The 71,563-nt window shown below is 38.4% G+C and overlaps 6 protein-coding genes and 1 long non-coding RNA gene across 8 annotated transcripts; 3 read left to right on the forward strand and 4 right to left on the reverse strand.

Annotated features, from left to right (window-relative positions):
• Nucleotides 1-12,944: 12,944 nt before the first annotated feature.
• Nucleotides 12,945-15,936, forward strand: LOC110850085 (beta-xylosidase/alpha-L-arabinofuranosidase 1). Its single transcript, XM_022097568.2, has 4 exons — nt 12,945-13,095; nt 13,172-13,524; nt 13,623-13,932; nt 13,995-15,936. Exons 1-4 carry the CDS (start codon nt 13,036-13,038, stop codon nt 15,531-15,533), a joined length of 2,262 nt encoding a protein of 753 aa, XP_021953260.1. The 5' UTR covers nt 12,945-13,035; the 3' UTR covers nt 15,534-15,936.
• A 6,527-nt stretch (nt 15,937-22,463) lies between these two features.
• LOC110850545 lies at nt 22,464-25,866 on the reverse strand. Its single transcript, XM_022097978.1, has 8 exons — nt 25,836-25,866; nt 25,632-25,760; nt 24,261-24,425; nt 24,113-24,196; nt 23,943-24,044; nt 22,950-23,152; nt 22,670-22,829; nt 22,464-22,591 (listed from the first exon to the last, which is right to left on the reverse strand). Exons 1-8 carry the CDS (start codon nt 25,864-25,866, stop codon nt 22,464-22,466), a joined length of 1,002 nt encoding a protein of 333 aa, XP_021953670.1.
• A 10,397-nt stretch (nt 25,867-36,263) lies between these two features.
• Nucleotides 36,264-37,137, forward strand: LOC110850546 (t-SNARE domain-containing protein 1). Its single transcript, XM_022097979.1, has 3 exons — nt 36,264-36,297; nt 36,387-36,776; nt 36,839-37,137. Exons 1-3 carry the CDS (start codon nt 36,264-36,266, stop codon nt 37,135-37,137), a joined length of 723 nt encoding a protein of 240 aa, XP_021953671.1.
• Nucleotides 37,138-37,519: 382 nt separating this feature from the next.
• Nucleotides 37,520-39,348, reverse strand: LOC110850547 (putative nuclease HARBI1). 2 transcript variants are annotated; one of them, XM_022097980.2, is made up of 4 exons: nt 38,807-39,348; nt 38,386-38,737; nt 38,140-38,302; nt 37,520-38,078 (listed from the first exon to the last, which is right to left on the reverse strand). In XM_022097980.2, exons 1-4 carry the CDS (start codon nt 39,107-39,109, stop codon nt 37,913-37,915), a joined length of 984 nt encoding a protein of 327 aa, XP_021953672.2. In that variant the 5' UTR covers nt 39,110-39,348; the 3' UTR covers nt 37,520-37,912. The 2 variants fall into 2 exon arrangements, with proteins under 2 accessions (XP_021953672.2, XP_035708264.1); XM_035852371.1 differs by having other exon boundaries at nt 38,136-38,302.
• A 5,700-nt stretch (nt 39,349-45,048) lies between these two features.
• Nucleotides 45,049-46,150, forward strand: LOC118435926 (putative nuclease HARBI1). The gene is made up of 3 exons (XM_035852456.1): nt 45,049-45,590; nt 45,660-46,011; nt 46,095-46,150. Exons 1-3 carry the CDS (start codon nt 45,288-45,290, stop codon nt 46,148-46,150), a joined length of 711 nt encoding a protein of 236 aa, XP_035708349.1. The 5' UTR covers nt 45,049-45,287.
• Nucleotides 46,151-46,286: 136 nt separating this feature from the next.
• Nucleotides 46,287-48,156, reverse strand: LOC110850548 (anionic trypsin-1). Its single transcript, XM_022097982.1, has 4 exons — nt 48,024-48,156; nt 47,885-47,947; nt 47,621-47,830; nt 46,287-46,318 (listed from the first exon to the last, which is right to left on the reverse strand). The coding sequence occupies exons 1-4, from the start codon at nt 48,154-48,156 to the stop codon at nt 46,287-46,289; spliced, it is 438 nt and encodes a 145-aa protein (XP_021953674.1).
• Nucleotides 48,157-50,073: 1,917 nt separating this feature from the next.
• Nucleotides 50,074-50,447, reverse strand: LOC118435545. Its single transcript, XR_004834843.1, has 2 exons — nt 50,348-50,447; nt 50,074-50,267 (listed from the first exon to the last, which is right to left on the reverse strand). It is a non-coding gene; the product is annotated as an uncharacterized LOC118435545 (long non-coding RNA).
• Nucleotides 50,448-71,563: the final 21,116 nt, after the last annotated feature.

Here is a 71,563-nt window from a genome sequence, read left to right on the forward strand (position 1 = left end):
CTGGTCTCAGAATATGGGAAAAAACAAGCATGTTGACATTTGTTTTCCTCACAAAAGTTTAAAATCTCGACCGCTAGACGGCGTATGCGTACCACAAAATGCGACACCACCACCATATGCATATGTACATAATGGAATGATATAAGCTTGCCACACTCGTGGGGGAGAAGTAGGACGTGCCACCTGCTCTCTCGCTCCGCCTCTCCCCGGATCGTTCCCCTCTAAAATGCGCTATCTATATAGAGTGCTGCATCTCTCGTCTATGCTACACAGCACACGCTATACTTGGTGCATGACTCGAGTGTATAGCAGTTCAGTTTCATGGAAATGCAGTCTCATGCAACAGTCCATGCAGTTGTTGTTCCGCTTCCTTCTTTGTCTACTCAATGGGGCAACTTGCATTGACTTGCATAATCCTCAGCGACTTAACACTAACGCTTATGGAAGTGATTATTTTTAGTTGATAATTTTCATGAAAGTAATATGTATGTATGAACGTCATTTTATTTGTAAATTTTCAGGTATTTAATTTAATGATTCATTTTCATGGAAGTTTTATGAATGTAGTTTGAGATGAGAATTATTAGCGGATTTTTCAAATTCCTTCTCGAATGTTCTATCTATTTTTAGAACAAGGAAAAACGTATTTTTCCCACGTAGTTGAGCCTTAAAAGCTAATTCTCTCTGTAGCTTTGTGCCAGTAAGCAATTCGGTTAGAATCACTTGCACTGTTCACATCATTCCTTTGGTTTAATAGTGACAGTATAATAAATTATTGAAAATTAAAATGTATAATTGATAGTGCAATTCCTTACAAGAATTAGTCATAGTTATACCTGCGGTTATGGTTATGGTTATGGTTGAAAAATTACCTGGGAACGTTAAAAACATTATTTAGCAACGTCAAAAAATTACTTAGCAACGTCAAAAAAAATACCTAGCAACGTTAACAAACTACTCTAAATATTTATAAACACGCCAAGCAATCTTATAAGGGGCGTGCTGCATTATAATATAACATCAATTCCCGTTCCGTTCGCTATAAATTTTTCAGGAAAAATAGAAAACCAAATGTCGTCCCTATCATTTTACATGTTAAATCCAATAAAAGTGTGGTTTTAAAATTATACCTCCGCACTGGGAAATATTTTACAAATTCGGCTTTCGTACATGTCTTGTACAAGGGCACGGGGAGTTTTTGAAAGGTCAAAAGAAATCCTTCCTCTTAAAACTGCAAGGGGGCGTGGTCCGAAAAGTGGTGAGTTTTTTATCCGTTTTTTTATTCGTTTTTTTTCACGTTTTTTCAACCACAAAATTTGCCACACCTTATTAACTGAGTGCCACACTCAAACCACACCCACCACCTTCAGGGGGAGAAGGTGGAAATTGGAGGAAATTGAGATTCATGCATATTTCATCATCTATTACAACATTTGCTCGTAATTCGTAAGAAAATCTATCAAACCAGTCCCAATAAGCTTTTATGATGAGTTTGTGTGAATACATATGTACCTAGATAGAAGCTGGGTTTTACTGAATACCATTATTTACACATGCTTATGTTACGCACATATGTAGTACATATGTATGCACACAAACTCATCATAAAAGCTTATTGGGACTGGTTTGATAGATTTTCTTCCGAATTACGAGCACATGTTGTAATAGATGATGAAATATGCATGAATCTCAATTTCCCCCAATGTCCACCTCCCCCCACTGAAGGTGTTGGGTGTGGTTTGAGTGTGGCACTCAGTTAATAAGTTGTGGCAAATTTTGTAGTTCAAAAAACGTGAAAAAAACGGATAAAAAAAACGGATAAAAAGCTCACCACTTTTCGGACCACGCCCCCTTGCAGTTTTAAGAGGGAGGAGTTCTTTTGACCTTTCAAAAACTCCCCGTGACCTTGTACAAGACCTGTACGAAAGCGGAATTTGTAAAATATTTCCCAGTGCGGAGGTATATTTTTTTTTTAAACCACACTTTAATTGGATTTAACATGTAAAATGATAGGGACGACATTTGGTTTTCTATTTTTCCTGAAAAATTTATAGCAAACAGAACGGGAATTGATGTTATATTATAATTCAACATACGTTGGTGCATACACCTGCCAAATCTCGCATCCCTAGGACAAAGTTTAAAATTTCACCTGAAACTAGGCAAAAGCAGGTAAGAGCGCCTGCAGGCTCCATTCGGTAAGACTAGGGATTCCAGTCCCGGGATTTGTCGGGATTTAATTCCCGGGAAACTGGATCCCGAAATCCCGGGATTTCAAACATTAAATCCCGGGATTTCGTGATTTTCTAATTTATCGTTCAGAATGTTAAATTAATGATATTTGACTTTTATTAGCGCTTTTATATAATTTTTCGGTTATATTATTGGAAAACAAAAGTTTAAATGAAGGAGAGTCAAAATTTTCAGTAATCTCCGAAATAAAAATTTTTAATGACATTGGTAGACAAATTTTTCTAACCAATACCTATGTGAATTTTTGATTCATTAAGAAAATGGTTAAAATAAAATGGAGCTTTCTCTTTTCGTTGTCAGATGATTCTAACTTGAAGGAGCAAAGAACAGACATTATCCTCGGCAAAATTATACGTGAATATGAATTTAAAATTGTATTCGATCAATTTGGGGCTAAAATACTTTTAGAACCAGGTGGTTTACATCCATATATATGTATGTAAACTTATTTTGTATGTGAATTTGTGTGTATGTGAATAAATGCCAAATCCTATGCCAAATTGTAGTTTTGGACGAATGGCTCGCACTCTGGCCCAGAGTCTCTGGGCCAAACAATAAACATTAGAATAGATATTCAGGTTATCATGCTGCCGAAACGTTTGATTACTTATTTAAGTTTTCTGGAGTGAAATGATGAATATTTTTCCAATCATCTCGTCAGGATGGAGAACGAAAAATGGGGCTACCACAATACACTAAAATTGTTCCATAGACAATATAATAAAAGTCTGCTTAGTGTAGCGTATGTTATTTGTCAACTAGCCTATTCCATAATCTGTGTGCATAGAATGCGAAAACCGATATGTACATTCTTAAGAAAATCAGTAAACATTGTATTTATATGTGACTTTACCACCATGGTAATGATTTGGTAAATTAAAAAAATTATTACCATATGGTACAAAATTTAATACTTCTGGTATTATACCACCTAGTAATAAAATGAATCATTCAACATGATTACCACATAGTAAGTATCATTTCATTACCGAATCTATACATGGTTGGTACAACTGTTTAATACAAAACCGTTAATTTTTTTAATACCCAGTTTCTAAGAGTATATCTACTAGGGTTGGTCTATCCGATCCCAGAATATCCGATCCGTCGGATCGGATCGGATAATCGTCGGATCGGATCGTAAATAAAAATATCCGAGAGCTTTCGGATCGGATCGGATAAGGCTATTTATCCGGTCGGATAAATCCGACGGATACTTCGGATATCGGATCGGATATCGGATAATCTGTATTTACTATAATTCCGCACTCTATTGGTGACTTGCGAAATTATTCTCCCTTGAAATGCGTAAATTCAAATGTTGTTACAACTGACAACTGTTTAGCATAATTAATTAGTGCAATGTGTTGCAATTTCTTACTATTTTTAAACAAAGTATCTCACACATCAAGATTTTATGTAATACGCATTCTAGTTTTAACATCAGGTAATTAGATAATGCTGATTAATTGCTATACGTATCAATTGACGCGAAGTTATTAATTACTTATTACAATTACTTTATCATAAAGTACTTAGAGCGCATTATCAGTTAAAATACTGATTAACTTTGCCTTGAGTATTGTTCCATACAGTTAATGAAGTAATTAATTACAAAAACAATTGTTATTAATTACCTAGCTTATAATAATTATGTGCTTTTGTAATTAATTATTACAGTACTTAGCTAAATAAGTTAATTATTCATTAAAAAATGAATCATTAACGGGTTTGATTGTCTTTTAAAAATGTACGGATCATTATCCGATCCGATCTGATATCCGTCGGATTGCTCGGATTCGGATCGGATCAGCCCTAATATCCGATCGGATTATCCGACATGATGAAATATCCGATCCGATGGACTGTCTATCCGATCCGATCCGATCCGATCCGTCGGCTAACCAACCCTAATATCTACTAACATGTACATAGGTATTTCATACCCGCATGTACATATGTACATATTATGTATTAAGTGTACATATGCATGCATATGTACACGTGTTCTCTTGTCCACAAACTTAATGGCATAAAGACCTCTTTGTATAACCCAAATTTACCCATTTCATATTATACCGTAATATTTCAATTTCGGGAAAAATCCGGGGAAATCCCGGGATTTTTCAGGACTAAAACCGGGAATCCCGATTCCCGGGATTTAAAAAATCGTCCGGAATTGGGATCCCTAGAAAGACATCACTACTTTTTACGGTCGTAGGATCGGAGCACAGAGTCAGTACATAATAAATTTACTAGTAATAATCTAATTTAATAAATTAATTACTAGATAATAACTAATAATAATAAGTAATAATAACTGATTACTAGATAATTAATCTAGTAATAATACGAGTTCAATAAATCTAGCATGATTTTCTAATTAAGATATGTCTCTATGAACCTCGGGTCGGGTTCCATTGATCGTAAAATTACCATTAACGCTTCGTTTTGCTCCGCAAGGCTCAGTTAATTATCAATTATAGATCAAATGATTTGAATCTAGGAGACCGTAAAATTTTGTACCATTTATTTCATTGATTAGGAATTTGCATTGGGAACACATGCATAGGCTTAAATAATTTGTATATAAATCCTACTGTATATTTTATACAAGCATATCACTGTGCTAACCCACTTGTTAACCTTTACAATTAAAGAAACTAAATGGTAAAACTATGCAAAGGCAGGATTCTAGGTGTAGTATGATTCTTCTTGTAACAGTAAGCAGTAGGCGTGGAAGCAGCTATGAAATATTTTAAACGGTATTTTAAACAAGTTTCAAATTCTGGAAACATATCGTTAACAAATACTCACCGAGGTAGGCGGTGTGGATTGTACTTTCTGCAAACCAGCCCCGCGCAACATGACATATGGTCACAGGGATCCGAAGCCTCAGCGCAACCTGACAGTCCTGACCGTGGACGAAGACCTAAAAATGGGTGAGGTGGTCCTTGCTAAATTATGAAATTTTCAAATTAGTTTTCCAACTATAAAATCAACATCTTATTGCCTCACCATTGATTTCCAAGTTTGTGAGGATTTCCTTCCGTGGGCATACGAAATTAGTAATTGTACTACGAATAGGACTTGAGGTGTACGAAAACGCATTGCTTTTTAATTTAAACTTCGCTTCGGTCTGAGAAAAGTGTGAGTATTTGTGGTTACAAGGCCAGTGCTCGTGTGTGAAGATTTAGCAAGGTTCTAAAATAAAAGAGTAATTATATATTTACTGCCCATTGTTGTAGGCTATTTCGCCATTTAAGTATAAAAAACATTTGTTTAAAATCTTTGTTATGGTCCGTGTATTTAAATTATGTGAAAATTTGTCGTTTCTAGAGCGTGTTTGCCAACTGGTTGGGTAACTCAGCAGAAGTAGACCGATTTTCAAAATTCCAACTGATTTATGAATAGCAGACCCATAGGCGAAAAATAAATTCCCAAATTTTTGTAATTTGACACCAACCCCATGATATTCGGGTCATAATATGAGAAAAATATGAAAAAATTTGGATTTGGTATAATTTTAATGCACAAAGCATAGCACACATGCTACACTCTTAACAATTTTTACCCCGAATCAACACAATCCGGAGTGTATATAAGACTTCACCGGATTTGGAATTGATTTGACACAAAATTGTGTAAAAACAATAAAGTTCCCCAGACGGAGTAAAGCTTACACAATTTCGTAAAGATATGAGCACAAAGTTGTGTTGATTTCTTCCACGGAATAACGCTCTACACGATTGTGTTGAATCAACACTACACTTTAATCAATTTAACACTGAATTGAATAGATTTTTACACAATGTTCTCGTAACAATGAATAAAATTTAACATAAAAAGTTTAACATTGTCGGATATCAATTATTAATTACTATAAATCAACAATTAAATCGACAATAAAAATACAATTATTCAAAAATAATTATATACCACTAGCCAGCAATGACTTAAAATTAGTATAAATAATCCGGCTTAATTTCATTGTATTTAAAACAAGTGGACGCATTATTAACAACCTTTTTTGAATTATAAACGTTTTGACATATTTTCTAAATTGTGAGTAAATTTAAGCTGACGGATTATTAACAGAATTTCGTTTTTTACAAAATTCCGAATCAGATGGTATGCTTATCAGATTCATTTTAAACTGATTCATTTTAACAATGTTTATTTGGCTATTAGAAGCAAACCAAAGTTAGCAAACTATGCTTACACCTAACGTGTGCATAAGATGTCTAGTTTAATAATATCTTAGTAGCAATAACTAAATTCGATGTTTAGTCGTGAGTAACCTAAAATTCCGAATTACTTACAAAATTTCCATTTAGCAACAACTGGAATCCGTTGTATCATAAAAATTTATATCAGCTCTCTGAGTGTTTCCGGAAATACTTCGAAAGACACAGAAGGAGCAATTTTCTGAATAAAAGTGGTATTTATTTTTCAATGTAATTTCATTCGGACAAAACACAAGCCTCCCACTTTGAATTCAGGCACATCATTGTCTAAAATCGTTTTAAGCGAATTTTTTAAGTCGGAGATGGATAATGTAATCTGTAATCTAAACTGTAATCAGATTGCTAATCTGTAATTTGTAATCTTAACGGGGCAGCAGTAATCTAATCTATAAAGTAATCCGATTACCGAATATGCAGTAATCTGTAATCCTTAATCCGATTACTTTACCAACTGTAATCTGCCCAACTATGCTAATTACTTTCGTAATTACTGTAGATCATAAATCGTGAGGTTGGTAACCAAATAGGTGATTTGTCTTTTGTGATAAAGTGTTTTTGGCTAGGGGTGAAATCTGTTGAATTGACAAAAATATGTAAATGTTGGTTAACAAATGTTAAAGCAGAATGTTGGTTATTTAGTGGTTGGTTAAATGTTGGTTATATATATATATATATATATATATATATTTAAGCAAGTTGATAATTTTTATAAATCAGTCAATCAACCATAAATTAATTTACACAACAATTATATAATTAATAAATTATATAACACAATTATATAACACAAAAATAAGTATGTACGTTTTTCCCAATAAATACTGTTTCTGATTTATATTTATATATATATATATATATACAATATATAATATATATAATATATTTATATATATAAATACATAAATATAAATCAGAAACAGTATTTATTGGGAAAACGTACACAGTTATTTTTGTTTATCAATACAGGGACAATTTGACTACGTATGTGAATTAATTTATTAATTATATAATTGTTGTGTAAATTAATTTAAGCTTGATTGACTGATTTATAAAAATTATCAACTTGCTTAAATAAGAAAGCAAATACTTGTACACTGTTTTTATTCGTAAGTAAAATGTTAAGAGGTGCGTGAGTTGTAAATTCACGTTGGCTAAATGATTGTGTATGTGTATGTGCAACTTGAATTAATGGGCACCAGTTTCCTAGCATAAAGCCCTATGGTTGTTTGTATAAATGATTTCGTAGTTAACTTCAATTGGTTAATTTCGTATTTAATTAATATCGAAGTATTTATTTACAGTTATTGGCAATTTACATACACATATTTTATGCATGTAACATTTATTAATTGAGGTACTTTGAGATTTGATTAGGTTGAGGCAAATTGATACATATTTATTTGCAATCTCACTTCCTTCTTAATTGAGGTAAGTTGAGAATTGCGATATAAGCTTGTGCATAAAAGCGTTTGCTTTAGCAAGTAAATATTTGAACCTTTTTTGGTGGTGGACCGTGGTTGGCTTTATACTGCAGGTCGGACGCGAAAGCGCGCGGCCTACGTGACCAAACTCGGCGCTATTTTTAGCTTTCTCGGAATTGTGACCAATGTACATACATGCGAGATTTTGCAGGAGCGTTACTTCTCCATGCATTTATGAAGCAGTCGAGCCGTCCACTGCTGCGTCGGGTACTTTGTGTACTATGTGCAGTTAGTTGGATGAGAGCGAGAGTTTGTGTCTCTTTGTTCTACATCCATCCAAAACTGCACATATACATAATACACAATTCCATGCAACTCAAATTGCATCCAGCTTCTCCACATTTGTACATAATACAAATTGTGTTATACAACACAGTATTCCTACATATTAGGAATCTGAACATACACAGGTATGTATTTATTAGGTTATATTCAAATATACGTATGGGTAGGGATTATAAAATTGCTCCTAAATCACTTAAAATCTTATCAAATTTTATGATCAAAGTCGTGCGTATATTTTGTATAAGAAATAAAATTGTTTTATTTTGGATATCTATCAACATTGTGAATGCATAAATTTCGATACCTCCTGCACAAAGATAATCATTTACCTCGGAAATTCCGGGCCTGAATATAATCTGGAATTAATGAAGAACATATAACCCAGTGTTGTAGTAGTTAACTACAAAATGTAGTTAACTAGTAGTTGACTACAATTTTTTTGGAAAAAGTAGTTGGAGCTAAGATTCAACTACTTTTGGAAAGTAGTTGAAAAAATGTACACTCTCAGAAACTGGGTATTGATTTTCCGAAAATTTCAATACCAGCGCAGTGGTATCAATCATAGGTCACAATGTGGTATTAAAATTTTGGGGAAAATCACTACCATATGTTTCTACATGGAGAGTATTAACTTGTAATACTGGGGTGGTGAAATATCAATACCGCTTGGTATGGATTTTATACCACTGTTGCCCAGTCTCAACTGTGTTTGGTATAAACAGGTTCGCGGGATTTGCAAACTATTTGCTTGTAGTTTGCAGATCGTCCATCTTTTGACAAGTTCTTCGAAATTAGTTGGATTAATTATAATTAATTAATTTTTTGAGGTGAGGAGGAAATTAATAATTGATTCCGATGGCAACTTTAACGCTTCCATATTAACGGTAAGCCTAAATGCATTCTATTCCGTTTTGTGCCTTCCGGTTTATAAATAAATGTTTTTTTTTCTTTACAGTTGACAGTGTGAGTAAGTTCCTCGCCTCTAAATTAATTTGATGGATAATTTCTTGAGGGAACGGAAATTGTGAACTTCCTTTTCAGCGGGTAAGTGTATTTTTCCTTGACTATGTATTATTGCAAGTCTTATCAAGTAATTATTGGGCTTTTGCATTTATAAATCTTAAAAAAATGAACAATATTATATTTTTAACATTAATTTGAATCGTTTATTTTTAGCGACATCGCGTGTCGAATTTACATTACGTAAGATAATTTCGAATTGACTAATTAAATTAACATGCAAAACAAATCCCACAGTTTTGAATTGTGTACTTACACGACTTATTTTTGAAATTACATGTGGTTCGAGATCCGGTGACCTTAACTCTTCCATATTATTGTGTGAGGAAATTTTATAATTTTGTTATTTGCATTACTGAGAACGATTCATTAACTTTTGAACGACTTCAAATATTAATACGTCTTGAACGGCTTGGAGTGCAGGTCTCTGACATGTTCTATGTGAGAGCCCTTTTCTTGGACGACAAGACGGCATCGGAGATTCCAACTATTGTACACTGATTTGACCAAGGCGACGTCAACTTTGCACCACTCGTCTTGTACAACTTTCCAAACTCCCAAAAAAGTTCGAGGGCGTCGGAGAAATATTTTCTTTTTAGATATCCGAAGCTAAAAAAATCCATAGGACTTACATCGGGGGATTTAGTATGTATTTCCCTATTCTGAATAATTGTAATCCCGAGTCTTACTTTCAAATCCTTGGCGTAGTCTTGAGTCAAACGTGCGGTATGCGAGGACGCGGCGTCATGATGAACTATCACGTTCTTTGTGTCCTTACCGTACAGTTTTGGAACGTGGATCTCCAGAAGTGGTTTTAATACGAAGTCAATATAGTACTTAGCAGTGACCTTCACTTTTTGAGGAACTTTGATAAGTGGGAGGGTCCCACGACCAGATAATGCACCAACCACCATGAACTTCTTACAAAAGTTCTCTGCGTGCGGAATGGCCAACCTTCGGGAATTTCGTCTTTGAGGTGATGGCAATCGTCCTTGACTGCGAGCTTCTCGTATATGACCTTTATTTTTCAGTACATTATGTATTGTCCCTTTCGAAACTTGTCGTCCTTTATTTTTGAAGTACTTGATTACAGCTGTATACGAATAATCAAGTTTGGAAAGTGTTTTTATGACACCCTCTTCCTCTGGGGTCAGTCGGGGGGCCATTTTTGAGACTAGAGAGCTGATTTTTTGCTCACTCCACGTCAATGGACAGGTGTCAATATGTTCAAAATTTGGAACCGAAACTCCGACCCGTTTCGGAGTTACTTAAGATTGAAGTCGTTCAAAAGTTAATGAATCGTTCTCAGTATTTCCTCTTTTTTTGTAAATATGTATGTATGATATAATTTGTTGAGTTGTAATTGGATACGAAATAAATAACGTGAAAATCAATACCAGGCTGTATTAAACCCTTGAATTTCTTTACCACATGGTATTATTTGCATTATTAGTTATACTGATTGGTATTACGTTTCAATACCGCTACGATAAAAATCAATACCGCGATGAAAAAAAATCAATACCGCAAATGACAATTTTATACCGTCACGGTATTTATGCACAACAATACCAGTTAGTATTAAATTAATACTAAAACGGTAGAGTCACATATGAATACTGCCTGGTATTAATCTGTTATTGATTTTTCTAAGAGTGTAGTTCAACTACTTTCGCTTATTTATGCAATATGTCCCTTATACTGAATACGTATACTTTGAAAGGCACGAAAAAAAGAGCTTGATTCAAGATAATAATTCATTTATTCTTCATAAATATGTATTATTATTAAAGCAATGTTACTAATATTGTACAATAAATTTAACACTGTTTTATGCGCAATTACGTTGAGTTAATTCGCTTTACAAATGCATAGCCCCATTAATGTCACTCACAAAGTATGGGAGAACTGTGTACAGGGTGGACTTAAACCACTCGTTTAAATGTCTCGCTATATTTGAAAATTTTGCAAAGGGAAAAGCCCATAAATCTCAAGTTTGAATTTAAGTTTTTATTATTATTCAACTCTAATATAAAAACTGATTAAGACATTAAGGTTTTTAAAATGATAAATTTAAGATAAAGTTAAGACGGAAATATAAATTTATTTAGGTAACTACGTAGTGGAAATTTACGAGTTTTTTTTCTATTTAAACATTTTCCATTATGGCGAGACTTTTAAACTACCCTTTAGGATATAATTATATCAATATATATTCCATGACTGGTTTTTTTAATATGAAATACGCAAACAGTAACAAGCTATGTTAATCGAACTTTGGTATTTTGCAAGATTAAAATGTTTCTACTTTTATGAATCATTAAGGGATGTCTTAGGAAAGTTTCTCAGAAAATAACGGTCATATTTCAGGGTTAGGCCCATTTCTTAAAACAAGGAAAGCCTTACGGCGCTCGATTTAAATTAGAGATTGTTTTTTAAAAGGCATTTAAAAATATGTATCGTAATGTATGTAATACATAACTTTATAAAAATGCATAAACATATTAATGCAGATCCACCCTTTACGGTCCTTTTTACATATTCGTTCCTTCATAACCTCGCATGTCTCAAAATATTTCTACTATTTAATACACCTCCAAACGAACAAGTTATTTCATAATTCGGAGTGACAGAGATTTAGTGGAAATATGAAGAAGAAATTTTTGTTTTACATAAATATATTCATATAATTGAGCTTTCGAATGCAAGTCTACCCTCATTTTCAGGCTTTACATGATACCTGATAAGACCAATTATTGGGGCCATGATGCTGCATATGTATGAGTACTCTTGCATACCTACATACATGCATAACATCAGCATCCAACTCCTCAGTCATTTCCAGACTTAACATGCAGATGCACAAATAAAAGTATGTCCACACCTGACTTGCGAATGCGCAGTTTTATATTCATACGTACGATCCTTGTGTGTTGAATTATGCCTCTCTCCAGCCTTCGTCGGGAAAAGATAAGATATACCTAAAACAAATAATGCTCATACTTATACAAAGTATTAGTAACATACCTTGTCAAGGTTAACAGCACCTCACACAACACACCCAACCTTTTTGCAAATATGTAGTGTCCTTTCTACACCACACATTCACGACTTTGAGTGTTAAGTTGAGATCCGGTACAAAAAGAAGAGAAAAGTCATTTCGTTACAGAATGAAGTCAAGATAGCTGCCTCAATCGAGCTTCTTAAAGGACACGCCGGTTGGCCAAAATTCTAGGGACATTTTTGTGAACATATTTTTGCATAAAAATAAAGATATTCTAATATTTAAGGCCTTTAAGCATTTAAAGTCATTTCGAGTCGAACGTCTCAAATTCAAAGCCACAATCTTCACAGAGATCGACACTGATACATAATTCTGAAAGCCAGTATACCAATTACCACAATCAATTTACACGGCACTCCATTCGTGCACACCAAAAAAATAATTGGATTTGAACAAAATAATTTGTCTTTGATTGATCTCTCCATTGTCCAAGCATCCACTGGTCGAATGCAAAATTGCAACCGACACTATAATTATTTGCTCCACTTTCCATTATCTAACTGCAAATATTCATCCCCATATTGTGTACCGTTGTAGCAAAAACAAAAACTAATTAAAAGATAACTCTCCATGATAAGATTGACATATTTAAGCCCACTTAAATTGGGCCTGTTAACCCAGATACTTCCAGTTGTAGGGTAGCCACCACTGTAAACTACATGAATTTGTGATTATCCATGCAAGCATGTCTTGGATTACCCTGATCCCGTTTCTTGGATTACTCACCACCTGTCTAGGTCAACAGGTGGGTCGAGAGCAATTATTTAAGTCAGACAATTATTGATTAATTATTGACCGATCAATTATTCTCAATTTTACAGTACTCCAGCCAATGCGACAAACCTCGAAATGTCCAGCTTCCATTTTGTGACCCGTCTTTATCCATCGAAGTCCGCATAGCCGATTTAATTAGTCGACTGACCCTGGAAGAGAAGATTGGATGGATGGTGCACGATGCTCAGGGGGCATCTCAGAACGTCGACCTTGATGACTACTATTGGTGGAATGAAGGCCTTAAGGGAATCGGGGGTGGGCCGCAAAGTCCCGAGTATGGTGCACGCTTCAGACCTCCGACTGAGTATGCGACCATGTTCCCCCAGCCGATCAATCTGGCCTCGTCCTTTAACAAGGATCTCTTCTTGGCGGTGGGAAATGCGACGGGGAACGAAGCAAGGTTACCACTACGCTCAATTTATTCTGGCGCTAATTCTAATTATTTAATTGCCGCCCACCTTTTTCCTGCCATTCTTTACGCGCTATTCAATATTTTAGAGCCTTCTTCAACGTCGGAAACGGCGGACTGACTTACTGGTCCCCGAACATTAACATCTTCCGCGATCCTAGATGGGGTCGAGGTCACGAGACTCCCGGTGAAGATCCTCGTCTAAGCATAGAGTTTGCGAAGGGCTGGATCCGTGGTTTGCAGGGTGACCAGGCCAATGGATTCCTTAAGAACTCCGCTTGCTGTAAACACTTCTCCGCCCACAGCCTCGAAAACGACAGGTTTACCTTCGACGCCATGGTCAATCAGCAAGACATGGCGGACACTTACTTGCCCGTCTTCAAAAGTTGCGTCCAAGAGGTAAATAAACAACAATTAACTTACCTAAAAATCTTATATTGGCCACTTTACCAATCCCGCAGTCGTCCGTTAGCTGCGTCATGTGTGCCTACAACGCCGTCAATGGCTTCCCCGCCTGTGCCGACAAAGGAATGCTGACCGGAACCCTCCGTGACCTGTGGGGCTTCGACGGCTACGTCGTTTCTGACTGCGGCGCCGTTGACTACGTCTACAGCCGCCACAACTACACCGAGTTCCCCGCCCAATCCGTCGCCGCTGTGCTGGATGCTGGCGTCGACGTCGAATGCTTCGTGGGAGGCGGCAGCTACTACACCCGCTACCTCCAAGACGCACTAAATGAAGATTTAATCAACCAAGGCAACCTTGACATTGCTCTCGAACACGGGTTCAGAGTCCTCATGCGCCTCGGCTACTTCGAACCCAACGCTACCCGCCCCTTTACTGACATCCTTCCCGAAATTGTCGATAGCGCCCCTCACCGCACCCTATCATTAACCGCCGCACGACAAAGTATTGTCCTTCTAAAAAACTCCCCTACTGGAAAAGCTTCTCTACCTTTACTACCCCTTGACCCCGCGACCCTATCCCATAAACAGGCCACTATGGCACTAGTCGGCCCCCACTTGAACGCTTCCATGGCCTTTCTCGCCAACTATTATGGCGTCCCATCCTCCATCAGCACGCCCCTCGAACAAATCCGCCTCCGAGTCCCATCCGTGCAACACGAGTTCGGCTGCGATCTTACGTCCTTCGCCAATCCGCGCTTAGAAGAGGCCGCAGCGCTCGCCCGAGTTTCCCTACCCGTCATAATCTTCGTCGGCATCTCTGCCAGCCATGGCGGTGTCGAGTACGAGGAACACGACCGCCCCAACCTCACCCTCCCTGGCTTACAATCGGACCTCATCCGCGTAGTCCTCGACGCCTCTACGGAACCCGTCGTTCTCGTCGTGGTCTCTGGAGGTGTGGTCGACCTATCCGAGTGGAAGGACAATCCTAAAGTTGGCGCTATTATCTGGGCAGGCTACCTTGGCCAGTCGGGTGGTGAGGCAATCGCTGAGGTGATCTTCGGAGAATATAACCCTTCCGGCCGTTTAGGTCAAACCTTTTACTCCAACGAGGTCATCAACCAATTTGAAAAGTATGATATGAACATGCGGCCTCATTCCGGCTCGCTAGGTAGAACCTACCGTTTCTACACTGGTCAGCCCGTATATCCCTTCGGATTCGGGTTATCCTACACCTCATTCGAGTACACAATTTTAAACCCCCCAGCCCTTAAAATTTCGCAAATTTCCCTAAATCAAGATTGCGCTCTGGTTATCAACCTCTCCGTCCGTAACATTGGAGCGAGAGAGGCGGAGCATTCTGTCCTATGGTTTGTCTCACCACCTAACGCAGGCCAGATGGGGCGTCCCATCAAAAACCTCCTAGATTTTGAAAGGCTGGACAGTATTTTGCCAAACATGGTCAAGGAAGTCAGTCTCTGTCTCAACCGCAACCATTTCCTTTTGGCCAATGAGGCGGGTGAATTTGAAGTTGTAAGCGGCGAATGGAAGCTGCAGGTGGGAAATGTAGAGAGAGCCATTGTGGTTTTGATGTAATTGGAAGATTTTTAATTCCAATGGAGTTTAATGTCCTTTAAAATTTGTTTTAACTTTGTTTTCCCTTTCCCGCGTAACGAATCATTCTCACCACTAACCTACACCTCTCCGTGATCCGCTTTCCACCATAATTTTATTAATTAATTTAATTTAAATAAATCAAGTATACATTAAGTTTGTTAGAAAACTTGAAAAAATTTCTAAATTAGAACTACAAAGAATTTGGGGCCAAAAGAACAGCCTCCCTATCTATAATGGCGAAATTCGAATCAATTTTTTAATCATACCTATGTAGATCCAAGGCCGACAATAAATGGAGCAACTTTCTTGTTTTCACTTATAATATGGGAATTTTTCTGCAAAAGAAACTAAATAAATTATCCTTGTTTACCTTAAATTGAGACACACATATGTATGTAGTCATCCTGACTTACCAATATAAAGGTTCAGAATCAAGCTTTGTCGCTTTGATCAATATCTGGCCAAGGTCGACAGGCAGGTGGATGAGGGTGATATGATCCGCGTATTAGATACTGAGAAGCTGTCATGAAGGTATAAATTAACTTATAACGAACGACGTATAATTAATAAGTTTTAAATAAAATTCTTGAGGCCCGATAACCTAGAAATAAATTTTAAAAAAAACATTTTTTAAGGGGTTGTCATGAGGATGTAATGTTACGCTAATGGCAAAAACAAAATACGTAGAAAATTATGAGGTAACTTATAATTATAATTATAAGTCGATTAATCCCGTTTCCTAGACTTATAAAATAAGTTATACTTCCATGGCAGCCCGATGTGTCTAATAAAAAGGATCAAATTTCACATGCAATCGTTATGGCGTGCTGGCTTATATCTATCAATGCAAACTACTTACGTATGAAGGAGAGAGGTCGTTTGGTAGAATATCTTGTTTATTTTTTGCTATTACATACAGTGCGAACTATACTTATGATGTTTCGTCAGACGTCAGGTGCATGATCATACCGCGTGTGATTGCGTTAGGTTGAGCAATATCAAATAAAATCAATAAATTATTAAGTAGCTTCAGCTACTTTATGTGAAGACTTTGTCTGTCTGTCCGTCTGTCTGTCAGCAGGATATCAGGAGAACGGATCGAGATAATCGAAATCGGTTTTCGCCATCATACATAGGACCCCAGGGGGAGGATCCTATCAACTTTTGGGGGCAACCGGACCACACCCCCTTTGGCGACAGGGGGTGTGGTCGGGGCAAAATGAGATTTTTAGTGCAATTTAATCTATATGTGAAATAGAGTAAAATTATGTGTTCCGGAGTTGTGCCACACCCCCTCGGCGCCAGGGGGTGTGGTTGGGGCAAAATGAGATTTTTAGTGCAATTTAATCTATGGGTAAAATTAGGTGAAATTGAGTGAAATTAAATGAAATTAAGTGAAATTAAGTGAAATTAAGTGCTTCCCCGATTGTGCCACACCCCCTCGGTCCCAGGGGGTGTGGTTGGGGCAAAATGAGATTTTTAGTGCAATTTATTCTATGGGTAAAATTAAGTGAAATTGAGTGAAATTAAATGAAATTAAGTGACATTAAGTGAAATTGAGTGTTTCCCCGATTTTGCCGAACCCCTTCGGCGCCAGCGGGTGTGGTTGGGGCAAAATGAGATTTTTAGTGCAATTTAATCTATAGGTGAAATAGAGTAAAATTATGTGTTCCGGAGTTGTGCCACACCCCCTAGGCGCCAGGGGTGTGGTTGGGGCAAAATGAGATTTTTATAAAAAATTAATCTATAGATGAAATAGAGTGAAATTAAGTGTTCCCGAGTTGTTCCACACCCCCTCGTCGCCAGGGGGTGTGGTCGGGGCAAAATGAGATTTTTACAAAAAATTAATCTATAGGTGAAATAGAGTGAAATTAAGTGTTCCCGAGTTAGGAGCCTAAAAATGTGGCCATTAAGGCGTATCTTGAATTGGCTAGTCACATACTTCAACTTGTAGTAAAGAACCAACCTGTCCTCCATGCAAAATATAAAACCAAACGTTACACCCACTCAGGCGTACCAGTTGGGTAAACTTTTCATAATACATTACGAAGATAGGGCGAATACATTTTCTAAAAACTTCCTAAAATTTCGTGCATGGCGGACTCAAAACGAATGCCATTAAAGAGCCCATGGTGTGCTGAGTATACCCTGCTGTGACAATCTGCGACCATCAAACTTTATTCCAACCACACCCACCTAGTCATTAAAATTTAAAAAAATCAAATTTAAGTTAAATTACTTTTACTCAAGTATGCTTTGAGTATACTCACTCATTGGACTTTCTCAGCAAACTGTGGTGTGTAGGAACTTATTTTGGGTGTAAAAACCACACTCTCTGGTAGAGGAATCAAAATTAAAGACATTTCTTGCTGAGAGGCTTAATGGCCGATCTTGTCGTGCTTAACAACATTGACAATTGAAATTCCGATTTCTTTTCAAATTGTTGACCCAAGTTGTGACTGTTTTGGAAACCTTAGGTCAATGCGCGAAATATACATCTCCAGATTTTTTAAATTCGACCACACCCCGTCGAAATTAAGGTCACAAGTTCAAAGAAATTGTAAAATATAATTAATGAATACCGTTAAATTTCAAAGACTAAAAATCGAACTGTATGTCGAAAAAATGCCTCGACACCCTGGGCACTGCAATTTTCAAATGGTCGCATGTCACACCCTCAGTGGGTGCGGCCCACGGCGAATTTTCGACCTTAACCAAATCATGTCATGTGATATATCATTTTTCTCATCTCGGCGAGGGGATTTCGATAGATTCATTAAAGTTTTGTAACCACACCCCCAGTGGGTGTCGCTCTAAGGAAATTGTCTATTTTAGCGAAAACAATATCATGTGATATATCACTTTTCTCCGCTCCACGAGTGGATATCCACAGAATTTATAGAATTTTGAAACCACGCCCCAGTGGGTGTGGAAGGGGGCGTGAGAAAAATTTGCTCACGTAGGGTGCGTCCAACAATTATATGACCAAGCGATTTTGTTTCTGTTTCTCTGCTCATGTTATCTTGAATGAATTGATATTTGGCAGGTTTCTGGACATTGTCACCCTACATTATCCCACCAAGTTTGGATTAAATCCATCATGAACTTCCGTCGATATATTGAAATGTGTGAAAATGGGGTGTCCAAAAACGATAGGACCACTTCACTATTTTATTTTATTTTTGGTCATAGTCCCGTTCTGAGTAAAAACTCTTTTGTACACCAATAAAGGGAGAAGTTTAGGCCCAAATGAAAGTTAATCTGCCTAGGTTCGATTAATGAATGATCTTAGAAAAAATGAAAAAGGACTCGCAAATTGTATTTCAAAATCCAAGGTGTTTATTCGTCATAGTATTGAATTGGGAGAGACATTATGCAACCCGAATTGGCCAAGAGGTTCCGAAAGTGACTATGGAACAAGACTGAACGCAAATAGTTAACCTAACATGCCATGCAAAATTGTGAATTACAAAACTCACTAGTAATTTTTGCCAAAAATTTGTGCATGATACGGTTCTCAATGTGTTGACGAATTTTGCATATCCTGCATTATATAAAAACGTTGCTCAACCTACTCTTACTGATGCACATAAAAGATCCAGACCCGATTTTGCGAGAAATCGCATGTCCTGAGTAAAATGAAATGTGGAATAGCCCTACCCTCTGATGCCAAAATTGGAATCTCGATGGCCCTGACAGATGCAAATATTATTGGTATGATTTGAGACACGAGCCTGATTTTTTCTAGAAGAGGCAGACTAGTGTGCGCAATTAAACCCATTAAATACATGCAGAATGCATAACAGCATAGAAATATACGATTATTATTTTTATTGGGTATGCATATTCTTTGGCTCTAGGTCAGTAACGATCTGGGCAGGGCCCGATCTTGCCAAAAATCTTACCGGGGCAAAGAAATTTGGCGCCCCTAGCCGCTCGCGCGTTCGGCGCTCGCAGGGTGCGCCTTTCCTCGGCCTAATAGATTAGGAAAATCTTCTTTTGCAAAACAACCGTAATTATTATCTTAAGAGCTAAACTAATTAGTAATTATTAGGGGTAATTACTGGGGTAATTAACAATCGGTTCTTAGGCCGTGGGCCCAAGAATAAATTGTACGACATAAACACTGTTCTACACATATTTGACGCGCTAGCAGGTTCATAATTTGCAGGGTAAGACCAGAGCAAGATTTTGGTTGCAGGGTTGTTCAAAGCACACGGTTTCAAAATACAAAACAGTAATGTATGTACATCCTTCAGGCTGTTAGGTTCAAAGTCCAAAATATCAAAAAATACTTGCATTAGATATTTATTGCCAAGACACAAAATAATGTGTGGTATTCACGTCACTCCTCCCAACTATTCGGTGTTTGCGGAATGTGTGTCGTGAACTACTTATTTTGCATGAAAATATATCAACTGAACATGAGAGACGAAATGAAACTTCACTTGACGACAGGTTTGCGAAAAATGGTTTACGACTATAGTAGATACCCTTCACTTCGCATATTTCGTAACAAAATAAAGCAATCTGATTGTTTGTTGGATTGCAACTGTTCGTAAGCATCGCAAATTTGCGAGGATATGTTGCAAAGCGACGTTAGCGACATCTACGAAGTTGACGTGAATACCCACGTCATTTAAATATTTTGGAAAACCAACACTACATTCTAGGCTAATGGGTTTGCTAGTAATTGAGTGAATTACAAAATACTCTATAGGGTTGGCCAAAATTATAAACCTTGTAACCTTTTTCCCCATATAGCGTGTAACAATGGCGCTAATTCCAAATATTCGAAACTTTTCGAATACTTAGGTTCAAGCTGCGTTGTAAACCCGCTACCCCATCTTAGGAAATTTAAGCTATTTGCGGACCAGGAATGACCCCCACAAATTTATTGGACATAAAAAGTCAATTAATTGCACTTTCTATAAGCTACGTAACCAGAATAAATAATTAGATTCGAAAAGTCACCAGTTTTGTGACCAGACGATAGAACTATGACGTCAAGTCTCGCTTAACGACCATGCCCCGCAAGTTTCGAAAAGCTACGTGTGTCAGAAAAGTGAACCGTGGCAATTTAAAAAAAAATCCGTCGACCTAAAATCAATTGGCAAAGAAGCACCAAGTCTCCCCATGAGTAATACGCTAAATTGCTCATCAATATCTGGCGGATATTGTGGGGTTATGTGAGACTTGACATTTCCCTACCTTTATCCTCAGGTCCTGAAGTGCGTTCAAGAGAATGCTCGGAAACGGTTGCGGGATACAAAATTAGGAAATTTTTGGTGAAAACCGCCTTTAAAAATATCGATCTCTCTGTGTGCCAAAAATCGCAGACTGGATTATTTTCCGACTTTGAGCTCCTTAAATTCAGCGAGGGGGACAGAGTATAAACGCGAAAATGCTGCCGTCGGTCTCAGAAAAATTAGCTCCTTAAACACTAATAGCCTTATCCAAATCAAATTGCGTTCCGTCTTAACAGATTCCGGGTTAAATTATTGAGTTATTGTTAATATGCATAAGCTGAAAAACTTAAATTACATTAAATAAGCCATATCTTTACTTTAACTTTATATTTAGTATCTAATATTTACTTTTAATATAAACTTTATGTAGCATTGGAAAATTCAATTTTATCTAGTGTAAACTCGGGCGCCTACCGGCGCCCCCCTGGGATCTAGCGCCCCGGGCAATTGCCCCGCTTGCCCTCCCCAAAATCGGGGCCTGGATCTGGGAGGCCTTGGGACCAGTCTTCCTGCCGAAATTATTACTCGCGTGGACACAGGGTAATACTAGGATATACTCCAAAACAATTTGTTCCTCAATGGAACCAAGATCTGTAGGCAGGGTAGAATTCTCCAGCCAGACAAAGCCTAGTGCAGGCTTCGCGGAGTAATGTAGGGTACTGTAGATAGAATACCCTTGGACTGTTGTCCGAGGGTATTCGCCGTCGAAAATACTTGACACCAGTGCCATTCAGGAGCTTTGGGGTAGGTTGACACGAATAGTTTATAGTCAGTGGAATAACGTTAAAGCGTTAAAAAAGCCAATATTGTTATCCTTGGACCATGTTACCCCCCTAAATTTGATACCTTACCCAGGTACTTAAACCCTTAGGTTAGGTTAAACCCTTAATCCTTCGGTTTAACCTAACATGACCCACCCTCAACAAGGGCGCCCCATCCAGCAACGGTCGCAACCGCTGAGAATTTTAGGAGAAAAATGTAAAAATTCCCCAAAACTTTCTAAATATGTCTATCATTATTAAGTAGCGCAAGCTACTTTATGCGATCGGTTAGTTAGTTTGTCCGTCCGTCCGTCTGTCTGTCCGTGAACACTATAACTCGAGAACGCATTAAGATAATCGAAATCAGTTTGCGGCATCATACATATGACCTCTGGGGGAGGATCCCGTAAACTTTTGGACCACACCCCCTGGGCGCCAGGGGGTGTGGTCGCGGTTTGATCGGGGCAAAATGAGATTTATAGCGCAAATTAGTTTACCCCAGAAACTTAATCAGGTCGTAATAATATCTTCGCGATGAAATTTTGGGGACGTTCTGATGTCGCCAGAATGTCCACCACTGTCGCTTTTTAGTCGCACCGATCTCCTCAGCTTGTTCCTATTTAGCCCCGCTAGCACATCCTCATTACGTCTTATACGCGACATCCATGCGATACGCTATTTAGCCCACTCGTGGATATCTTTGGGACTTTGCTCGGTGATGTTATGCAGATGTCACATGAATATCACTGGAAGATAATGTAGGGACGTGCTAACGACAATATTAGGATAAGTATTTTTGATTTATTACTTCATTTAATAATTAATTTCATAAACAAATGTGATGGTAAACTACAAGAATTATTCAAAAAAATATTTCAATTAAGAATTGTTGCTACAAATTAGTGCTTAGGCTTTTTTGAGGCTTCATTCTTCTTAAGTCGGTCAGTGGCATGTTGAAACCAGGATGAAATTGCCTTTTCAGCTTCTGCCTCCGTCGTCGAAAATTGCTTTGAAGCAAGGGCAGCGCCTGACCACCAAATTATATTAATGAATATTTCGAAATCGAAACAATTAATGGGTATTTGCTGTAAAAGTCAATGCTCACCAATCAGGACTGGGCACGTGGAGGTGCTTGAAAAATTAAAATTCCCCTTTTGGCCTTTCATACTAATCAATTTAGCCACATCGTCAATCATTATTTTCTTCAGCATCCTTCTTATTCCATCCCCACAATCCGCCCCGCCACATTTCGTGAAATATCGCTTCTGCACCGAAACAAAAAATAAAATTATTTAGTTTATAAATAAACTTACTGGCCTAGGATGACCAGACTTCAATAACGTTTCCCTAAAATAACGGTTAAAAATTTGAAGCCTTTTGCTTACTAATGAGCTTTTATCGTCATTGCATAAAGCTGCGTCGAATTCTTTAAATTCCTCAAGTGATTCAAACGGTTGCCGTAAAATTGGCTGCTGTTCGTCATCCGTTGAATGTTGATTAATCCCAGAAGAAATTAAATTATCCAATTTTCGCTCAATGTTGTTGACGGTATGTTTGATCATTGATACTTCACGAATTAAGTCCTTCACTACACAAGGTTCGAAAACAATACTTTGTAATAATTCGTAAATAATTTTGAATTATAAATGTAGTCATTTATTTTGTATGTGAGCTTCAAATAGACACGATGAATTGGAGTTAGTTAATACATACGATGAATAGGGAATACAGTAGTTTGCTTCCCTTTAGCTAGTATGCTTCCCTTTAGCTAGTATGCTTCCCTTCTAACTAGTTGGCTTCCCTTCTCCAGTTGAGTATGGTTATTGCAGTTGAGCATTGGTATTTCAATTGAGTATTGGTATTGCAGAGAGTAAGGAAGATGTGTAATGCAATACGTACTCGGGTTTAAACCCGAGCATCACTCTAGTTACTTAATACAGCCTGTGTCTATCTTGTAATACTTACTTATGTTAGGAATTGGTATTTAAAGACATGTATTGTATGAATCGGGGGGAGTCTACGGTTGAGCTTCGTCTGAGGAACTAGTCCTCGGGTGAGCTCCAGCTACGAATCAATAAATAATAATTCTTGTTCCCGTTAAACTCCGTGGCCACACCGCCCATCATTCCGCATAGTGGAAACATTCCGGCACACCCACCGCTCTCATAAAGACGAATTCAGTACTTTAGGCTAACTAATAAACAGAAGGACGGCCCTTGGAACCCAGCAGGATTGGTTTGTAAAAGAGGATAAGGCATTTTAAGGCATTATTCGAATAGTCAAATAGCGTTAAGGTCAGAAGTATATAAAAGATTAGGCTGGGGGTCTTGCAGAATAATTTGTAAAATGTTATAAGCAGATTGGGTTGAATATCTCACCGTGCAACAAAGTTGATGAATAATTCGTAGGTTCGCTTTGGATAATTTGACCAAGAACCCCAGGGCGCGTAATAGTTGCAGATTTCTGCTGCCCGGTCGAGGCTGCAAATTAGAAATCCCACGATCAAATTTTGTAGGAACCATAATTCTAATTCTAATGGGAAACTAACATGAAGCTACTGCACCAGAATATTCAATTTGTTCTTGAAATAAACTTGTTTCGACGAGCTGAAAGGTTTGGTTGCCGTCGGCATCTATAACATTTGCACATATGTATATTTATATAATTATGAGACCAATAATTTATGATGAACTCACCCAAACCAGTATTATGTAACTCCACAGAAATATCTGATTCTGGGGCGGACAAAATTTGATTAGACGGCGGGGGTGGAACTTGCGGAAAAGAATTATTGAACTTTGGTAGGGCTGGAAGGGCAGACTTCTTAACTTCATCTTCGGAGCCTGCATCATCTGAAGAATCTGTACAACATACAGGGCCCGAGCTTGCCAAAAATCTTACCGGGGCAAAAAAAAATTTGGCGCCCCTAGCCGCTCGCGCCTTCGGCGCTCGCAGGCTATGCTTTTCCTCGGGCTAATAGACGAGGAAAATCTTCTTTCCCACATTTGCGAAACAACCGTTATTATTATCTTAACAAATAAATTAACTAGACCTACTAGGGGTAATTAATAATCAGTTCTTATGCTGTGGGCCCTATAATAAATTGTAAGACATTGACACTGTTCTACCCCACATATTTGACGCTCTAGCAGCTGCATAATTTTCAGGGTAGTACCAGAGCAGGATTTTGGTTCCAGGGGTGTCCAAAACACACGGTTTCAAAATATAAAACGGAAATACACTTCAGACATTTCAAAGTCCAAAATACATTAATCAACAAATACTAGCACTATTAAGGGGTGAAGCGAAGCGAAATTCCTTTCTGGGAATGTCTTGTATGTCGAGTTTTTTGTCTTAACCGCTCTAGACGTATTATTGGAAGTGGATTTCAAAAACTTTATAACAAATTCGAATATGGAGATTGGATTTTCGCCAATGTGTTTCTAATTTTTTAAGTACGTATGAGTTCGAACATGGGCGTTGTAGGTCATGGAGCCACGGACGCCAACGGTCAAAGATGTCGAATTTTTTGTCTTAACCGTTCCAGACGTATTATTGGAAGTGGATTTTAAAAATCGCCATCATTTCGACGTGCGGTGCGCGTTGACAGTGTAGACGACGCCACATGTCGAAAATGTCGAATTTTTTTGTTTCGGTAGTTTTGGACGTAGCTTAGGGCGGGGATTTCAAAAATCGACATCATTTTGACATGCCATGACCGCGTGACCGTGTTGCTTCATCCCTTTGCTACATTTCCTTTGGAACGGTTTATTTGTTGTCAAAACACAAAATACAGTGTGGCTATTCACGTCACTCAAAATCGTTGGTTCCGACCACATAGTCGCAACTTCTCGGTGTTGGCGAAATGTGTATAAGCTGAAGATGAGAGGAGAAATGAAAATTTCCCTTGACGACGAGTTTGTGAAACTTGTGATAATAGATGCACATTGCTAAATATGCTAAATATAAATTAAATATGTTGTCAACATATTTAATTTATATAAATTATATAATTAACAGTATAATTTAAGTATAAGCGAGACACCAATAATACAATGGAGGTATACCTCTGTTTAATTCTTGACGAATACGGCTTCTTTTCGCGTGACCTCGATTCACATCTTCTGACTCTGGGGACGAAAGGTCCGACTTATCTTCCGCTGCTGAAATGTGTTTGCGGGCCTCTTCGTAGGTTACTGACGTAAAAAACCAATTTTAATTAAACATTTCTCTTATATAATTGGTCCTAATTGCTACAAAACTATAATTACCATAAGCGTGGAGAATCCGAGCAGGATACATTGCCCAGGTTGACTCAGGATTTTTGGATGACTTTATCAATTGAATGGGGTTTCTGTTTTTGTGAGGATAGTGTACCATGAGGCTCGCACGACTTCAACATACTTCTTGTTCTTATCTGTGAACTCAACTATGGAGAACATCACCATGAAGAAGGGGAAAAACTGCGATTTCTTTTGTCGAGTTCGGAAAGGTTTGAACTTTGTATAGTGGTTCGCAATACAAAACTTCCTTTGGCACAAAATGAGAATTATCAAACTTAAAGATGTGAATTAATGAGGAATTTATGGGTTCGATAAACACGTCGCTAGATTTGTCAAACAACTTTCCGATTAACGATAACTTTCCATTTTCGCCTGAACAAAACGCTTGAATTTGCAAAAGGTGTAAGTTACGGGTTAAAATAAAACTGTCACGAATAACGCTACAATTAATTGAAAATAGTTTTGTGCGTAGAACAGTGTAGTATTTCACATGTTCTCCTGAAATGAGTGTGCTGGAAAGTTCACTGAATTGAATTTCCTTCTTGAGCTGAAAGTTGGGGCATTTTGAGGATCTCAATTTTATCCCAGTCTCTGCCATGCGATTTATTAATTGTTGTGTTGGTTTATTCGGCGTTCACACTAATGTTTTTTAGTCATCCAAGGGCACTTTCAAATTTGAATGCGCTGAAAGTGTCCAATGGCCCAAATTTTTTACAGTCTGTTGCCAGATGAATTAAACTATGTACATTAATTGAAACTTGATCTTCGCCATATAATTTTGTGAATCCAGAAACAAAGTAACACAACAATTCATTTGCATAGTCGTTGTGTTTGGCGTGGTGGGCTTTAGAACACAAAATACGGATTGCCACTGTTAGGCAGACGAATAAATTATAATTATCTCTCGAAAGGACCGATTTTAGAATAATTGGGCCGCTGTAGAGAACAAACTGACGAAATTCTGTCGTTTTCCAACTCTTTATATCCCTCAAAGATCTCGGCTTTCTTGCGAATTCAAGGACTGTGTGACTCCGGATACTTTTCAAATTTGCTGGAGATTTTGCTGACGCGGCTTTCCTTCCACCCACAGAAGTAAAATTTTTTTCACCACACCCAGACAAACGGCGTGCATATAGTCTATAGGGAACTCATTAACTAAATCGAGGCTACGTATTTGTGTTAATTTTGTATCTCCATTGTGATGCTCATCGTCAAGTTTTTCACGGAATGATTGATTTGTCCTTAAAGTGGAATTTTGATCAACAAAACACATACGTCTATTGATGTGACATTTTTCAACTGTACATTTCTCGCACGCACTATAACCATTGTGACCTTTGACATTTTTAATGAAGGCCTTGGCGGGAATGTCACACACAAATGAATGAATTTTTATTTTTTTCTCGTCCAATCTTTGATTAACATCGTTAAAAAATCGCTAGACGACTCAGGTTTCTTGTCACCACAGTACAGTCCAATCACAAAAGGATCGTACTCGAAATTAACAAAATGTCCTAACACTGGCCAAAAGTTCAAATTGTTACTCTCGTAGATTGGCAGTCCATCAATGTTTATTTGGAGATCAGGCACCACTGATGAGCACAAACACTGTAGATATGGTCCAATTCCAAAATGTGCATAATTTCCAGGGCACAATTCGGTAAGTTGAATATTAGCAGGAACTGGCAGGAATTTTTGCAAAACATTTGTGACGACGAAGAGTTTTTAACAACGCCGTGAATTGTCTCTGATTTACTGCATTATCAAGAGCCCAGGCTTTTAAATATCTTTCAATATCTTCGACCTCGAATTCACTTACTTCACTATCTTCTTCTTTAATGCTAATATTATCATTTCCAGCGTGCACATCACGAATGTAGTTTTCAAACTGATCACTAACTCTTGTTTCAATTTCTTCTTGTCTCGTAATATTTTTTATTTTGAAAGGTTTGTCTTTATCTTCAGTAACTGACTCACAAATATCACTTCGTAGTTTTTGTTTGGTGGTTTCAATTTTACTAATTGTAGCTCTGCTTGCAAACGCCGCTTACCAACGATGCATTTTCTCATGATTAAATTAAATTAAATAAACCGTTGTAACGGCAGAAGTAGCTCGCCCTTTAATACTCAATGGGACATAAGTTTGACATAATCTTCAGTCAAACATAGATAGTGTAATTTAAGCATAACCATATTTAATTTGGATGCATAAGAAAATTTGAAGGATATAATGAATGAATGGAAGAAGATAATAATAATAAGAAATAAATAAAATGAAATAAAATGAATATAAATTTCATCATTTCATTATAAGTTATGTAACTATGCTAACGTATGCTAGACCAGACAAACAGAAACAGGAGAAAAACAAATCTTGGATTTCAATATTTATTCTGCGTCTGAATTTTCTAATTCTGAATAATCGAAACGTCTCGCTCTATATTACGCAAATTCCAAATCGGAGAAGTAACTATCAAGACGGGGTCGTTAGAGGGGGAGTGACTTATCAAGAGGAGGAGAAATTTATCTGGAGGAGAAGGGGTGGAGCGACTTATCTGGAGGAGGAGAAATTTGTCAAGAAGTGGAGCGAAAGGTGAAGTAGCTTATCGAGTAGAGCATTGCAAATCGCTAAGTGGCTTATCGACAGGTACGTAACCTACGTTTATTGAGTTGGTGTTGCCCTTAGTTAGCGGGTAAATCATGCCTCGAAAACTAAGTATGAAAGAAAGGATGCGGAGAAAAAGGAAACACGAAGAGTTCCGTCGTTCCGAAGCAGAAAAAAACTCTATCTCGAAGAAATTACACAGGATGGATGCAGATATGCGACAACAAGAGCAAGAAAGGGACGCCGCAGCTCACGCTGAACTTAGGAAGATTGACATCTACCGAGAAGAAGAAAAAGAGCGGGACAGGATAAGCCATGCTTCCCGCCGAGAAAATGAGACTTATCGCGAAGTGGAAAAAGAGCGGAATCGGGTGGAACATGCTTCTCGACGAGAAAATGAGTCTTATCGCGAAGTGGAAAAAGAGCGGAATCGGGTGGAACATATTTCCCGCCGAGAAAATGAGTCTGACCGCGAAGTGGAAAAAGAGCGGGATCGGGTGGAACATGTTTCCCGCCGAGAAAATGAGTCTTACCGCGAAGTGGAAAAAGAGCGGGATCGGGTGGAACATGCTTCCCGCCGAGAAAATGAGACTTATCGCGAAGTGGAAAAAGAGCGGGATCGGGTGGAACATGCTTCCCGCCGAGAAAATGAGACTTATCGCGAAGTGGAAAAAGAGCGGGATCGGGTGGAACATGCTTCCCGCCGAGAAAATGAGTCTTATCGCGAAGTGGAAAAAGTCCGTAATCGAGTGGAGCATGCTTCCCGCCGAGAAGAAGATACTTACAGGCAGACGGAACAACAGCGGAATACAATCAGAAAAGCGGTTTCTCGACAAAATGCCAAAAATGATTATGATATTTTGTTCAACTCATTTCAAATTGAAATAGCTGATCAACCTAAATGGATATGCAGTTCATGCGGCGGACTTTGGTATAAAACTTCTGTGCACCCAACGACAACAGAAACCGTGCGCAAACTTCATCCCAAGAAACCGTTCGCCCACATGAAAGTAGATGGGAAGTATTTCCTATGTGGCACATGTCACGACTCACTGAAGAACGGTGACGTGCCAAGATTATGTATGTCAAACGGACTGTATTTCCCCCCAATCCCACATCAACTACAGAACATGACGACTTTGGAGGAACGCCTGGTTGCATTAAGATTACCGTTCGCGCAGATACGATCTTTAGGGAGTGACCGTCAGTACGGGATCCGAGGTGGAGTGGTCAATGTTCCCAATGACATGGATATTGTTGCTAAAGTGATACCCCGCCAATTCGATGAGACAAGTACCGTTCAAGTTCAATTAAAGCATGTTTCAAACTATACGGCCACATAAAGTTTTTCATGCCGCCAATTACCTAGTGCGTACCGAGTTGTATAGAAAGGAAAACGTATTTCTTTCATCAGACTGGGCAAACTGTTCTTCAACCGACACTGTACAATATATAGTAAACCCTAACGATGCTACCGAGAGCAATACAGACATTGAGAGCATTGAAGAACTATCTATCAGTGACAAACCCCAAACTGAAGATAACGATGCACCTTTAACGGAAACTCTAATGCAAGAAGATCAACTGATTATGGCAGTAGCACCTGGAGAAGGAACGCGCCCGCTCTCATTGCTTATGGATTTGGACGCTGAGGAGCTATCCTTCCCTTCTATTTATTGCGGAATCAAAAGAAAATTTAATCCAGATGCTAACTTGTCCTATGCTGATATTGCAAAGTCGGAACTTCGAAGATTTGACCCACGTTGCAGAAGAGCAGACAAAATATTATACAGCTACCGTCTAGTTCAAACTCACAGGATTGCTAGCAACATAAACATATGTTTACGAAAAAAGAAAAGGCGCGGTATTATAACTGCTGGGAACATGCTTAACAACGAATGTGTTCAAAACTTAGTTCAACACGATGACGGGTATCGCCTTTTGTCCAATATTGTCAACTCGCCGTCCTATTTGGAAGAAAAGAAAAAGGACGTCATGGCTATGATTCGGCAGCTGGGCCTGCCCACATTCTTCATTACAACATCTGCCGCAGAGACGAAATGACCAGAGTTGATTTCGATGCTTCACAATAGGAAATATGGACTGAGAATGCGTTAACCGACGAAGAAGTTTCCAATCTCAAGTTCGATGCTAAAGCAGATCTCATAAGAAATGACCCCATAGGATGTGTAATGGCTTACGACAGGCGAGAGAAGGCAATGGACAAATTTCTGATCAAGCCAATTGGTGGAATATTTTACCCTTACTCGCACAAGGACTTCTTTAAGAGAAAGGAAGTGCAACAACGCGGGTCGATCCACACTCACAGAATGGACTGGTTTGAGGATGCTCCGAAATTTGACAAAGAGAATTTTTTAACACACCAAGCTTGCTGTGAATTTATTGACGAATTTATAACCTGCCGGAAAGACGAATCTGACGATATGAAAGAAGTCATGGCATACCAAATCCATAATCACTCACATACTTGTGAAGACAAGAGGCGAGGTTGTAGGTTCGGTTATCCCATTCCCCCTATGAGGAAGACAAGAATACTAGTTCGAGTTTGATTAACACAAAGTTCGCGTGATGTAGCATTTATAAATACAAACCGGCCCGACGACCGGGTAATTTTCGTGAAACCTGCCGAAGAACTTGAGAAAATGGATGCCGATTCATCTGATATAGCACTCAAAGGTATTTTGGAACGTTATGTCGTGCGACCAAGTACACTAGATGATCTTTGTTTAGCTGATTATGTCTCAAATTGAAACTTTACAAAACTATCATGTTCTCGCCGGAAATCAGATAATCCGCCGGCAGCCGTCTTAACCTTGAGCGACAATAGTGGATACATAACTAAAAGAGCGACTCCTCGAATTATTCGATATCGAAGATTCGGCCTTTATCAAGATCCGGAAAATTTTTACAGGGAACAAATTATGTTGTATGTACCTTGGCGGGATGAAAACAAAGATGTTCTTGATATTGACCATTTTTGTGTGTATCAAGACCGCTTCGATGTAATTTCACAAAAGCGAAAGGTGTATGATCCAAGTTTTCTAGAAGATGAACTGGAGGTAGGACTCACTATGGCAGAGGGAGACGAACAGACGTTTGACAATGATTTGCTTGACCACACTCCAATAGATTTCGTTGCAGAAGATCAAGATTTTGGTAGAGTTAGGCGATTCTAATACTTCGAAATTTATGTCTATTCGTCCTCCAAAGTTGATATCAACAAACGATTATCGCAAATTACTGATAACTTTGAACGAAGGTCAGAGGAAATATCTATTGAATCTTCTGCATAGCTTGAAGGGAAAGCTCGGGCAAAACTTTCACGTAATTCATGGCCAGGCTGGTGTAGGAAAGAGTAGACTAATTCATGCACTTGTTCAATGTATATTACGGATGTTTGACAAGGAACCTGGATTAAGTGGTGAAGCTATTCCCGTGCTAGTTGCAGCAGCAACGGGCAAAGCTGCATTTAATGTTTCTGGCATGACCTTGCACTCTGCTTTTAGACTCCCACCAAATCAATACGCAGGAAAAATGTCTCCACTTGATCATGGAACATGCAATACATTGAGGTGTAAGTTTGCCGCTTTGAAGGTTCTGATCATTGACGAGATTTCCTTAGTTAGCCTTAAAATGTTCGCTCAAATTGATCAAAGGCTTAGGCAAATTTTAGGCATAGACGAACTGTTCGGAGGGGTTAGTGTGTTGACCTCCGAGGCCCCCGTGACCTTCCCGTGACCGTGGCAGCCAAATATGGCTTATTCGTGATGTCACATATCAATTCAAATGTATTTTTGACGCTGAATCCAACGCCATTAATGGTTCTGACCTCCGAGGCCCCCGTGACCTTCCCGTGACCGTGACAGCCAAATATGGCTTATTCGTGATGTCGCATATCAATTCGAATGTATTTTTGACGCTGAATCCCACGCCATTAATGGTTTTGACCTCCGAGGCCCCCGTGACCTTCCCGTGACCGTGGCAGCCAAATATGGCTTATCCGTGATGTCGCATATCAATTCGAATGTATTTTTGACGCTGAATCCGAATCCGTCAATAGTTTGACGTTAATTATAGAAGTTGGGGTTTATGGAACTGAACGGGAGCGTGAAGCGCGGGAATATAAATAGTTAGCTATGCAGTTACTCCCACACGACGGGAATTTAAGTAATTAGCAATTCAACTACTCCCACAGGGGGAAATCAAATTGTACTGTGACCAGGTTAATTAAAATGCAGTATGACTGGGGCAAACCCTCACTCTGATGTATGTATGTAGTACGACGAAGTCTCCACTGGGAATTATTTAAAGTATAGCATGACGATTTTTCGCTAGATGTTAGAGTCAGCCGAACATTTAACTCTGCAACAAACCGGGGGTATGCCATATCATGTTGCTTTAAGAGTCGGCCTTCGTTATATGATTACAACAAACATCGACGTAAGTGATGGGTTGTTTAATGGTGCTACAGGTAAACTAAGGGGGGTAGTGGAAAAGCCATTAACAAATGGGGGGAAAGCTGTTAAACTTGTATTTATGGAATTCTCGGAGGAATTGGTAGGACAACTTGCAAGGTCGAACAATCTAGCATTGCTAAAAAAATTAGGAATTCCGTTGCATTGGACCCCAATCTTCTCAGAAACCAAACCCTTGAATAGTTTTGGGCATTATCAAGGAATGCAAATTGTTCGACGTCAAATTCCGTTGGTGGCTGCTAATGCCATTTCTATTCATAAATCGCAAAGCCTGTCAATTCCGAATACCGTTGCTAATATTCCATCCCGAGGACTAAGACGGGATGCAATGTACGTAGCCATGAGTCGTGCACCTACTTTGTCAGGACTATATATTGGCGGGACTTTTAATGCACCACGTCCAATCGACCCTTTAAGACATCTTGTGCCTTTAGAGCTCTCCAGATTGCGTAAATTACCATTCCCATATTCATTGAGATATTTACCGGACCAAGACGAGCCCAATAGAATTGTAATCCACAATATTCAATCTTTCCGAGCACACTACGAAGACATTCTTGCTGACAGAAACTACACGGTATCCGATGTGCTCTGTTTTTGTGAAACCCGGACTTTGATTTCAGATGTAGTTGAGCTTCCTGGATTTTCGGTTTTTCATCGAATTGACTCGCCAACTATCCAGTCATCTATTGGAACACTGGTGTTTAAAAGTAACTCACACTGTTCAAGCATATCAGCTTGTAAATTGTCACAAATAAATTTGATTTTTAGTGAACATTTACAACTAGTTCAATGGGCACAGAAAAATGTTAGGATTTGTGTGTTATACCGTAGTCCCCAGTATAGTGCGACAGCTTTTTTAAAGGACGTCTCAGATCTTTTGAGTGGCAAAAAAGGCACCCCGATGATCGTCTTTGGTGACTTTAATCTAAATTTCATGACCAAAGATGGATTCCAAATGAGGCAAATTTTCACCAAAATGGGCTTCAGATTAATAACTCCCTCCGAAAATAGTACCGACGGAAATACATGTATCGATGCATGTTTTTCAAATGTATTTGGTGTGTCCGCTTTTTTCTATGAAAGTTATTTCAGCTACCATAAGCCAATTTGTGTGACATGGCCAGATGACATACATATATTGCCATCACATGTGGAATCAGAAAGTTGTCCACAAGAAGCAGAACCAATGGAAGTAAGTTTGAGCGAAAGTGGTATAGGGCACAATACTGAACAGTCGGAAATGGACGTACAAATAGATAACGAAGATTTATCTGCAGACAATGTACTTTGCGAGCAATCACTTTCAATTCATCTCGGTATTCCAAATTTAGGAAACACGTGCTATATTAACGCAATTCTTCACTTAATATATGAGTCTGTATCTCTTTGTCTAAGAGGTTTCTTTCACGCGTTACTCACCCCAGTTCCACTTTGTCAACTAAGAACTACTAGGCAAGAGTTAGTTGCATGCATGCCTTCATATCCAATTGGAATGCAGGATGACCCTCATCTATTTCTTCTTGACCTACTACAGAACTTAAGCAACTCAGGGATGTCTCTGGAAGAATATGTTGCGACGCTAGTAACCGAAGTTACGTGTTCTTGTGGGATTAAAAGCACGAGAAACGAATCATGTACTTCTCTGTCGATCGGAAGGACAGCAACGAATTACAGGATTGCATCATCATTTCATCGGGGAACAAGAATATCTCTGTGAGACATGCAAATCGGCAGGATTAGCAAATTTCAATTCCAAATTAGTATTGGCACCACGGGCTTTGTTCGTTAATCTAAAAATTTTCACAAATCGAGGCACAAAAATTCTAGAAAAGTCATTTGCATCGGATATTCTTGTGTTGCCCGGCTCAGATAATGCTTACGCCTTGACGCTTATAGTTAGTCATTTGGGGGATTCCTTAAATTCAGGCCATTATGTTGTGAATTTTAGGCGCGGGAATGATTGGATAATCTATGATGATGACGAAGTCTACATTTCTAAGCACTGCGTTGGCGATGGATACATTTTCCTCTACAAATCGATATAATTCCACCTCCAAAACTAACTATCTGCTAGCACTGAAACACGCTGTTCATATGCATGTTTATCATAATCATTGAAAATTGTTCTGGTAATGTTGAAACACACATTACCAGAACTAGCTCATAAAATAATACAAATTCATATGTATCTTTATCATAATCATTGCAAATTGTTCTGGTAATGTTGAAACACACATTACCAGAACTAGCTCATAAAACAGTACAAATTCATAAGCATCTTTATCATAATCATTGAAAATTGTTCTGGTAATTAAAAATGACAATAAAATTATTTGCATCACCTCATCATCCCCTCAATAATTTTAACGTATTATCGTACTGCGGCCAAAGTATGCTACTACCAGCCCTTATTTAATTTTAGTGTCATATATGTATTTTTCAGTTTTCAGATCTTCATCTTTCTTTCATTGGTTCAATCGGAATATCCAAGTTATTTGATTGGTTCACTAATTGATTTTTTCAGATTCAAACGATACGTCAAGGTTCAAAGTTACCCAAGTTCGTCTAAAAAAGGTAGGTGTATTTTATTGCATTTTTGCAATGAAGTCATCGAGATTAGGGTGTCCCAAGTCATTAATAGTGTCTCATTTGAGTGCACTCCTGGTCGGAGTTAAGTACAAGGAAATTATTTCCCAAATGAGATACTGACTGGGACAGGTAGTGGCATCTAATGGCGGCTGGCTCATATGCATCCCTATCATACCCTTGGTTCCTATGCCCTATCATACCTCTGGTTCATATGCATCTCTATCATACCCTGGGTTCATCAAATTGCTCTGGTAATGTTGAAGTATACATTACCAGGGCCCAGATGCGATGTAAGATGTCATGGGTTCATAAATAGAAATCGCACTGGGTCGTAACCTGCTGGTTACCTGATGAACGGGAGTAGCGACCTGTCTTGGGCTTAAAGGGTGGAATTCAATATACGCTATCATAAGCATTTGCGTAGATAAGCACATGCTCAGCAAGGTTTTTGCTGAGCAAAATTTGGTATTCAATATACAGTCGACTTAGGCATGCGTAAGTTTAAGAATGCTTAAACTTACGCAAATTCTAAGCAACGGCTAAGCAACGAAAATCTGTGACCTCGTGTGAACTGAAAAAAATCATGAAAAATTATGACGGTCGGCTGCTTGCATCTTATTTCATCTCGGTTAAACCATCAACACCACATTCCCTACAATAATTTTGACTGGCTAATTATTGAAGTTTTTATGGTCATTTTCGATCATTCCATTGCATTTCGAAATGGCGTTGACCACTTTAACGGGTAATATCACAAGTAAGTGACCACTTTTCCATAAACTTAGCTAAATTATAAATTTAAAGTCACATTAATTGTCTTAATTAATGTGATTGATAATTTTTTAGAGACCGAAGGTGCCAAAAGGAGTCCAAATTTCACTTCTCTGGAAAAGGAGGTGCTAGTTGATGAAATTGTTGCAAATCTTTCGTTACTTTTTGGCCAATTCACCACGAAAATGACTCCTGAAATTCAATCAGAAGCATGGGGGCGAGTCCTTCTCAAGGTCAACGCATTGGGTGTGGTTCCTGGCGGAAGAAAGCTGTCTGAAATTAAGAAGAAGTACCAACAGCTTAAGAGCGAGGTCAAGGCTAAAGGGGCCGCAAATAAACGAGAGCTGAATGAGACCGGTGGCGGTGAAAGTGCGTTGTCCCAACTCGACGACCTACAGGAAAAAATTTTGTCGACTCTCCCTACGGTATCAGTCGAAGGAATTTTTGGAGGATTCGATTCCAGTGGTGAGGCTTAAAACTGACTGACATGATTAGTTGTATACTAAAGTTTGTGACTCGTTTTACAGACAAACCTACGATGAAGACAACTACCGCCCGAAATCACGTCCCACAATGCACTCCATCTTCTCGAAGTGAAGAAGACCCGTCAATAAATGAGTCTCCTCGCCCCACAAAACGCAAGCTTCCCGAGACCACGTTGTACCAGCTGCAAACACGTCAAGTTACCTTACTGGAAACTCAAGTTAAGGAACTGAAGCGTATTGGTGATCTCATGCAGCAACGAAACAATATTGAGGAAGAAAAATTGAAACTCAAGCGAAGAAATTTGAATCGTCCCAATTCCCGAACTATGTGGTCCAATTAACAGATGGTCAATGTGTTCGTTCTTCAGATGTGAACAGCTGCATTTGAATTAATCATCAAATTTCTATTCAATTAATTTCGTGTTCAGTTATTTTTGTTAATATGAGCAATTGTATTTCAAGTTTTACGTTGTATGTAATTACAATTCATTGCAAAATTACACTTTCCTTTACAGAATTCTATTTCAAAACCATCATCCTGAACATGGTTAAATTCTGCAAATATTCACTGCTACCATCCATGAGCCGGTGATTGCATTCCTACCAGAACAATGAGATTCGATGGATGTGATCGGGTCCTTTAAGTCGGTGACAGGATTGCAGTGCGGTAATAGCGCGACACATAGATTCATAAAATAGTAAATTGGGAAAGTCAGCACCCGGTCAGGATAGTAAAGAGCTGTTAATTTAATTAGTTTAACTATTAATTGAACTTATCGAGAGACATATTCTGTAAAATCTTATCCAACACGGCGATAACTACTTCCTCTTGGACGACCCTGTTGTTGTTCGACGTTATTTCAGGGATTTGGCCGACTTGCAATTCAAACCCACCACCGCTCACATTCTCATTTGAGTCATCACATAAATAACTCGAAATGCAGAAGACTTATCAATAGTTTTGTTTGCGTTAATATGAGAAATTGTTTTTCAGGTTTTACTTTGTATGTACTTAAAATTTGGTCCAAGATTAAATACACGAATAACAAATACGTAAATTTTCACATGTGTACACTAGTATAAAACTTACTTAAAACCACCACTAAACTAATTAGGCTAATCCAACTCATCTTCAGCCAGACCGTGAATAATAAGTTCTAACTGATGCTCATCTTCATCCAACAAGGGAATTCCGAAATTTACACAGTAATTATGCAAAACGACGCTGGCAGTGATCAATTTGCAAACTTTTGCTGGCTCGTAGCATAAGTCGCCTCCCGATCTATTAGTTAACGGAAAATTAAATCAAAATACGATCACGTATGAATGAAAGAATTACAAACTTATGCATTGATCTGAATCTGCATTTCCACAATCCGATGCATCGTTCAACTTTGCTTCTAGTTTTTGTCAATGCGGTATTAAATAATTGCTGCTCGACTGATAATGCCGCTCTCCTCGAAAACGGAATGGCCAAGTATGGTGCACGAAAATAACCACTGTCGCCTTTAATTTTAATTTTTAATTAATTTTCAACCTTTAATTTTTAATTAATTAATTGTTTTAAATGTATTTGTTATATAATTTACCTATCAAAACGTTGTTACCGAATTCTCCTCGCTGAAACCGATGACAAATCGCACTGTTCCTCATAATGAAGCTATCATGGCTGCTACCAGGATATTTCGCTACGATATCAGTTATTTTATCCTGGTGATTGCATATTATCTGTACGTTAATGGAATGACGCTGTTTTCTGTTAATGTAAACTCCGCCGTGGTCAGTTGGAGCCTTTATAAGAACGTGGCTTCCGTCAACAATGCCAATCACGTTCGGTAGACCTGCGACCTGATAAAATGCGTTTGACACGATATTTCGTTCATCCACACTTGCTGGGAATCTGATCATTTCATTTGCATGACCCTGCAGAGTAGATGACACCTGACCGTGTTCGAAATAAATTTTGAAAGTTCAAACTGCAACATATTAAAGACCATTTTTTAAGCGTACCTCCGCAATTATTCGGCTGCACGAAGGCTGGGAAGTTCCGGAAACAGTTCCTAGCATCCATTGGAATGACCCAGATCGAAAAAAACCCAATGTTGTAAGAATTTTCGTCTCCGCCGGTGTCGCGTAGTTTCTCCGTGCCAGTGGTTCAACTTCCGGTTCAATCCACTCAATAAGCTCTCGAGCTCCCCACCAAGGCAAACCAGTATGTTTCCTTATTTCAAATTCGGAGAGACTTTCAAGGAGTCGACGTTGTTTATAAACCCGATTGCGCTCATTGTTCAGGACAAATAATGGAATGGCCATTTTTAAAGAAATAAATATTTTTTTGAACTAAATTAAAGTTACGCAAGTCGTTATTCCACCTCCGAGCTGGAATAACTTTAGGCAAAAAATTTAGGAATTTGTGCATATTGAATACAGAAATTCATAAATTTTTTGCTCAGCACTTGCTTAGAATTTTGCCTAAGCAACAAATATTGAATACAAATAAAATTTGCTTAGGCAAATTTCTCTTGCCTAAGCATTGCCTAACGTATATTGAATTCCACCCAAAGAGAGCCGAAACCCAGTTGGTGTTGTGTATAACTTTGCAATGATTTGAAAATAAATGCATGTTTTTGATATAATTTTGCATCAATAGTGAAAAATAAGCGGGGAATATAGATCCATAAAATTGACATAATTTCGACTTTTTCTTGGTAAATAAGGGAGACAAATTGTATCCAGATACTCTGCACTTTTGGTGAGTAACATAAAAACATGAAAAAACTTGACGTCAAAAGTCATAGGTGTTTCTTTCGGTTCTTCTGCACTTTTTGTGCGTTTTTCACCTATTCCATCAATTGTTTGGCACCATTTTGAGTCGCCGCTTGTAACCGTTGTAACGGTGGAAGTAGCTCACCCTGTGAGAATTATTTTGACATAATTGTCCACCAATGGTGCAGAATAGACGAATAAAATTGATATGCAATTTTGGTATAAGTTTGCATTAATGGTGCAGAACAAGCGGAAAAAATATATACATAATTGTGACATAATTTTGCGCCGATGGTGGAAAATAAATGAAGGAAAACAAACAGTAATTTTGACATGAAATATTGGCAAATTCATAGTAAAAATTATAGTCATTTCTTTCGGTTCTTCTGCACTTTTTGTGCGTTTTTCACCTATTCCATCAATTGTTTGGCACCATTTTGAGTCGCCGCTTGTTCGATACCAGTGGTGCTATTAAGTCTGTCACGAACGTGAATAAGTCGCAGTAATTAGCATCAATTGATGCAAAAGACAGACAGACAGACGGACAGACAGACAGACAGACGGACGGACAAGAGGAATTCAATAGCTCCTCTGCTACGCAGGGCGAGCTAATAAACCGTTGTAACGGTAGAAGTAGCTCACCCTGTAATAACCATTTTGGTATAATTTTATACCAATGGTACAGAATATGCGGAGAAAATGAATACGCAATTTTGGCAAAATTTTACATCAATGGTGCAGAATATGCGGAACAAAGATATATGTAATTGGGATATAATTTTGCACCAATGGTGCAAAATACACGAGGGAAGAGAAACCATGATTTTGACATAAAACCTTAAAAAATTTGACGTCAAAATCATAGGTGTTTCTGACGGTTCTTCTGCACTTTTGGTGCGTTTAGCATCTATTTTCTCAATTGTTTCGCACCATTTCGAGTCTCCGATTGTTCGATATCAGTGGTGCTAATAAGTCGGTCAGGAATGCCAATAACTGGCTCTAATTAGCATGAATTGATGCAAAAGAGTCGTTAACAGACAGACAGACGGACAGACAGACGGACAGACAGACGGACAGACAGACGGACAGACAGACGGACAGACAGACGGACAGACAGACGGACAGACAGACGGACAGACAGACGGACGGACAAGAGGAATTCAATAGCTCCTCTGCTACGCAGGGCGAGCTAATAATTAATTGATGAATTATTGGCTGTAATTTGGATTGATAAGTTTAAAATTTAATTATTAAACTCTCTGCTTGGAAGGAAAACTGCAAGTCCAAAGTAAATAAATCGAAAGACTGGAACAAAATAATGGCGGAAGAATGGTGCTTGGTGATGATTTAGGGATGTCTGGAGGATAACTTATGTAGTGCAGCCGTACAGCACGAAATGATGTTATGAAGATGTTTTGAGGATGTGTATGCGCTATCTTTTGAGAATACATAAATGAATTTTCTGAAATGATCAGAAGATCTTCGTGAGATAGCTTGAGGATGTCACTTATTTACATCGCAATGATGTTTATGGCGGATAAGACTATGGTCGATCCAGAAAGTACTGAGCTACGGAATTCTCGGGAGGCTAAATGGCCGACCTCGCCATAAGCAATACCATGTAGAGTTTGAAAATTCACGGTACGGTCAGTTCTTGACCGATTTTCAAAACTCCGCCCGTTTTGGAAACACTGAACCCTTGCGCGAAATATATAATTCCGGATTTTTGAAATTCGGCCCCACCCCCTCGTTATCGAGGTCACAAGGTCAGAAAACGAGTAACATTTCTACATAGAATTTGAAATTTCTACGACGGTATTTGAAGGTCGTCGAGGTAAATTCTTGGCGGCAATGACTGAAATAGTCAGGGCGTCGTATTGGCGACTAGTTGGTTACACCCCCTGATGGTAAGTCATTGTGGGGGTGGTCAAAAATCAAGTCACAATAATTAAGGAGACAAAAAACTCCCTCCACACTCGGTTTCTAGTGTCACTACCGCACAAAATCGTACCCACGTCCCCCTCCTGGGTGATTTGACATCGTAAGTGACCCCATGGCGACAGGGGGTGTGGCCATCAGCGCTTCTTCCAAGGACATGCCCAAGCACGGCATGCGACATATCATTTTTCTCAGCTCGCCAAGGGGATTGCAGTGACACAATTCAAATTTTAAAAAACCACACCCCCTGTGGGTGTGGTCATCGACCTCCGATGAATTTTGCCAAACCATGGCATGCGACATATCATTTTTCTCATCTCGTCAAGGGGATCGCAGTGACATAATTAGAATTTTTAAAAACCACACCCCCGGTGGGTGTGGTCAGCGATTCCTGTAGAATCTTGCCAACACATGGCATGCAGTGCAGTATATCATTTTCTCCGCTCCAATAGGTGAATGCGGAGGAATAATTCGAATTTTAAACACCACACCCCCTGTGGGTGTGGTCATTTTCGACTTTTCGAACTAAATTAAACCATGTCGTGTGCCATATCATTTTATACAGCTGAATCAGTGGATCTGAATCAGTGGTACTACAGCATATCCAAAGGGCATCGAAATCTGACAGGCACATGTTCTGAAATTCTCTTCCATAGTGATTAAAATTTAGAACCCTGTGATGCATATCAAAATATTCAAGATTTCCCAAGAATTTGTATGAAATAATCACACGACGTGGTTTCGATCAACTTGAAAATTCGATGATAACCACACCTACTGGAGGTCTAGTTTCTGCATTTCTATATTTCACTTCAGATCCACTTATTCAGCTGTGTAAAATGATATGGCACACGACATGGTTTAATTTAATTCGAAAAGTCGAAAATGACCACACCCACAGGAGATGTGGTGTTTAACATTCGAATTATTCCTCCGCATTCACCTATTGGAGCGGAGAAAAATGATATGCTGCACTGCATGCCATGTGTTGGCAAGATTCTACAGGAATCGCTGACCACACCCACCAGGGGTGTGGTTTTTAAAAATTCTAATTATGTCACTGCGATCCCCTTGACGAGATGAGAAAAATGATATGTCGCATGCCATGGTTTGGCAAAATTCATCGGAGGTCGATGACCACACCCACAGGGGGTGTGGTTTTTTAAAATTTGAATTGTGTCACTGCAATCCCCTTGGCGAGCTGAGAAAAATGATATGTCGCATGCCGTGCTTGGGCATGTCCTTGGAAGAAGCGCTGATGGCCACACCCCCTGTCGCCATGGGGTCACTTACGATGTCAAATCACCCAGGAGGGGGACGTGGGTACGATTTTGTGCGGTAGTGACACTAGAAACCGAGTGTGGAGGGAGTTTTTTGTCTCCTTAATTATTGTGACTTGATTTTTGACCACCCCCACAATGACTTACCATCAGGGGGTGTAACCAACTAGTCGCCAATACGACGCCCTGACTATTTCAGTCATTGCCGCCAAGAATTTACCTCGACGACCTTCAAATACCGTCGTAGAAATTTCAAATTCTATGTAGAAATGTTACTCGTTTTCTGACCTTGTGACCTCGATAACGAGGGGGTGGGGCCGAATTTCAAAAATCCGGAATTATATATTTCGCGCAAGGGTTCAGTGTTTCCAAAACGGGCGGAGTTTTGAAAATCGGTCAAGAACTGACCGTACCGTGAATTTTCAAACTCTACATGGTATTGCTTATGGCGAGGTCGGCCATTTAGCCTCCCGAGAATTCCGTAGCTCAGTACTTTCTGGATCGACCATAGTCTTATCCGCCATAAACATCATTGCGATGTAAATAAGTGACATCCTCAAGCTATCTCACGAAGATCTTCTGATCATTTCAGAAAATTCATTTATGTATTCTCAAAAGATAGCGCATACACATCCTCAAAACATCTTCATAACATCATTTCGTGCTGTACGGCTGCACTACATAAGTTATCCTCCAGACATCCCTAAATCATCACCAAGCACCATTCTTCCGCCATTATTTTGTTCCAGTCTTTCGATTTATTTACTTTGGACTTGCAGTTTTCCTTCCAAGCAGAGAGTTTAATAATTAAATTTTAAACTTATCAATCCAAATTACAGCCAATAATTCATCAATTAATTATTAGCTCGCCCTGCGTAGCAGAGGAGCTATTGAATTCCTCTTGTCCGTCCGTCTGTCTGTCCGTCTGTCTGTCCGTCTGTCTGTCCGTCTGTCTGTCCGTCTGTCTGTCCGTCTGTCTGTCCGTCTGTCTGTCCGTCTGTCTGTCCGTCTGTCTGTCTGTTAACGACTCTTTTGCATCAATTCATGCTAATTAGAGCCAGTTATTGGCATTCCTGACCGACTTATTAGCACCACTGATATCGAACAATCGGAGACTCGAAATGGTGCGAAACAATTGAGAAAATAGATGCTAAACGCACCAAAAGTGCAGAAGAACCGTCAGAAACACCTATGATTTTGACGTCAAATTTTTTAAGGTTTTATGTCAAAATCATGGTTTCTCTTCCCTCGTGTATTTTGCACCATTGGTGCAAAATTATATCCCAATTACATATATCTTTGTTCCGCATATTCTGCACCATTGATGTAAAATTTTGCCAAAATTGCGTATTCATTTTCTCCGCATATTCTGTACCATTGGTATAAAATTATACCAAAATGGTTATTACAGGGTGAGCTACTTCTACCGTTACAACGGTTTATTAGCTCGCCCTGCGTAGCAGAGGAGCTATTGAATTCCTCTTGTCCGTCCGTCTGTCTGTCTGTCTGTCCGTCTGTCTGTCTGTCTTTTGCATCAATTGATGCTAATTACTGCGACTTATTCACGTTCGTGACAGACTTAATAGCACCACTGGTATCGAACAAGCGGCGACTCAAAATGGTGCCAAACAATTGATGGAATAGGTGAAAAACGCACAAAAAGTGCAGAAGAACCGAAAGAAATGACTATAATTTTTACTATGAATTTGCCAATATTTCATGTCAAAATTACTGTTTGTTTTCCTTCATTTATTTTCCACCATCGGCGCAAAATTATGTCACAATTATGTATATATTTTTTCCGCTTGTTCTGCACCATTAATGCAAACTTATACCAAAATTGCATATCAATTTTATTCGTCTATTCTGCACCATTGGTGGACAATTATGTCAAAATAATTCTCACAGGGTGAGCTACTTCCACCGTTACAACGGTTACAAGCGGCGACTCAAAATGGTGCCAAACAATTGATGGAATAGGTGAAAAACGCACAAAAAGTGCAGAAGAACCGAAAGAAACACCTATGACTTTTGACGTCAAGTTTTTTCATGTTTTTATGTTACTCACCAAAAGTGCAGAGTATCTGGATACAATTTGTCTCCCTTATTTACCAAGAAAAAGTCGAAATTATGTCAATTTTATGGATCTATATTCCCCGCTTATTTTTCACTATTGATGCAAAATTATATCAAAAACATGCATTTATTTTCAAATCATTGCAAAGTTATACACAACACCAACTGGGTTTCGGCTCTCTTTGGGTGGAATTCAATATACGTTAGGCAATGCTTAGGCAAGAGAAATTTGCCTAAGCAAATTTTATTTGTATTCAATATTTGTTGCTTAGGCAAAATTCTAAGCAAGTGCTGAGCAAAAAATTTATGAATTTCTGTATTCAATATGCACAAATTCCTAAATTTTTTGCCTAAAGTTATTCCAGCTCGGAGGTGGAATAACGACTTGCGTAACTTTAATTTAGTTCAAAAAAATATTTATTTCTTTAAAAATGGCCATTCCATTATTTGTCCTGAACAATGAGCGCAATCGGGTTTATAAACAACGTCGACTCCTTGAAAGTCTCTCCGAATTTGAAATAAGGAAACATACTGGTTTGCCTTGGTGGGGAGCTCGAGAGCTTATTGAGTGGATTGAACCGGAAGTTGAACCACTGGCACGGAGAAACTACGCGACACCGGCGGAGACGAAAATTCTTACAACATTGGGTTTTTTTCGATCTGGGTCATTCCAATGGATGCTAGGAACTGTTTCCGGAACTTCCCAGCCTTCGTGCAGCCGAATAATTGCGGAGGTACGCTTAAAAAATGGTCTTTAATATGTTGCAGTTTGAACTTTCAAAATTTATTTCGAACACGGTCAGGTGTCATCTACTCTGCAGGGTCATGCAAATGAAATGATCAGATTCCCAGCAAGTGTGGATGAACGAAATATCGTGTCAAACGCATTTTATCAGGTCGCAGGTCTACCGAACGTGATTGGCATTGTTGACGGAAGCCACGTTCTTATAAAGGCTCCAACTGACCACGGCGGAGTTTACATTAACAGAAAACAGCGTCATTCCATTAACGTACAGATAATATGCAATCACCAGGATAAAATAACTGATATCGTAGCGAAATATCCTGGTAGCAGCCATGATAGCTTCATTATGAGGAACAGTGCGATTTGTCATCGGTTTCAGCGAGGAGAATTCGGTAACAACGTTTTGATAGGTAAATTATATAACAAATACATTTAAAACAATTAATTAATTAAAAATTAAAGGTTGAAAATTAATTAAAAATTAAAATTAAAGGCGACATTTTTAAAAGACAATCAAATCCGTTAATGATGCATTTTTTAAATGAATAAGCAACTTATTTAGCTAAGTACTGTAGTAATTAATTACAAAAGCACATAATTATTATTAGCTAGGTAATTAATAACAATTGTTTTTGTAATTAATTACTTCATTAACTGTATGGAACAATACTCAAGGCAAAATTAATCAGTAGTTTAACTGATAATGCGCTCTAAGTACTTTAAGGTAATGTAATTGTAATAAGTAATTAATAACTTTGCGTCAATTGATACGTAAAGCAATTAATTAGCATTATCTAATTACCTGATGTTAAAACTAGAATGCGTATTACATAAAATCTTGATGTGTGAGATACTTTGTTTAAAAATAGTAAGAAATTGCAACAGATTACACTAATTAATTATGCTAAACAGTTGTCAGTTGTAACAACATTTGAATTTACGCATTTCAAGGGAGAATAATTTCGCAAGTCACCAATAGAGTGCGGAATTATAGTAAATACAGATTATCCGATATCCGATCCGATATCCGAAGTATCCGTCGGATTGATCCGATCGGATAAATAGCCTTATCCGATCCGATCCGAAAGCTCTCGGATATTTTTATTTACGATCCGATCCGATGATTATCCGATCCGATCCGACGGATCGGATATTCTCGGATCGGATAGACCAACCCTAATAGTAGGTTTTACGAAATCCTACAGATATCGCTAAGAAGTCAGATAGAAGATATCTTTCAACCTCCCCGAATGACATGAATTTCATATCGTGGCGATTGATAACGTTTCTGGGGTATGGATGAAATCCAGTTAAATTACGTGTATCAGAGTTGTGCCACACCCCCTCGGCGCCAGGGGGTGTGGTCACGGTGTCACAATTTGGGCAAAACATGTTTTTTGGTGTTGTCGACATGTCGCAATGTGGCGACTAAGGTCACGACCCAGCATTCTCAGCATTTTTGCCGCACTTTATTAAGGGGTGAAAACCCCTTTATGGGAATGTCTTGTCTGTCTGTCTGTCCGTCCGTCCGTATCCACGATAACTTTAGAACGGATGCGAATATCGAGATGCGGTTTTCGCCAATGTATTTCTAATTTTTAAAGTACGGATGAGTTCGAAGATGGGCGTTGTAGGTATTAAGGTCACGGCGCCATGGCGACGACGCCGTGTCGAATAGGTGTCGAATTTTTTGTTTCGACGGTTTTAGACGTATTTTGGGACGGGGATTTCGAAAATCGACATGGTTTTGACGTACGATGACCGTGTGACCGTGTAGACGACGCCATGTCGACAAACTGAATTATGTCATGTGAGGTGTCTATCGAAAGGCATAGTCGTGTACGTTCAAAGTACGCGGGAGTTATGTCGACACGGGGCGAAATGAGACGTGGGGTAATGTGAGACAATTGGGGAAATTTACGGGAAAGTATTGAAAGACGATGTGGGTGTGCCACAAGGACATTTACGTGTGTTTTCACCCCTTTGCGACATTTCGTTTGCAACGGTTTATTTGTTTACCAGTTGGAGCAAAGTTAAACTCTGGAAGTATAACGGGTTGGACCTGAGAGATAAAGTTGAACGGGGGAGAGACCTTCATCAGGGCGATGTCGTTTTCGTATCGGAATGGCGTTCCATACTCCGGGTGAGTTATGATCATTACGGCCTGACGGGTCTGCTCGGTCCCTTCCACGACGTTGATGTTGTGGTCACCAATAGTCAAACTGTAGTCTGCAAGACTCCGTTAAGTATTTTTTTAAATAAGTAGATATTTGTTAATCTTACCAGATGGCGCCGCGGTTGTGCAATCAGCAACCGTCACAACCCACTCCTCATTGATGAGGGAGGCTTAAGAAAATTAATTTGTTTCAAATTAGCTCGAATTCTCATTTTGCCCCATATATTTGCACATGCAAGTATGTACCTCCACACCAGTGACCGCCACGTCGCATGTCGACCATGAAGGGGAAATCGTTCGGGATGGCTTCCACTCCGCCCACAATATTGCCAAGGTTAAGACCGGGGAAGCCGAGGGGTTGGGTTTCCTTCTTGGGCATGGCTAGAAAGGGGAAAGTTGGGTAATTAACATTTTTGGAAACTTAAGATTAAAAAAATTACAGATTTTCAATTCAGAATTTCCTAAGCTTACCCTATGCCATGGCGACGAGGGCGAGAACAATGGCAGCCTTCATTTTGCAGCTTGTAGTTCAGTTCACTCAGGGAATGAAATGCTCGATTAAATTAGTCCAGTTTTATAGCGGGCCCCCGATTTGGGGCAGCCTGATCTCACTATTTAGGTTATGTAAGTTCTCTCTTGGGAAAACCTTAGAATTGTTTGTGATAAGTCGAGATGATTTATCGGATCCAGGCGACATGATTACGACTTTTCACATTACATTTTCATTACATACATTTCCCACCGCTTCAGCACGTCAGGAATGAGTACGTATATTTTTAACGCAGTGTAGTATGAGAAGTTTTGTAACAAACTGATATCGCAATTCATCACTGGGGTGAAAATAATCAGGAATAATCTCGACAATTCATGATTAATATATTTTTTGTTGCGTTAATTTCCAGCCGTGCCTGAATTTCCGTGACTTATATAACTTATTTTTCGGGGATTTTTTATCTCATTTACAAAGATCGATTTCCCGTTACGATGCGTTGGCATACCATTCACTCCAGTGGAAAGTTTTTGCTATTTATCAGTGAAGGCCCTGCAAGGTTTTATGTTCAAAATTAACCCAAATTCTGTTATAATAGGGTTTCATACATATTGAGCGTTGATGGAAATTTGTCATCATTTCCGGGGGAAACATAATAGGCTACTTTTCACGAGTGCAATATTTTATGCAACCATTTTTTATTAGACATGCCTTACTACCGTATTTGAACTTCCTACCGTAATTACGCCAATGATATGGGCTAGTTTTTCTAAAATTTTCTTCTGGTATTACATTCCAGTTTTGTTTAAACTTTTGTTATTAATTCCTTCGTCTTCGGTGGGTTCGCATCTTGGCATATATTTTCCATAAATATGTAGAGACCAAATGTTCTCTAGGGTACTTAAATCTTGACAGTCACGCCATAATTTGATTTAGTTCTAAACAGAAAACCTTGAAATACCTTAATTGATTAATACAAACTGCTTAGCTTTCCACAACAGTGAATGGTATGCCAACACGTCATATCGGGAAGCCCCTAAATTTATATTTGTAAATGAGATAAAAAATCTCAAATAAGTTACCTAAGTGGCAGTACCTAAGCATATTTATTACTCTACGCACTTTTTCAAGTCGACTGGAGTCTTTATATGTGAGAAAATAAAAACTTTCTCATGTTTCTTCCAACATCAATAATATTAGGCTAAAAAATTGCGTACTGATTTGGTGCTCACCACAGCTTAAATATTTTGACTTTTGAGATAAATAAATGCGACAATTGTAAAACTGTTTTGGAACAGGTCTTTCCAAACAATTCATCTCCTATGCCTACATATTTACACACTGCCTAAGTTCCCGAATACCTTGTATAATCTTTCAAACAATACCCTACTTTATGCAAAATTTACTTACTACAATACTTATCGACAAATTACGTTTTGGGCATCGAAATCCAGAATAACGCATGTATAAATATCCAGGCATTCTCATTAATAACTAAAGCGAGCGAGCAGACGATGGAGGTTTCATCATGAAAACCCGCATAGCATGGCGAAGCAAGCTCAACTCGAACCTTGAGAATTTTTAGCCTCGTGGTGACAAGGTTTAGAACAGCACCACGACCCGGAGATTGTACTCCGCAGAAAGCTTCTATCCCAGCGAATGCATTCTCCCTACGTGTACATAACTTTTGACCAGCAAAATCTTCATTGGGTCCCGAAATTAATCTTTGCAGTGTGTTGATTTATTAGTAGAATAACTTTAACAAATCTTATAAATAAAATTAGGTTACAATGCACAGAAAAAATATAGTTGTTATGCTTTTTTATGTTTATTAGTCATACTTCCTGTACAAATATTTTATAAAATATAAGTATTTTCTAAATAACTCCTTATACACAAAATCCTAATTTTTTCTACATTTACTAACATTGAATTTACATTTAGTACAACATTTTCGAATTATTTCATGAACTTTCTTCATTTAACTCCCATCTCTATTCCTACAATTAATATTTGCAAGGTCAACCAGATTTCATAGTTTTTTTTAAAATTTATTCCAATAAACAATTTCCTAACTAACCATTCAAATGTGATGTATTTTACAAGTGAGCCAATAACTGAAGTACAGCGTCAACCACTAGCGGAACTAGGGTAGGCAGGGTAGGCATCGCATAGGGGCCCCCACGAAGTGGGGGCCCCCAAACCTGTTCGTAACGTTTTTTTTTAATTTGTTACACGATGAAGTTCAAGACCTGAACAGTAGCGAAATTAAGGGTAAAAATTTCAGACGGGCTATTCAAAAAATCGAATTCAAGCTTTGCTAAAAAATTATATCAAATTTTATATTATAAGTTAATTCGAAAATTTCTGAGATTATACTGAATTGATATTGGCTGGAATGAGTAGAAAGTAGTAAATGCTGCATAGTAACAAAAGTATTGTGTGGGGCCCCAGGAACCACGGAATGGGGGCCCCATACCTTTTCAAAATTAAAAAAAAATTGTTACACCATGAAGTTAATCACCTGAACGGTGGCGAAACTAAGGGTAAACATTGCAGAAGGGATACTCAATAAATCAAATCAAAATTGTGCCAAATTTTCTATTATAATTTAATTCGAAAAATGCTGAGATTCGAGTCAATGAATATTGACTTATATGCGTAAAAAGTAGTAAGTACTGCATACTATGCAGTGCATAGTAGCAAGGAAAAGTAGTTTGCCAGGGGCCCTAACAATCAAAATATTTGGTTCTTAGGGCCCCAGCCTGGGGCCCTAGTTTTGGTCCGAAAGTTGCTACAGAGCTAAAAAGCATCAGAATGGCAGCCAAAAGTTGAGAAAATTATTTAATAGCAGTTTCTTATTTGGCCGTAAAAGTTATTGAAATTTCCCAATTCTCCAATTCCAAACACGAAATTTTGACATCACTATATTTTTTGGGCGCGCCGCTTATATAATTTTATATTTGGAAAACAAAAACTAACTTGCATTAAATCATTTCCTCAAATTTTGATCGCCGATGTGATGCTTTTAACCGTGGTAGAAAAGGTTTTGATTGTTAGGGCCCCAGCCACAATCAAAGCGCCCAAGATTAGTAAAAGGTAAAGGTTGGAGTATTGACTTGGTGTGAATAAAACTTTATTACTTTTCATTACTCTACATTACTTTACATTTATCTAAATAAAAAAAATTTTTGTCGCGCGCTGCCCATAAGTGCTTTGCCACTCTTTTCTGCTACCTTTTTTGAGAAATGTGTCCATATCTGTCGGAATCCTCACAAATTTTTGGCTGGTTTTGTTCGTCTATACTCACTATATTCTTTCTTGCATAAACCCCAAAATCTGTCAATCGGTCCTATGTGGGTGGAATGTCGGGGGATTGTTCACTTAACCTATCTCAATTGCATGTTAAATCGTTTATCGCCGAGCAGAATATTGGAATTGGGTTTGCATTTAAATGAATTTTAACCTGTTTTCTTATTAGTGGATGAGTAGTACTTTATTCCAGGTACTCCATTTTAATCAATCGGACGGTAGGTTTCGTTATCCATGACCATAATGACGGGCGTGTTTTGCGCGACTCTTTTCCAGCAATCTTCCGACAATTCGTCTTGGCTCTTTTTTCTTGACCTTGGTTGTATTTTGGTGCAGATATTACCTTATAAGATTTGATTCCCAACTTCTTGGCTTTGAAGTTATGCAAAGTTGATTAGCAATTTTCAATTTCTTACTCAAATTTCGCTCAGATACTCCAGGGTCTTTTTTGGATTCCTTCTGAACTCTACGAATCACCTTGTGGGTCATCACACGAGCAGGGCGGCCATTTGATTTTTTAGTTTTATCACTCCTCCCTTCCTCATACATATCTCAAATTCGGCAAATTGACCCGGACAAATTTTTTCACTTTTGAAGTGGTCAGAAATCTTTTTCCGCACGCGTCCGCACACATTTTCGTAGTGGCAAATACTTTTTGCGAGTTGTTCTGAATTTTGTGTTTTCATTTTTGAACGGTTTGAGATATCGGATTTTGGTTTTCTGATGTTGATTGTCAATCGTATGGGCTATGCAACTACTTCGCTCCTACTCAATGGCATTTTTTTCATGTAAATAAATGCATTTTCAAAAATTTTCTATCTCTTCCGACCATAACTTAGATTTATCTATAAACCCCTGCTTGTCCATAAACTCTACATTTACATTTACAAACATTTACTATTGCCTGAAAACCAAGTAAATTGACGAAATAAAGAAATTTTTTCCCATGGTAAAAATGATTTCACACAATGAAAATAAGTTAAAACCGTCAGAAGTGTTAAAATTTAGTTAAGACGGTTTTATTTGCAATAGGGATTGAGAAAACTAATATTTTTGTTAGTTTCAAGTTGGTAGAGCCGACTAAAATTAGTAGATCCCAAATTATGATTTTTTTACCAATAAGCCAATTTTACGCGGAGGAATTTGGAAATCATGCAAAATTTCAGCCAGGATTTCAAGTTTTTTTAAATACTTGTCAAACCGTTCGAATTTTGACGCCGTTAAAGAAATCGATAGCATGCAATGATGTAACCACCCGCCTAGAATTTACGAGAACAAAATTGAGAAAACGAGAAAGCTAATGTGCATTCGGTCCAACAAGAATTAGATCCCAACTAGCATTTTGCATTTAAATTCCTCCGAATACGTACATTATGACAGATCAAAAGCTTAAAAATTAGGAAATTCATAGATTTTTTATCAATACACAAATCGTCAAAAAATGTCATTGTCCCCTTGCTTTTACTTCTGGCAACCTGATGCCAGATCTTTCTACTTGAAAAGATCCATATTTTCAGCTTTTGTTGTCCGAAGCAGACTGACGAAAACCATGCTAAATTTGTGGTCCAAATTGCACTTACGTTTAAAAAAGTAAGTTTAAAAAAATTTTGAATATCGCCCCAAATTTAGGACTTAAGTCAAAACTTAAATTGAATTTGCAAATCATGATATCGACTTGCAAATCGACCCTACGCATGTACATGCCATGTACACCCTATGTGCATGGCTTTTCAATGCGAATTTCTTAATACGATATTATAATTCAACGTTTCTAGTTTAATCATACGAATTAAATAGCAAATTACCTTGGTCAGAAGCAAGTTTATGCTTTCCTAAACATTAAAAAATTTCTGTTGTCAAATCAGCCAGGAACAGGGGCCCCCAGCGAACCCCTGCCTACCGGCCCCAAATTTATAGTTCCGCTACTGCGAAACTGGTATGAAACCATTACACTGATGAAATGCTTACAAGTAGCATAGAAGGTACTAAATAATTCAAATGTTATAAGGCGTAATACAAAAAGAGTTCGGATATTATAACGAAATGCCAAACAGAGCAGACAGTAATATTTTTCCAGAAAGCAGTCTTATTAAAAAGTGATATTAGTTTCATTACGACTATACTAGCTAAAAATCGAAATTTTCTAAACTTTCTCTTGTTGCATTTTGTCTCACTGGTTGTTTTCTTCGTCACCATTTCTTCCACATTTTGTGAAAGATCGGGTTTGTCCGACGGTCTATTTGACGATGCCGATTTGACCTTCATATTTACTCCAGAGTGCTTTAAGATCCTCAATGTGGAAGGCGACTTCCCCTATTTTAATTATCTTCGAATGAAGAATCCTTACACTCCACTCCGTCACCTTATCCTGTGTCAAATGGGGTCAGAATTTTATTTAACCTACGGCAACTCCGTGACCCCGTTTATGTATCGCGCCACGGAAAAATCTGCACGACCAAAAGCTATTTTCTTACCTAGGTTACCCACCGCGTATATGAAGTCATACGGAAAATTGAAGTGTGAATACTTGTTAGTCCTTGCTGACAGGGTCTATAGGCAGGATTACGTCTTCGTTCAAACAAACGAAACGACATGTTTTACACATTCTGCTGAGGTGATATATAGCGCGAAGTTTTTAATATACGAAAAGAGTATGACGTTACCTCTACTAATTCCGTGCGTTGCGTGTAATCCGATCGTATTTTCAAAACTGAAGAGTCACACATTACCAGGAATCCGTAAGGCTTGGGATGTTCTGAACAGCAACATGCACAATCAGTTGGCCTTCGTAGAACATTCAATTGACGCAACGTGTGGTCTGGTCCATACTGGATTTGTAAATTTAGACGACCCATACTACTGTTACACTGCAGCATTTGCTGAAAAACATAATCTAACCCTAGTTGATGTAAATACCAAGTCAGACTATTCAAGTGGGGTTAAGAATTTTGGTATCGCATTATGTGGACAGGCCAATTCGGTCTATCCTGACCAGCATGTTTACAAAGTGAGAATCGAACCCTTCAACTTTGTCACGTTGACGAACCCAGCGACCTCTGCGAGTGGGATGGCGACCCGGGTTTCGCCCTTCGACCAAGAGACGTGGATTTGTCTGCTGGTCAGCGCTGTTTTAGTAGCTGGCTATTTAGCTTGGGTTAATTGGTGTGGTGTGAAGAAAGACTCTCACCGTGGCTTAGCGAAGATCTTAGTAATAGGCATTCTTCTAGGACAACCAAGCGGGGATTCTGGAAACGTGGACATGGTCACGCTCATTTTTTGGCTGTTTGGGAATTTTTTTTTGATGATGAATCTCTATCAAGGGTTGATCTATTCGTGTATGGCTGTTCTCATCCCGCCCCAAACACCCCGCGGGCTGGATGAACTGCTGACTTGGAAAATTCCCATGGTAGCGGTGGATGGTGGCGAAGATGTCAGTGGCACGTATCACACATACCTTACGGAATTTGTCATTCCAAAAACAAACTCGGGAAACGGATGGAATCAACAATTTACTGACTCGTATACCACACTTCAGGAAAGAGTTTTGTCCATTGGTACGATTTCGGTGGAAACAATGTTGCAAAAAATAATGTCTGAAAACACAACCAGAAAGCATGAAAGTATCGCGCTATTTGTATCTCAGAGAGGATTAGAAAACTACGTGAAAATGGTACATTTGTTGGGTAATCGGAATACTGTAAGGAATAAGGAGGACACGCCCTTGCAGATGGTAGTTTACCATGTTGGGCCCCAAAATTTGCTAGTGTCTTACTTTTCCAAGGAATGGGAGCGGATTGAGGCCTCTGGTTTAAACCAAGTGTGGTTGGAGATGTTCCTAATTAACTATTGGTTACGGAAGAAGTGGTTGACGAAACAGGGAAAATATTTCGAAGCTGTGCGCCACTTTTTTGGCAATTTGAGGGAGCCTGTCACATTTCACGAGGCAATTTCCATCACTTTGGAATTGATTTTTCCAGTTTTCTCCCTTTGTGCGGTTGGTATGGTATTTGGTGTTCTTGGATTCTTAGTGGAATGTAGGAAATTTGTGGTACCTTTGGTAAAAAATTTGGTCCGTGGTATCACTAATGGAATGAGGTTTGTTTGGAAAATTTTAAAAATTCATTCGGGTAGACATACTTTATTTAAAAGAGGGGAGGCCGCGATTAGTTCAGTAGTTTTAAAAGTGGAATTAGAATTGGAAACATTCTTTGGAGTTAGAGTGTGTAAAATTTTGGATCAATATAGGATGTTTGTAAACTGGGGGTAGATATGCGTAGTTGATGAAATACAGAGCGAACTTGAAGTAAAGGTCGTTAGCAGCAAAATTTATCATCCCCAAGTTGACGTCGTCAAGGTTGAATAGATTCATGGTAAGTTCAGCTATTTATTTGGAACATTGGGAAGCATACTGAACCCGAGACATAACCAGACATGGATTCTTTGCTACAGTTAATTAATCAAATTTTATTAAAGAGTTGTAATGATTCTCGTTTTGTTTATATAATAAATAAGAAACTGATCGAATTGTATTTATTTAAATATATCGAAATGTGTGTAGTTACCAGCAGGAAGTGAATCTTATAAAATATACTTCATTAATCGCGGTGATAATCTGAGAAAGAAATAAAGATAAAATGTCGAAATATTTAAGCAAATAGCTCCATTTTCTTTAGACTATCAATAAACATGTCTGTCAAGAACACGAATGCAGTCAAGCTTTCGACGTGGCAAATTTGGAATTACACAACATAATAGTAAGTGCAGGCAATGGCATTAACATGTCGATTTCATTGGATACTGTAATGCAAAAAGTAAAGGACTTGTCAACGTTTGAGAGAACGTTTTTTGTCCGTATGTTACTTACCAAAGTTCATTGTACATATCAGCCAAATTAACATCTTTGAATTTGGAAACTTTTGATGCGTCAAAATGTTCATATTCATGAGGGAATCCAAACTGCAAATGCAAGTTGGGGTCCAATTCTTTTTGTACCTAGGGTACATTGGATTTCTCATTTTCCCCAATTATTTCCCCCAAATTTTGAGAGGGGAGTGGTTGCATATAATTCAAAAATAGTCAATATACATTGGTCTTTCCACACAAAGTTAAATTCGCAAGTTTTTATATAAAATTCGGTGAGATCGATGCGACGGGGATATTCTCTTTTTGCTCGGTCTACCTCTACAATGCTTTTTGGAAACTTACAGGGTTATTTTTTTGTATAGAAGGTCCACTTATTTGCTTATGGCAAATTTCCTATTTAACGAAATCGCGAAATTTAAAATGAATCGGGTAGCTTAGTTTACCACACGTATGATAACAATTCGTCACAAATTGAAAGATTTCGAGTTAGGTCAGAAATAGACGAGAAAGTGTGAATAGCTGGAAAATCAGTTTGCGCGACTGAAAGGACATCTAAACAATTGTCTCCATATCTCATAAATCAGTTATGCATCATTTATGATAGATTAGTATATAGTATTTGCAAAAATTCTGACAGAATTCAGCTTTGAATGAATTGTACCAATCAAAGACTTTTCTAGTCATTCCTACTTCAGATATGCGTGAAAAAAAATGTTTCAACCACATTTTCTCACAGTTTTCAATTTTTATTTTATTTTTAAATTTTCTGTGCTAATGTAGATTTAGATTTGTCGACTTATGAAGCTTGGAATTGTCTTAGATTTCATATTTTGGAGAAATAGGGATTTTTAAAAGTTATGGTAAATAATTTGACAGAATTAGGTACTAATTTTCATAAATTTAATGCAAATTTGACAAATCTTATTTTTAGCTAACGTTAACAATTATACAACCTTTCTCCCCATCGCGATGGCCCCAATAATCACCAACCCATCGCTCTCATACAATGATGGTCATCTCAATGCAAGTTGTTGGAGGAACTTCCTTCAATGGAATTAGAGAGCAACACATTTAGATAAACATAAAATACTCTATAAGATTTTGCTGTTTTGGATACGTGTACATACGTGTTGTATGGATTTTGGAACATGTTACATATGTGTTCATTATCTAAAATGAGGCAGTAAGCTTGAAATGAACAATATTGTTGAACCATTCATGAGTAGGTATAATTCTTATTTTTATCGTTTACTTTAGCATTTTGCACTGGCAAGTTTTCATTGGAATCGTTAAGGATACCTTTAAGGTTCAGGATATTTGATCCCGTTTGAATAAACTCATAAATACCTTTAGATACCTTTTTGTTTTCAACAACGACAAAAATGATTCCGAAATTGCGAACGCTATAAAAATTTTAGAATCACTTCAAAATTTTTTTTCGAATAATAAAAAGATACATAGATACTGGGGCTACTAAAATTCAATGATCTATTAGTCAGGGGTTAAAGAGAAACCAATGGTGTTCCAAGTGTGGAAAGATAAACAACACATCCACGCCGCCGTCAATAAAAATTAGCTCTACAAATGAGTGTTCCAAAATTGACGATGACCATGGCATAAAATTTAACCCTGGGATGGTGGCCAAACGTTGCAAGTGCAATATTCGGAAAATTCAAAAGAAAGCCAGCGTCAAAAAATGTAAATCATTTCTCAAGCGGCAAAATAAAAAGAGCCATCCTCCATCCTCCTGGCATATTCGCCATGCCAGGCCCGAAAAATTATATTTAGCAGTAAGGGCAACCGTTCTATGAAGGTCTCCAGGCTCATCAAAATCTGTGTCGTGATACATTTGTTTTGTAATTGTACTAGGAATCAAAGTAGGGTTCCACAGCTTTATTTGACGACCTAAATCCCACGCCATAACTGAAAGTGGCTGAGATAAGGACGGCATTAGACTTATCAAGTATTATTATGTTAAACACAAAAAATACCACCACCTTGTTTATTTAACAATCGAGTATATGCTAGATCAGTCAGTAAATTACGAGTTCACCAAGAAATGTGAAGAAGTCACTGGTACAGTTGTTGTTTGCGCAGGATTGGGCGATTTAAGAATTTGAACCTTCTCAACTTTGCCATTTTGACAAAACTCGAGGCAACGGTATGCAGTAAACCTCACAAAAGTGTGGGGATGCTAACCAATCTCTGCCCCATGAATAAGGCCGCCTGTCCATCTAAAAATCCAAAAATTGCGTGTTCCTAGAACAAATTATTTTGTCACGAGAAAATTTTTAAACGCCTAAAGGTTTGTGAAGAAAGTATGGGACAGTTCCGGAAAATTTCCAGTAAAACCGGAAAAATGTGTCTTCTTTCCCACGTTTGTAAAACACCATAATTATTATCTTAACAAATAAACCGTTGCAAACGAAATGTAGCAAAGGGGTGAAAACACACGTAAATGTCCTTGTGGCACACCCACATCGTCTTTCAATACTTTCCCGTCATTTTCCCAATTGTCTCACATTACCCAACGTCTCATTTCGCCCCGTTTCGACATAACTCCCGCGTACTTTGAGCGTATACGACTATACCGTTCGATAGACACCCCACATGGCATAATTCAATTTGCCGACATGTGGCGTGGTCAACACGGTCACGAGGTCATCGTACGTCAAATGATGTCGCTTTTTGAAATCCCCGCCCAAAAATACGTCTAAAACGGTCAACACAAAAAATTTCGACATTTTAGACATGTGGCGTCGTCTACACGGTCACACGATCATCGTATGTCAAAATAATGTCGATTTTTGAAATCCCCACCCCAAAATACGTCTAAAACAGTCGAAACAAAAAATTCGACACCTATTCGACAAGGCGTCATGACCGTGGCGCCATCACCTTAATACCTACAACGCCCATCATCGAACTCATCCGTACTTCAAAAATTAGAAATACTTTGGCGCAAACCGCATTTCGAAATTCGCATCCGTTCTAAAGTCATCGTGGATACGGACAGACGGACAGACAGACAGACAGACAAGACATTCGCATAAAGGGGTTTTTACCCCTTAATAATTAAAAAAAACTTTGGTGAGGCATTGCAAAAACTATAAAACTAGGCCATACTTCACGATGCATGTCAAAATTAAGGAGGCTAGTATAAATGTGACGAAATATTTGGATAGCATCCTTGGCGAGCTGCAATTCAGTGCAGGACGGCAATATGTACTTGTACTCGTTTTAATTAATTTGGTGTATTATCTGGTTAATTGATTTTAGCAGATTGACAAATAAAGTGTCACATTCAATTACACGCAATCAATACTGATAATTTGACGATGCACATTACGTACATTTTAAAACTAATGTTGCAAAGCCAGTGCAGCTAAGGAGAGCAGTTAATCGGACTGATGAGAACTCTTCAATAATCGTATGGCACATATGCACAATGTGTGATGGGATGATTTATGGTTGCTCGTATTGCGAAATCATAGTACACCAATTTTTCTCCTCTTAAAAGCACCTGTAAAATATTATTGTGTAAAAGTGTTAAAATACCTTGAAAAACATAAAAAATTCGGAAAAGTGCATAGAAATGCAAACAAAAAATAACCGCAAGTAATGCAGTAGTAACAATTGAGTAATATACACAATGTGATACATTTTGTATGTATGACATTAAGAATTTTCTAAGCCATATTGGATATAATTTTCTATTTATTCAGTTTTGTGTACTTCTTTCCATTTTAATACATTATCTGGCATTGTTCGCATAAAAATAAAACATGGACCAACCAACAATAAAAACCGTGAAAGATGAACGGATTTTTGAAGTCCAAAATATATCGTAGAATGTTGTTATATACACATGATCATAAATCCGTGAAATACCTATTCCAGTTTTAAAATTTTACGCCAAAAATAAAAAAATGTTAGATATTGCACATTAATCAAGAATGAATATTATCTAAATAAAACTGGAACCTTATTCTCCACTCCTACTATCTTGTCGGGTACGGTCACCTTGAGTATTTTCCCTTCGATAAGACGGAATGTATCTGTACGAGTTGAGTTTCGGAGTGTCGGCATCCCCTCCATAACGAGATGGAACGTATTCCCCTCCAGACTAGTATGACGAAGGATTATCCCCTATAAAATCACCGCCTGGAAAACTTTATCAATTATGACATTACAACAGTTTTCTCAGGTGAGCTTCATTTCCTCACCATCATCACTAAGAACTTCTCAACCTTCAAAGTCTTCCTCATCGGCGCCATCCTGTGCCCTGCAGGGCGACTGTAATTAGGTAAGAGAGCGACTAAATAGTAATACAAAATTGTATGAGTACATCAAAAAAGTTGCTGAAATAAATAGGCAAACTCACCAAAATTATGAAAAACTTCATTCCGACCTAGAAATATATACATTGCTCCTTGCACGCACATAAGTGAATCTTTATTAAGTGCCACCATGCAACTCAGATTTATATATTCATTCATTTCGACATAGGGAGAGAGCAGGGCCTTTAAGATTGCGCACTGCTGGCGCTCTCTCCTTTAGGCATATGAAAATGCCTTACCTGGCAAGTTTGTTATTGATTATTTGGTTTTTTGCTTAAAATCAACCCTGGCTGCATTCTATTTCTCTCACATTTTTCCTCTTTGTTTTCAACGAGGAGCCCAGAGATTTGGATCACAGTCCACGCCGCCCATCGCCCATCGCTCATCGCATCGTATATGAATGTTGCTTCCCCCCTCTTTACTACTCTTCACTTCGCCATTTGAGATCGTCTGCCCCTGTGACTCACCCCCATAACGACGAAGTGCCCTCAACGGACCATCAGCACTTAAATTCAAGACGTCAAAAGGAGGACAACCTCCCACCAATATAATCTTTGATATCATCATGTCGTCACCTCTAGAAGAAATCATTCGACTCGCTCATCCCACAACCAACGTGATCGTCGTGAATGGTGGAATGGCGGACATAAAGAATTTAGTTATTTATGGCCTACTCGAATTCGAATACTGGGATGACGATGAAGCACTCGGGCCCGACTGTCACCTCTGCGGTAAAGCAATAGTAGATTTGCATACCCCTTTTACACATAACGGTATGACCTACACGGCCGTCTTTAAAGAGGATCTTTCGGGAGGAGATTGGAATTTCGATGCGCTACAATGTATATATTGCTTCAATTATTATCATAAAAATAGGTGAAATATAACCATGTAAGATCATTCTTACAGTAACATTTTATATTCTAAAAACTGGGCATGTCCTAGTTGCGTTCCACCTTTTAAGAGTAAGATAAAAATTATAGAAACTAGTGAGTGTGTTATTTATAACAAATTACTACACAAATTAGCCAAATTATTGAACCCACTAAGAAATCAATGTGCCGACTTATTTTATACGACTAAGGATTTTAAATACAAACACGAAGTATGCATGAATATGTTTGAGAATTATGGGGTAGGGTAAAAGACTATTGACCCTTTGTACTTTTGGCTACAATAAGGATTACATAACTGAATTTGTCCAACTCTTTTCATTTACCCAAGATATGTACGATCTGATTTCTATTTTATTTTAATCAATATTTAAGTGCTTAATTAGAGAATTAGCTTAATGTGTCATGGATTGTAAACCAGTTTGTACTAACTGATATTTATTGACACCTGAATAAAGGTTATCAAATCAAATCAAATATAAGGACGCCAGAGTGATTCAAAATTCATATTAAATAAATATTTTTATATGACAGTTTTGCACATAGGTCGGCGCTTCTGTTTTGAGGCAAATCTCATTGCTTCCGGCATTTGTGGAAAGTGTGAGTGGACAATAACCGTGAGAATGAATAAGTGTCCAATTTCACGATGCGAATGAACACGACGCTGTATTCAACCTTAATCTTGTATAATACAGGACCACTTTTTATTGTTGTCATTGATAACTTGTCAACCCAGCCGGTGTGTAACAATGGAAATCTGTAACAAGTTGAAACATGGTAATTTTACTCTCCACTGATAAATCGATTTATACTTTTGTAAATAGAAGGAGTCCACAAGCTGTTTATTTATTGAGTGAATTGACAAAGACTCTGAGCAGCTGTGAAGTTAATAAATGGATGCTCGTGGCTATATTAACTCTGTATGACAGATATCGTATCTTTTATCGTATTCAGGATTCAACTTCTATTGTTAGTTCTGTTAAAAAATATCGAAAGGATTTATTCGCTCTATTTTATTTTTTTGCATGCATTTTAAAATTTTCGATAATTGCACCTTGTTGAGACTATGGCATCAGCTGCTACATTAGTTGCTCGAATGTAGAGTTTAGCTAGTATTGATGAATAAGATGCATACTGTATCTGCCTTGTCTATTGCAGAGGAGTTGGACGTGTTCCAGTGGTACTCGATCCAAGAAAATTAATGTAGAAGCCTGCGCAGCAAAAATTTTACTAAACCGAAAGATTTATCAATAATATTTAGCATGAATCGAGTAGTGATTCCCAAAACTGAATTATACTTTAGATAATTTACTTATCAAATCGGAATTGTCATACATATATGATTTAAATTTCATACATGTGTGTCATGCATGATTTGAATTATACATATGCAATATTTGCACAGATTTATTTTCCACAGTATACATTTCCAGCATGTATTCAATTTAATATAAAATCAAGCTGAACAAACTTATGGTTGTCAGGCCCTAAACTAGCCATTCGGTTAGGGTGGGCAAACCTAGCAATGCGCCGTAACCCGATCGCGCCTTCGGCGCTCGCGTTTTTCCTCTATTTTTACGTGATTCTATATTATATCAGTCCTTCCTCCCAAAATTCTCCAAAATCCCGGAGCTTATTCATATTCCCCCATCAGTCCGATGCTAAAATAAACTCCCTAGGAATATTCTTGGAACTCCTGGAATTTATTATAGCTAACTGGGAACCGTACAACCCTAATTCCATGTTAAGCAATAAAAATATATGATAACATATGGGCACGATGAATTTTTTTAATGTAAAAATCTCAATGACCACTAGCACCTTTTCTTATGAAATTTCTTGAGGTTACCTGAGAAGGTAGTGTGAAGTTCCGTTTATGGGGGGTTGACTGCAGTGATGGTGGTGATGAGGAAGATGAGACGATCGTCGTCGTCGTTGTGGTGTGTGCGTAATAATTGGGAGGCGAGATGAGACTTGGTTGCACTTTTCTTAGAGAGGTTTTATTTATTACTTGTACAACAGGCAGAACTCTGCCTCTCCCAATAATATTGGGAGAGGTAACCTGCAGTAGCACAAAATACTTCCTCGACCGTCCTCCACCGTTCCCCCATTGCTGTCGTGTACTGCCGTGACTGCTGTTTATATATGGTTGATATACCTATTTCTAACCTACATATTGAAAGAGAGAGTGAGAGAGATAACAATGAGATGACTTGCAATAATTGCCTCACTGCCCAGAGGCGATCACGATATAAAACTAGAATGTGACAAATGTATCTGATTAAGATTGCACATAAGGAAACCTTCTCCTTGATTGTGTTGCACTCAATGTGCAACAATCACTTTCACAAAATAAACCTGTTCTTTACAATATCTGGCTCTCTTAGACCGGGCCCCGGTCCAGGAATGAAATGTGAGATTTGCTTGGTCTGCATTATTGTTGTTTACAATTATTAGTGATTTTAAAAATAGTGTTATTTTAACATAGTTGGGCAATATACCGATATTAAAATTAAAGAGTAATTATTCTAGTTGACAAATTTGAGCATATAGGAATTATTACTATTTATTACTATTGTATTACGGGGACAGTCAAGGGGACCATCCTGGGTTTGCCGTGATACGTATAGAATTAACACAGCTATCTGGGTGACCGGTAATTATTACTATTTATTACTATTGTATTACGGGGACAGTCAAGGGGACCCTCCTGGGTTCGCCGTGATACGTATAGAATTAATACAGCTATCTGGGTGACCGGTAAGTATTACTATTTATTACTATTGTATTACGGGGACAGTCAAGGGGACCATCCTGGGTTCGCCGTGATACGTATATAATTAATACAGCTAGTGTAATATGGTGATCTAATTGAGAACGTTGCCGAGGGGCAGAGGTTGGTCAAACTCTGCCTGGTTTAAAAGTATGTGGGATAGAGAAATTCGTGTGTCGTGAGGCGACGCAATCGGGGCATGGAGGAAAAGGAATGTTGCCACCGGCGGTGTGGGGGGCGAGGCGTTGGCTGGGTGAAGAAGGTAGAGGGTTAGAATTGGAAAGTGGTCGGGAGAGGTTGGTAGGTTGATTAGGTCGAGTTAATAGATCTGGTCGCCAGGTATTTGGGATATGTGAGGAGGAGCGATTTGGAGTGTAGTTAGTGTGTATAGGCAATGAGTTATAACGTGATTGGCGGGGGTGTGCGTTAGGGGAAGAATACAACGAGTGATTTTCACTACGAGGTCGGTTAGTATTGGGGTTATAGCGTCGTCGAGAATGGACTCTCCCACCTCCACCAAAATTACGGCCGTCACCATCCTGTATGTGATGTGTGCCTCGGAATTCTGTATTCCTGGATTGCCAGTGATTCGAAGGTGCTGTGATGTGGAATTGGCTATGTACATTCTGGCGGGTAGAGAAACCGCCACCACGGTTGATGGAATACGAAGATCTACCCCTATGGGTACGGTTACGGTTACCCTGTGAGGTGCGCTGTTGGTAGTTATTGTGTCTAAAACCACCCGTCGGTGGGGAATCTGGGAAGGTCATGTGCTGACCCGAGGAGCGAGGGCGAGGTGCATCTAACATATGAATAGAATCTGAACCTCCAGAGACTACATGAGGCCTCATGTCGGATGTACCAATCCCTTGTTGTAATTGGGAAGGAAGTTGTTGGGCTAAGAGAGAGACGAAGTGCGGGTCGTTGGTCGATCGGGGATTGACGAATGGGGGTGTGCATTACAGTCTTGAATGGAAGTAAACCTTAAGGCTTGAATGAGGTGGGCGAAAACTGCATCGTAGGAAGAAGATGTAGCGGGTGTGGGCCACCCCGTCAAATTGTCGATCTGAGAGATGTGTGGTGGGCAGGCGCAGAAGTCGCCATCAATGGTCGAGATATGCGAGGGAGGGAAAGGTGGTCGATATAATGCGTTGGTGTGGTGTGGAGGTACAGGTTGGAAGGAAGGTAGAATGTGAGGTGGCACAAAAATGTTAGCAGGGAGAGGTGCTGCGGGGGTTGGTAAAGGTTCCAACTCCGTATTAGGACAGACTTGTGGGAAAGAAAGAGGAGAGTTAGTGTCTGTCGGGGGTGAACATCCTGGAGAGATGGTGATGTCGTTGATAGTTGTCCCCATTTGGAAAAGAGTGGGTGATGCAATAATGAAAGGAAGAAATGGTGGTGGTTGAGGAGCGGAAGGTTGTTTTGGGCAGGGTCTCAACCACTGCTGGGAGGTGGAGTAAAAGATGTTGTGGTACCAATAAGGATTGAGGGGTTGATGGGCACGGAGTCGTTGTGCAGGAGGTTTCGTAGACTACGATGTTTGAGATGCGGTTTGGAGTGGAGTGTGGTGGTTGATGGAAGACGTTGGGGGCTGGCGTTTGGTTGAGGATAGAAAGTAGCGGGAGGCAAGATACTAGTTTTGAGATAAAAAGTCGCAGGGATGGATGCTGCAGGTAGTTGATTTGCACTCGAAACTGGATTTTAGCTATCGGGGTCAGAAGAGAGAGGTGATGAAGGAGAAGCAGTTTCTGGTTGGGGTGAACGTCTTGGACTCAAAATGATATCGTGGTGAGGAGCAACAACCTTGTTTTGAGGTGGAGATGTTGAAATTAGAAAGGGGGTGGCAGGTTGGAGAGATTGACCAAGTGACGTGGCACCAAAAGTATGCGGAACAACCTCGATTTGGGGTCGAGATGTTCGAGATGTCGAGATGAAATCTGCAAGTTGAAATTTCTCCGGGATCTTTCTCCCAGAAACATGATTCCGTTTCGTCCTCGTTCTCCTCCAGCTCTTTGAATATAATGCGTGGAGACGGGGAGAGAGAGAGAGAGAGCCATTACAATAATTATCAACTGTTGACATAAACTGCGTCACAGGAGAAGGAAATAGGAAGCAGGATCTGAAATGGGAGATCGTTTTACACCAGAGACCAAGTTTCTAATTTATCAACGGTGGACCCACCAACGGTAACTTTCCCTCCAGTGAAAGTACCTTGGACGGAGAGGGAGAGGAGAATTGTTTCATCCGTCAAGGAGAGGATCCAGCCGTAATTGAACTAATATGCAATTTCGGATCAATATTCATTCTACGAAGGCACCACTTCTGCTCTTCTCGCGAGGGTGGAAAAATATCGAAAAAACATAGGTGGGCGGAGAATGAGCCAGGTTCAAATGAGTTTTCAAGCATACATTTCCCGTAGTACTTTCGGACTTTCATATTTTTATTAAATGCGTGTTTCCCACGGAAATAGTAATCTAACTTTTACTCAAAGTTTTTTGCGAAGAGTGAAATTTTTCACAAACTTACTCAGCAAATGGGCATGTTTCTACAATTCGTAATCCCATCTTCGCCATCGAGGGAAAAAGTATATGGAAATACCGTTAAAATAGGGGTGTTCGAAATAGATTTTCGAAATCTATGAAATCATATTTTGCGAACTTATAAAATCATATTCATACTTGACGAATTTTTTTGCGAGCGTTGCAAATTTGCTAAATGTTAAATAATACTTTGTGGAGGGTACGTTCTCTATTTTTTTGAAGGACTACTAACTTGTTGCCGCCCAGCTATGCGGCTCTCTTGCCTTTAGTCTCTCTCTCTGCAAAAGTGTGTGTGTCATACTTATTTAGCCTGGCCTGGAAGAAAGTAGATAATTTACATAACACTTTTCCTCCCATCTTCTGACTTATTTCTTGTGAGAGGAAGATGAAGAAATGGTAAACAAAGTGGGAAAGTTAGTTGAGCTGCTGGGCTGGGTGGTGGGTGCAGATAAGTATTTAGTTTTTGAAGTTGCAATATTTATTCGGTTGGAGAGGAGCCGATCATACAAAATTTAATTTTCCTCCTTCTCCTCCTCCTTTCTCCCCATTTAATTGGATTGGATTCAGATGAAAATTGTGTAAATGGAGAAACTTTGTCTCTTCTTTTTCTTGGGCTAGGAATGAATATGAGAAGTTATTCTGCAAGAAATATTTGTCTGTGGGGTGGGCTAAGAGATACTTAATGGAAATGGATTTGTCCGTCTGTCCGTCCATCGGTTGGCATAGTCTTAATAATTTTGTAGAGTTGTACATACACTGATAGAAATTTTGCATTAAAGTAATACCAAACTGTGTTAATTGATAAGTACTACCTCATGGTAATAAGAGAGTATTAAGAGTAACGATGGCGAGATACTTTATAGGGATTGTTGTGTCTGTCGGACCCTACATTTTTTAAGAATCTGGTAGACTTGTAGAAAGCTGACATTGAAATATTCAATGCTAAACAGTATAACCGTATGGTAACAGCCGGGTGTTAATAACAGGTAGCTCAAGCAGCTCGAGATACTTTATAGAAATCAGTCTGTCCGTCCGAGTCTCAATAATCTGGTGGACTTGTAAGAAGAAATCCAGTATTAAAATTATACCAAACGGGATTTATCACCGTATGGTAATAGCTTTGTTACTGCTGGTTGGAAGTAACCCGTATAAATTTAGTACCAAGTAGTAGCCCTTGAACGTGTTAAAATTTCACCTTTCCGCTACTTCATTACACCTGGTTTCTCGAGTTTATTAAGCCAAAGAGAAAGTTTGGCAGATTTAGGTGACGAGATTTGATAAAGTTGTGAGAAAGTGGGGCTGGATAAATACATATCACCAAAGATTCCGCAATAATGGTCCGCAACAACTTTCTCCCCGTGCTCTCATCTCAAACGCTACAAGTTTTTTTACACGAAATCGTGTCCGCATTTTCATTTTTATTTTTATTATTATTATTACAAAGCCACAAGTTAAACAAGCCACCAAAAAAAACTACGGTGGAAATTCACCCAGCGACTTGTAAAATCTGTGCGACTTGGAAAATAATGTTTCAAATTTTAACAAAATAAAAGGACGTATTTGATCCGAGCTAAAAAAATTTTCGTTACAAGCGTTGACATTTTAGCGAAAAAAAATCAACATTTATAAACACTTTAAAGTTTCAAACAAAATTATTGCAATTTGGCAAAAAATTCCTAAAAAAGTGTGTAAAATAGAGCTGAAAATCGGATCCAGAAAATCCAGTCCAATCCAGTCCAATCCAACCCAATGGATTTGGATCTATTGGACCAAAAGTCCATTGGATTGGATTTTTATTTTGGGGAGTTTGTTGGATTGGATTGGATTTTTTTCAATTGGATTGATTGGATTGGATTTTTATTTGGACAGGTGTGTTGGATTGGGTTGGACTTGTTTCTATTGGATTGTATTTTCATTGGTAGTATTCCATTGGATTGGTCCAATGGAATGAGTAACCCGCAAATGGGCTGATCAGCCAGCTTAGCGCAATCTCTTATACATTAAGCGCAATATAAATTCCCAACTTATTCAAAATATAAAATAACCTAGTATTCGTTTCATGGATTGTTTAATTCGTCATTGTGGATCCACAAATGTTATTATTGCTTGTTATTATTATCAACTTTGGTAACAACATGTTTAATTGTTTTAAATTAATTTAAATGTCAAAATTTAATTGTTTTAAATAATTTGGTGTAGTTTAAAATTGAAAAATTATACTTAATAAATCAATAAGGATTTTGAGATATCTATTGAATTAGCCTTTTCTACTGGATTGGATTGGATTTTTTCCAATTGGATTGGATTGGATTGGATTTTTAATTCTAAAACTCGAATGGATTGGATTGGATTTTTTTTTTCAAAATTCAGTTGGATTGGGTTGGATTTTTATCTATTGGATTGGGCTGGATTGGATTGGATTTTCATTTCGAGCGATCCTTTTCAGCTCTAGGGTAAAATTCAACAAGTAAGGAGAAAAAGACTTGTGAGAGAATGTATTATTTTCGCATATTATTTTTTTGATCAGTATCTAAAAGAAATTTAAAAGTGGAACAGCAAATTAAAAAAAAAGTCTGACAAAAATTCAAAATTTCTCCTTCTTCCTTTTTTCAAAAATGTAGCCCAATTTAGCTAAAAAGTTGACTTGCCCAGGGTCTAAAAATATTGACAAGCCGCAGGCAGGAAATCAGTCTATTGTACTTGTTAATTTAGATAAATGTGGGAAAACATGGGACACAAATTCATTCCATTATTCCTTTGTTTATTAAGTAGCGCAAGCTACTTTATGCGATCGGTTAGTTAGTCTGTCTGTCTGTCTGTCAACACTATAACTCGAGAACGCATCAAGATAATCGAAATCGGTTTGCGGCATCATACATATGACCTCTGGGGGAGGATCCCGTATACTTTTGGACCACGACCCCTCGGCGCCAGGGGGTGTGGTCGCATGCTTGCGCTACTTATGTATCGTGCTTTGCCGCACTTTATTTTTATTGTGGTTTTGTGATGTAAATTTGAGGTGAGTCAGTTAAGAGTGAGAGGAGAGGGCTGAGGTGGGTTTGAAGAGAGTGGGAGCAATTAGTGAATGGGTGAGGCAAAGCCAAACAGAAGGGATCTTTTGTTTGAGCGCAAACAAAAGTGAAAGATTGGATGAATGACTCCCTCCAAAGCACAATGTTTGTCCTCACTCGGGCTAATAAACAACGTTTGCATAGTGTTCTCCCCTTGACTAGGGTAACATTACAAGATAACGAAAGGGGAGGAGCTTACCAACATGGGAAGGATATGAGTATGAAAATCTATGTACGTCAAACACGTTTTTTATTAATTTGTGGGGAAAGTTGACGACGAGTTTCCACGAAATTGTGGGAATTATGTGTATGTTTAAGAATAGGCGGAGTTTAATAACATTGCAAGATAGAGAAAGGGGAGGAGCTTAATAACATTGGAAGATAGAGAAATGGTAAGAGCTTAATAGAAAGCTTGTAATAAAATCTAGTCCATATTTTCATCCAGCAAATTTTTATCTCCAACCACGTGATCTATAATATTAGTGGCCGATTTAATAACATTATAGCATACACGTCGTGGGAGGAGCTTAACAGGGGGAGGAGCTTAATTATAAACATTGCAATATATGAAAACCCCAACTGGTTAAATACCATGTAAAGCACAAAAATTCAAAACTTGCTCATGGTTGCATTTTCCCTTGTAATTTTCCCTTCATATTTATTCCTCTGCTGTTCTGCATCTGACCCTTCTTTTTGTCCGAGAGAGCGTAAAATTTGGTAAAGTTTGGTGGTTTGAGTATTGAAATGTAGTTGAAGTACGTACGTACGTACGTGCTTTGCGGGCCCCGCCGTTATCTGTCCATCACAATCATAACCGCCTGCGAGAGCCTGCGGCTGGCTGGCTGGGAGGGTGACAAAAGGCAAAGTTTTGATGGGTTTTAAAACGCTGCAGAATTTCATATCTCGAATTTTGGATGCCACTGACAGCTCAAGAATGGCGAGAATTTCCCCATTCATTCATTCTTCACTTTCTCTCTCTCTCTGGTTCTGCTCGCTCGCTGGGGAAAATAAGTTGGATGGTGAAAGTTGAAGGAATTTTTTCATTCAAGGAAATACACTCGAAATAAATTTTTGAACAAGTTTGTCTTTCTACACGAGTTTTGGGAGGGATTGAAAGAGAGAGGATTTAAATTTATTGGGAGTGAAAGTTAGGGAGAAAGTGCAAAAAAAAATTATTAATTGTTTAATACAAATGAAGCAGGAATTGTACTGGAAATTAAAAAATATGCCTCGTTGAAAGTGGAATTAATTTTTATCAGGTTTATCTACACAGACAATTTTTTTTAGGAGATTTAAATTTATTGTGAGCCAATGTGAAAATTATAAATTGCAATGTTGGAATTTTATAGATTATTTAGCACAAATAAAGCAGTGCTTTCCCTGGAAATAAAAAATAGGAAATGGTTAAAATTGAAGTATTTTAGAATAGGAAAAAATTGAAAATTGAAGCTTTCCCTGCTGGTCTTATTTTGTGTCCATGAGGAAGAAATACTTTTTTTCTGTG

The sequence above is a fragment of the Folsomia candida genome, unplaced genomic scaffold (assembly GCF_002217175.1).
Source record: "Folsomia candida strain VU population unplaced genomic scaffold, ASM221717v1 Fcan01_Sc005, whole genome shotgun sequence".
Lineage (NCBI taxonomy): Eukaryota > Metazoa > Arthropoda > Collembola > Entomobryomorpha > Isotomidae > Folsomia > Folsomia candida.

Excerpts from the sequence above, each read along its gene's own strand:
- LOC118435926 (XM_035852456.1), top strand. The coding sequence starts at position 45,288 with ATGGCCATTCCATTATTTGTCCTGAACAATGAGCGCAATCGGGTTTAT. Across the intron at positions 45,591-45,659 it reads GCAGCCGAATAATTGCGGAG|GTGTCATCTACTCTGCAGGG; the intron begins GTACGCTTAAAA and ends GAACACGGTCAG. Across the intron at positions 46,012-46,094 it reads CGGTAACAACGTTTTGATAG|GCGACATTTTTAAAAGACAA; the intron begins GTAAATTATATA and ends TTAAAATTAAAG.
- LOC110850546 (XM_022097979.1), top strand. The coding sequence starts at position 36,264 with ATGGCGTTGACCACTTTAACGGGTAATATCACAA. Across the intron at positions 36,298-36,386 it reads TTTAACGGGTAATATCACAA|AGACCGAAGGTGCCAAAAGG; the intron begins GTAAGTGACCAC and ends ATAATTTTTTAG. Across the intron at positions 36,777-36,838 it reads TGGAGGATTCGATTCCAGTG|ACAAACCTACGATGAAGACA; the intron begins GTGAGGCTTAAA and ends CTCGTTTTACAG.
- LOC110850548 (XM_022097982.1), bottom strand. The coding sequence starts at position 48,156 with ATGCCCAAGAAGGAAACCCAACCCCTCGGCTTCCCCGGTCTTAACCTT. Across the intron at positions 47,948-48,023 it reads TGGCGGTCACTGGTGTGGAG|CCTCCCTCATCAATGAGGAG; the intron begins GTACATACTTGC and ends AATTTTCTTAAG. Across the intron at positions 47,831-47,884 it reads CACAACCGCGGCGCCATCTG|ACTACAGTTTGACTATTGGT; the intron begins GTAAGATTAACA and ends GGAGTCTTGCAG.
- LOC110850547 (XM_022097980.2), bottom strand. The coding sequence starts at position 39,109 with ATGGCCATTCCATTATTTGTCCTGAACAATGAGCGCAATCGGGTTTAT. Across the intron at positions 38,738-38,806 it reads GCAGCCGAATAATTGCGGAG|GTGTCATCTACTCTGCAGGG; the intron begins GTACGCTTAAAA and ends GAACACGGTCAG. Across the intron at positions 38,303-38,385 it reads CGGTAACAACGTTTTGATAG|GCGACAGTGGTTATTTTCGT; the intron begins GTAAATTATATA and ends TTAAAATTAAAG.
- LOC110850545 (XM_022097978.1), bottom strand. The coding sequence starts at position 25,866 with ATGTATCCTGCTCGGATTCTCCACGCTTATG. Across the intron at positions 24,197-24,260 it reads GTTACATAATACTGGTTTGG|ATGCCGACGGCAACCAAACC; the intron begins GTGAGTTCATCA and ends CAAATGTTATAG. Across the intron at positions 24,045-24,112 it reads TTCTGGTGCAGTAGCTTCAT|CCTCGACCGGGCAGCAGAAA; the intron begins GTTAGTTTCCCA and ends TCTAATTTGCAG.
- LOC110850085 (XM_022097568.2), top strand. The coding sequence starts at position 13,036 with ATGTCTTGGATTACCCTGATCCCGTTTCTTGGATTACTCACCACCTGT. Across the intron at positions 13,096-13,171 it reads CCACCTGTCTAGGTCAACAG|TACTCCAGCCAATGCGACAA; the intron begins GTGGGTCGAGAG and ends TCAATTTTACAG. Across the intron at positions 13,933-13,994 it reads TCAAAAGTTGCGTCCAAGAG|TCGTCCGTTAGCTGCGTCAT; the intron begins GTAAATAAACAA and ends CCAATCCCGCAG.